General features: G+C 54.8%; 1 pseudogene and 4 gene segments (V, D, J or C); 1 reads left to right on the top strand and 4 right to left on the bottom strand.

The window, feature by feature from the left end:
• Positions 1-6,705: 6,705 nt before the first annotated feature.
• LOC104021484 (Ig gamma chain C region-like) lies at positions 6,706-10,019 on the bottom strand. The segment is given in 4 exon segments: positions 6,706-7,040; positions 7,138-7,470; positions 8,749-9,087; positions 9,638-10,019. Coding segments are annotated over 4 exon segments (1,389 nt in total).
• Positions 10,020-22,679: 12,660 nt separating this feature from the next.
• On the top strand, positions 22,680-27,233 carry LOC104012213 (Ig mu chain C region secreted form-like; the record flags this gene model as incomplete). The annotated part of the segment is given in 4 exon segments: positions 22,680-23,157; positions 24,324-24,653; positions 25,643-25,960; positions 26,779-27,233. Coding segments are annotated over 4 exon segments (1,512 nt in total), but the record flags the coding sequence as incomplete, so codon positions are not given.
• Positions 27,234-29,970: 2,737 nt separating this feature from the next.
• Positions 29,971-39,243, bottom strand: LOC148051908 (immunoglobulin heavy constant epsilon-like). The segment is given in 10 exon segments: positions 29,971-30,145; positions 31,210-31,373; positions 31,466-31,777; positions 34,456-34,746; positions 34,852-34,908; positions 35,372-35,668; positions 36,806-37,114; positions 38,458-38,745; positions 38,831-39,124; positions 39,222-39,243. Coding segments are annotated over 10 exon segments (2,043 nt in total).
• Positions 39,244-42,854: 3,611 nt separating this feature from the next.
• Positions 42,855-64,269, bottom strand: LOC148051906 (Ig mu chain C region-like). The segment is given in 9 exon segments: positions 42,855-43,011; positions 44,384-44,508; positions 47,612-47,944; positions 49,255-49,581; positions 49,655-49,966; positions 50,966-51,271; positions 63,282-63,383; positions 63,985-64,042; positions 64,237-64,269. Coding segments are annotated over 9 exon segments (1,605 nt in total).
• On the bottom strand, positions 45,586-46,579 carry LOC148051907 (uncharacterized; annotated as a pseudogene).
• Positions 64,270-70,984: the final 6,715 nt, after the last annotated feature.

The following is a 70,984-nucleotide window of genomic DNA, read 5'->3' as shown; positions in this document are numbered from 1 at the left end:
TATGCCCCCTAAGAGCACCCATGGGCACCCATGGGTGCCCCAAAGCCCCTGAGAGCACCCTAAGAGCACCCATGGGCACCCCAAGACACCTCCATGCACCCTAAGGGCACCCCAAAGCCCCTCTCTGCACCCTAAGAGCACCCATAGGCACCCCAAAGCCCCTGAGAGCACCCCAAGGGCACCCCAAGGGCACCCATGGGCGCCCCAAAGCCCCTGAGAGCACCCATGGGCGCCCCAAAGCCCCTGAGAGCACCCCAAGGGCACCCATGGGCGCCCCAAAGCTCCTCTGTGCCCCCTAAGAGCACCCATGGGCGCCCCAAAGCCCCTGAGAGCACCCTAAGAGCACCCATGGGCACCCCAAGACACCTCCATGCACCCTAAGGGCACCCATGGGCACCCATGGGCACCCCAAAGCCCCTGAGAGCACCCCAAGGGCACCCCAAGGGCACCCATGGGCACCCATGGGCGCCCCAAAGCTCCTCTGTGCCCCCTAAGAGCACCCATGGGCGCCCCAAAGCCCCTGAGAGCACCCCAAGGGCACCCATGGGCGCCCCAAAGCTCCTCTGTGCCCCCTAAGAGCACCCATGGGCGCCCCAAAGCCCCTGAGAGCACCCCAAGGGCACCCATGGGCGCCCCAAGGCCCCTCTGTGCCCCCTAAGAGCACCCATGGGCACCCATGGGCACCCCAAAGCCCCTGAGAGCACCCCAAGGGCACCCATGGGGCCCCTAAGAGCACCCATGGGCACCCATGGGCGCCCCAAGGCCCCTCTCTGCACCCTCATTGACCCCCTGCCCCATAGGGACCCTCCTGCCCCATAGGATCCCCTGCTCCATAGGCACCCCTGCCCTATAGGGACCCCCTGCCCCATAGGGACCCCCTGCCCCATAGGGACCCCCTGCCCCATAGGGACCCTATACCACAGCTTAGCTCCCCCCTGTGCTCCCCTGCCCTATAGGAACCCCCTGCCCCATAGGGACCCTCCTGCCCTATAGGGACCCTCTGCCCCATAGGGACCCCCTGCTCCACCCCAGCTACCTCCTGCCCTATAGGATCCCCTGCCCTATAGGGACCCCACACTACAGCTGAGCTCCCCCCTGCCCCATAGGGACCCCCTGCCCCATAGGATCCCCTACCCTATAGGGACCCTCCTGCCCTATAGGGACCCCACACTACAGCTGAGCTCCCCCTGCCCCATAGGGACCCCCTGCCCCATAGGGACCCTATACCACAGCTTAGCTCCCCCCTGTGCTCCCCTGCCCTATAGGAACCCCCTGCCCCATAGGGAGCCCTGCCCCATAGGGACCCCTGCCCTATAGGGCCCCCTCACTATAGCTTAGCTGCCCCCTGCCCTATAGGATCCCCCTGCCCCATAGGGACCCCCCACCCATAGCTACCCCTGCCCTATAGGGACCCCACACTACAGCTTAGCTCCCCCCTGCCCCATAGGGACCCCCTGCCCCATAGGGACCCCCTGCCCTATAGGATCCCCTGCTCCATAGGCACCCCAGCCCTATAGGGACCCCTCACTATAGCTTAGCTCCCTCCACCCCATAGGATCCCCTGCCCCATAGGGACCCCCTGCCCCATAGGGACCCTCCTGCCCTATAGGATCCCCTGCCCTATAGGGACCCCACACTACAGCTTCGCTCCCCCTGCCCTATAGGGACCCCTGCCCCATAGGATCCCCTACCCTATAGGGACCCTATACCACAGCTGAGCTCCCCCCTGCCCCATAGGGAGCCCTGCCCCATAGGGACCCCCCACCCATAGCTACCCCTGCCCTATAGGGACCCCACACTACAGCTTAGCTCCCCCCTGCCCCATAGGGACCCCCTGCCCTATAGGGATCCCACACTACAGTTTAGCTCCCCCCTGCCCTATAGAAAAGCCCTGCCCTATAGCGACCCCCTACTCCCCCCCAGCTACCTACTGCCCCATAGGAACCCCCTGCCCCATAGGGACCCCTGCCCCATAGGGACCCCTGCCCTATAGGGCCCCCTCACTATAGCTTAGCTGCCCCCTGCCCTATAAGAATCCCTGCCCCATAGGGACCCCCTGCTCCTATAGGGACGCCTGCCCCATAGGGACCCCTGCCCTATAGGGTTCCCTGCCCCATAGGGACCCCTGCCCCATAGGGACCCCCTGCTCCAGCCTTGCTATCCCCTGCCCTATAGGAATCCCCTGCCCTATAGGGACCCCTGCCCCATAGGCTCCCCCCTACCCTATAGGGACCCCATACTACAGCTTAGCTGCCCCCTGCCCCATAGATCCTCCCTGCCCCATAGCGTCCCACCGCCCCATAGGGACCCCAGATTCCACCTCTGCCCCATAGAGGCCCCCCCGCCCCACAGATCCTCCCTGCCCCACACCTCCCCACCCCATAGATCCTCCCTGCCCCATAGCGTCCCCCTGCCCCATAGGGACCCCAGATTCCACCTCTGCCCCATAGAGGCCCCCCCGCCCCACAGATCCTCCCTGCCCCACACCTCCCCACCCCATAGATCCTCCCTGCCCCATAGCGTCCCCCTGCCCCATAGGGACCCCAGATTCCACCTCTGCCCCATAGAGGCCCCCCCGCCCCATAGATCCCCCCCTGCCCCACACCTCCCAGCCCCATAGAAGAGGCCCTACCCGCCTGGCCGCAGCTCCGGGCCCTCCGCCCCACGGCGCCGCCGCTCCTGCCCCATAGCCACGGCGTGGAGCCCTCGCTCCTCTGCCCCACGGCTCGCTGGGAGATGATGCAACGCGGGGGGAGGGGGGGGCCCACCCCCCACCCCACCCCCACCCCCCGCCCCCCAACTTCCCCTTTCCCGCCCGGCACCCAGGGAGGTCCCGGGGGAGCACCCAGCACCCTGCACCTGCGGCGGGGCTCTGGCAGCCCCATAGCACCCTGCTGTGCCCCATAGCGCCCCATAGCACCCATAGCCCTCATAGTGCCCCATAGCCCCCGTTGCACCCTCTGCGCCCCATAGCACCCCTGTGTGCCCCATAGCTCCCCATAGCGCCCCATAGCACCCATGGCCCCCCATAGAATCCCATAGCACCCCATAGCCCCCCATAGCACCCCATAGCACCCATAGGCCCCATAGAACCCCATAGCACCCCATAAAACCCATAGCGCCCCATAGCACCCCAAAGCACCCTATAGTGCCCCCATAGCACCCATAGCACCCTATAGCACCCCATTGTGCCCCATAGCACCCTATAGCCCCCATAGCGCCCCATTGTGCCCCATAGCACCCCATAGCGCCCCATTGCACCTCAAAGAACCCCATAGCCCCCATAGCACCCTATAGCACCCATAGTCCCCCATAGCCCCCATTGTGCCCCATAGCACCCCATAGCGCCCCATAGCACCCCATAGCCCCCCATAGCGCCCCATAGCCCCCCATAGGGCCCATAGGCCCCATAGCCCCCCACTGTGCCCCATAGCACCCATAGGCCCCATAGCCCCCCGGTGTGCCCCATAGCGCCCCATAGCACCCATAGTGCCCCATAGCCCCCATAGCGCCCCATAGCCCCCCATTGTGCCCCATAGCCCCCTGGTGTGCCCCATAGCCCCCATAGCACCCCATTGTGCCCTATAGCACCCCATAGCGCCCCATAGCACCCATAGGCCCCATAGGCCCCCAGTGTGCCCCATAGCCCCCATAGCACCCCACAGCGCCCCATAGCGCCCCATAGCACCCCATAGCGCCCCATAGCACCCATAGCGCCCTACAGCGCCCCATAGCACCCATAGGCCCCAGAGCACCCATAGCGCCCTATAGCGCCCTATAGCACCCCATAGCGCCCCATAGCGCCCCATAGCGCCCCAGAACGCAGACCGAGTCCCCCGCGGGTGAAGACCGAGGGGTTTTATTGGGGGGGGGGGGAGGGGGGGCGGCCATGTTGGGGGGAGGGGGGCGCAAGGCGGGGGAGGGGGGGGCGGGGTCGCCCCGCCCTAGACCTCCTCCTTCAGCGCGTGGGCGGAGCCTCGGGCTCCTTTAAGCTGGAGGACGGTGGAGAAAAGCCACTTGACCTGGGGGGAGGGGAGGGGGGAGGTGGTGACGGGGGGGGGGGGGGGCGGTGACGTCATGGGCCCACCCCCCCCCCCCCGCACGCGGCCGGCAGCCCCACCTTGAAGAGGGTGACGGTGGCGCTGTAGCAGACGCTGAGGAGGAAGAGGGCGACGAAGATGGCGACGGTGGCCCAGAGGCCCTCGGCGGCGGCCGCGTCCTCCGAGCAGATGGCGGCCGCGAGGTCCAAGCCTGCGGGGGAGGGGAGGGGAAGGGGGGGGCTGGGGGGGAGGGGGCCACCCGGCTGTCTGGCTGTCCATCCGGCCGTTCGGGGGAGACGCCCCTCCCCCCACCCCGCCCGGTCGTCAGCGGCCGGCTCCGTGCTCTCCACCCACCCAACCACCAACCACCAACCACCAACCACCCAACCACTCAACCAACCACCCAACCAACCACCCAACCACTCAACCAACCACTCAGCCAACCACTCAACCAACCACTCAACCACCCAACCGCTCAACCAACCAACCGTCCAACCAACCACCCAACCAACCACCCAACCACTCAACCAACCACTCAGCCAACCACTCAACCAACCACCCAACCAACCACCCAACCACTCAACCAACCACCCAACCAACCACCCAACCACTCAACCAACGACCCAACCAACCACCCAACCACTCAACCAACCACCCAACCAAGCACCCAACCAACCACCCAACCACTCAACCAACCACCCAACCAACCACTCAACCAACCACCCAACCACTCAACCAACCACTCAACCAACCACCCAACCAACCACCCAACCACTCAACCAACCACCCAACCAACCACCCAACCACTCAACCAACCACTCAGCCAACCACTCAACCAACCACCCAACCAACCACCCAACCAACCACCCAACCACTCAACCAACCACTCAACCAACCACTCAACCAACCACCCAACCAACCACCCAACCAACCACCCAACCACTCAACCAACCACTCAACCAACCACCCAACCAACCACCCAACCAACCACCCAACCACCCAACCACTCAACCAACCACCCAACCAAGCACCCAACCAACCACCCAACCACTCAACCAACCACCCAACCAACCACCCAACCAACCACCCAACCACTCAACCAACCACCCAACCAACCACCCAACCAACCACCCAACCAACCACCCAACCACTCAACCAACCACCCAACCAACCACCCAACCACTCAACCAACCACCCAACCAACCACCCAACCACTCAACCAACCACCCAACCAACCACCCAACCACTCAACCAACCACCCAACCCAACCACCCAACTGTCCAACCAACCAATCTTCCAACCAACCACCTAACCAACCACCCAACCACCCAACCACCCAACCACCCACCCAACCACCCAACCTTCTAACCACCCACCCACCCAACCACCCAACCGTCCACCCACCCACCCACCCACCCATCTAACCAGCCTTCCAACCATCCAACCAACCACCCAACTGTCCAACCACCCAACCACCCAACCAACCACTCAACCACCCAACCGCTCAACCAACCAACCGTCCAACCAACCACCTAACCAACCACTCAACCAACCAACCACCCAACCAACCGTCCAACCAACCATCTAACCAAACACCCAAACGTCCAACCAACCGCCCAACCATCCAACCAACCACTCAACCACCCACCTCCACCTTCTCCGACCTGGACCCATCTCCGACCTGAACCCATCTCCACCTTCTCCAGCCTGGACCCATCTCCACCTTCTCCAACCTTGACCCATCTCCACCTTCTCCAGCCTGGACCCATCTCCAGCCTGGACCCATCTCCACCTTCTCCAACCTGGACCCATCTCTGACCTGGAACCTTCTCCAACCATCTCCAACCTGGACCCACCTCCACCTTCTCCAGCCTGGACCCATCTCAACCATCTCCGACCTGGACCCATCTCCGACCTGGAACCTTCTCCAACCTTGACCCATCTCCAACCTTCTCCAACCTGGACCCATCTCCGACCTGGACCCATCTCCACCTTCTCCAACGTGGACCCATCTCCAACCTGGACCCATCTCCGACCTGGAACCTTCTCCAACCTGGACCCATCTCCACCTTCTCCAGCCTGGAACCTTCTCCAACCTTCTCCAACCTGGACCCATCTCAACCATCTCCAACCTGGACCCATCTCCACCTTCTCCAGCCTGGAACCTTCTCCAACCTTCTCCAACCTGGACCCATCTCAACCATCTCCAACCTGGACCCATCTCCACCTTCTCCAAGCTCGACCCATCTCAACCTTCTCCAGCCTGGAACCTTCTCCAACCTCCTCCAACCTTGACCCATCTCCAACCTCCTCCAACCTTGACCCATCTCCAACCTTCTCCAACCTTGACCCATCTCCAACCTTCTCCAACCTTGACCCATCTCAACCTTCTCCAGCCTGGACCCATCTCCACCTTCTCCAACCTGGACCCATCTCAACCATCTCCAACCTGGAACCACCTCTGACCTTCTCCAACCTTGACCCATCTCCAACCTTCTCCTTCCTCTCCCCCCCCCCCGACCTCCTGGTTGTCCCAACCCTCTCCCAAAGACACCACGCCGCGGAGACCCGGTGGTGCAAAGCCCCGGTGGCTTTTATTGGAGCTTCGAAGATCGTTGGGCCACAGAGGTCTTCTACAAAGCGGTGGGAGGAGAAGAGGGGCCTCTTAATTACCGGGGCCGCTCTGCACCTGGCGTTGGGTGAACCTCATGGGCAACCCTTCGTGGACCACCATGCAGGTGTAGATGTCCCCGCTCAACCAGCTGCTCTTGAGGACCGTCATCTTGCTGTAGACGAAGAAGGTGCTCTCCTTCGGGCCGTCCCTCAGGGGCGGGGTGGTGACGTAGTTGTCCTCGGCCAGGTTCTCGTGGTTCTTCAACCATTGGACTTGAAGGTTCTCGGGTTGGAAGCCGTGGACCAAGCAGGTGAGGGTGACCTTGGGGTGGGTCATCTCGTCGGCGGGGGGCGGGAGGACGAAGATGAGAGGTGGGGAGACCTTGCCTGCAAGGAGAAGACGGTTGGGTGTTGGCCAACCAACCAACCAACCAAAGGGTGGTGGTGGGGGGGGGGGGGTGGACTTTGAGAAGAAGACACTGACCTGCCCGCCTGGAGATGCTTTTGTTGAGGGGCACCTGAAGTTCATCGTGTTTCACCATGCAGGTGAAACGTTCTCCAGCTTCCCAGTCTTGGGTGGAGATGGCCAAGGTGCTGGTGGCCGTGTAGGTGCCGTTGAATTGTTCTTGGAGGTCCAAGAAGTCCGGGTTGAGGACCCCCGGTTTCTCCTTCATCCAGGAGAGCTGGAAACCGGAGTCGCTGGGAAGGTTGACGGCCAAACACCGGAGCTTGGGGTTGCGGGTGATGTAGAGGTCGGCCACGTTGGGGGGGAGGACGTAGAGGTAGATGGCGGTGGAGATGGGGGGAGGGGCGCCTGCTGGGGGGAGGGGGAGGGGGGTGAGGTGGGGGAGGGGGGACCGGGGGCGCTGGTGGGGGGGGAGGGGGGTGGTGGAGCCTTCTCTGGTGGCAGCGTGGTCGTGGGACCTTCGTCATCGGTGAAGGCCACCATGGTCATGAGGCCTCCTCCCCTGGTGCCACCATGGCCGTGGGACCTCCTCCCCTGGTGCCACCATGGTCATGAGACCTCCTCCCCTGGTGCCACCATGGTCATGGGACCTCCTCCCCTGGTGAAGGCCACCATGGTCATGGGACCTCCTCCCCTGGTGGCACAATGGCCATGGAACCTCCTCCCCTAGTGCCACCATGGCCATGGGACCTCCTCCCCTGGTGACACCATGGTCATGGGACCTCCTCCCCTGGTGCCACCATGGTCATGAGACCTCCTCCCCTGGTGAAGGCCACCATGGCCGTGTGACCTCCTCCCCTGGTGGCACAATGGCCATGGAACCTCCTCCCCTAGTGCCACCATGGCCATGGGACCTCCTCCCCTGGTGACACCATGATCATGGGACCTTCTCCAATGGTGAAGGCCACCATGGTCATGGGACCTTCTCCACTGGTGACACCATGGTCATGGAACCTTCTCCACTGTTGAAGGCCACCATGGCCATGGGACCTTCTCCATTAGTGAAGGCCACCACGGTCATGCAACCTTCACTGGTGCCACCCACCATGGTCATGTGACCTTCTCCCCTGGTGACACCATGGTCACACAACCTTCTCCATTGGTGAAGGCCACCATGGTCACGCAACCTTCTCCACTCTTGAAGGCCACCATGGCCATGGGACCTTCTCCCCCGGCGACACCATGGTCACGTGACCTTCTCCATTGGTGAAGGCCACCATAGCCATGGGACCTTCTCCCCCGGTGCCACCATGGTCATGGGACCTTCTCCCCTGGTGACACCATGGCCATGGGACCTTCTCCACTCTTGAAGGCCACCATGGCCATGGAACCTTCTCCTCTGGTGCCACCATGGCCATGGGACCTTCTCCCCCGGTGCCACCATGGTCATGGGACCTTCTCCCCTGGTGACACCATGGCCATGGGACCTTCTCCACTCTTGAAGGCCACCATGGCCATGGGACCTTCTCCCCTGGTGACACCATGGCCATGGGACCTTCTCCACTCTTGAAGGCCACCATGGCCATGGGACCTTCTCCTCTGGTGCCACCATGGTCATGGGACCTCCTCCCCTGGTGACACCATGGTGTCACTGGTGCCACCCCCTCCCCTGGTGCCACCCCTCCTCACCTGAGCAGGACCGGACGTGGTCCTGGACGACCTTGAGGGTGGCGGGATGTCTGACCTTGCAGGTGAAGGTCTTCCCTTCCGACCAATCCTGTTGGCTGACGTTGATCCTGCTGCTGGCCGAGTAGGTGACACCTCCTTCTTCTCGCCGCGGTGGCACCTGGGTGGCCGTCACGGGACTGGGGACGCCGTCCACCAACCACTCCACCTCCACGGCGGGTGGGAAGAAGCCGGAGATGAGGCAGAGGAGCTCCACCGATTCCTCACCCGCCTGGGAGCTGCAGGAGGCCGTGTAGAGGACTTGGACCTCCGGGGGGATGGGCGTCGTCGGAGCTGAACACACTGCGGGGGGGGGAGGGAGGGGTTATGGGGGCAGGGGTGGAGCTTGGGTGGACCGAGGAGGTCTTGGAGGTCCCACCTCAGGGCGTGGTGGGGTGGAGATGGAGAGGACCTTGGGTGGGCCAATGGGTCTTGAGGACCTCCCACCTCATGGTGTGGTCATGGAGATGGAGGAGGACCTTCCGTGGGCCAATGGGTCTTGGAGGACCTCCCACCTCATGCTGTGGTCATGGGGATGGAGGAGGACCTTCCGTGGGCCAATGGGTCTTGGAGGACCTCCCACCTCATGGTGTGGTCATGGGGATGGAGGAGGACCTTCCGTGGGCCAATGGGTCTTGGAGGACCTCCCACCTCATTACACGAGTTATGGGGCCAGGAGAAGACCTTCCATGGTCCATCACCTCTTGAGGGCACCTCAGCCCCGTCTCATGAGCTATGGGGCCAGGAGAAGACCTTCCATGAGCTATGGGGCCAGGAGAGGACCTTCCATGGTCCACGTGGTCTGGAGGACTTCCTCCCCTCCCCCTCCCCCCCCCGCCCCACCCCCGCTTACCGTTGACCTCCTTGGCGCGGTTGGTGCCGGTGGGGGGATGGGAGACGCTGCAGGTGTAGGCGTCGCGCTGGGCGCCGTGGGGCAGGCGGAGTTGGCTGCTGAGGCGGTAGAGGCCGGTGGCGGCGTCGCGAACGGGCGGGAAGGTGGCGACGCCGGCGGTGACCCCGCCCCAGGTGACGGTGACGGGGGGGGGGAGGTAACCGCTGACCAAACAGGCCACCGTCACCGGGCCGCTGGTGGCCCCACAGCAGGTGGTGAGGGGGAAGAGGGTGGGAGGCGAGGAGGAAGCTGTGGGGCGGGAAGAGGGGGGGGAGGGGGGGGGGTCAGTTATGGCCGCCCGGGGCGAAGTGTGGGGCAGGAGGAGGTTGGCGGCCTGCCCCATAGCGGGGGAGGAACTTCTGCCCCATAGCGGGGGAGGAAGTCCTGCCCCATAGCGGGGGAGGAACGCCTGCCCCATAGCGGGGGAGGAACTTCTGCCCCATAGCGGGGGAGGAAGTCCTGCCCCATAGCGGGGGAGGAACGCCTGCCCCATAGCGGGGGAGGAACGCCTGCCCCATAGGATGGAGGAAGTCCTGCCCCATAGCGGGGGAGGAACTTCTGCCCCATAGCGGGGGAGGAACGCCTGCCCCATAGGACGGCGGGGGGGTTCCTGCCCCATAGGATGGGGGGGAGGAGAGCGATGAGGCACCAGCTCAACGCGTAGCGCCGGCCCCACGGCTCCCCCTGCCCCACAGAGAGATCCCTGCCCCACAGAGAGATCCCTGCCCCACAGAGAGGTCCCTGCCCCACAGAGATCCCCAGAGGCAAGGATGGTCCTGCCCCATGGCTATCTCTGCCCCACAGATATCCTCTGCCCCACAGCTTTCCCTGCCCCACAGCTGGCCCTGCCCCACACCAATCCCCAGCCCCACACCGACCCCCAGCCCCACACCGATCTCCAGCCCCACAGCTAGCCCTGCCCCACAGCTATCCTGGCCCCACAGCTAGCCCTGCCCCACAGCTTTCCCTGGCCCCACAGCTAGTCCTGCCCCACAGCTCACCGTGACCCACAGCTAGCCCTGCCCCACAGCTAGCTCTGCCCCACAGCTTTCCCTGCCCCACAGCTATTCCTGCCCCACAGCTCACCGTGACCCACAGCTAGCCCTGAACCACAGCTAGCCCTGACCCACAGCTGTCCCTGCCCCACAGCTAGCTCTGCCCCACAGCTTTCCCTGACCCACAGCTTTCCCTGCCCCACAGCTTTCCCTGGCCCCACAGCTCACCGTGACCCACAGCTAGCTCTGCCCCACAGCTTTCCCTGCCCCACAGCTCATTGTGCCCCACACCGACCCCCAGCCCCACAGCTCACCGTGACCCACAGCTAACCGTGCCCCACAGCTTTCCCTGCCCCACAGCTCTCCTGGCCCCACAGCTAGACCTGCCCCACAGCTCATCCTGCCCCACAGCTAGCTCTGCCCCACAGCTCACCGTGCCCCACAGCTTTCCCTGCCCCACAGCTCACTGTGACCCACAGCTAACCGTGCCCCACAGCTTTCCCTGCCCCACAGCTCTCCTGGCCCCACAGCTAGCCCTGCCCCACAGCTCATCCTGCCCCACAGCTATTCCTGCCCCACAGCTCACCGTGACCCACAGCTAGCCCTGACCCACAGCTAGCTCTGCCCCACAGCTTTCCCTGCCCCACAGCTCTCCTGGCCCCACAGCTAGACCTGCCCCACAGCTCACCCTGCCCCACAGCTAGCTCTGCCCCACAGCTCACCGTGCCCCACAGCTTTCCCTGCCCCACAGCTCACTGTGACCCACACCGATCCCCTGCCCCACAGCTCTCCTGGCCCCACACCAACCCCTGCCCCACAGCTCTCCTGCCCCACACATCACCCCCAATTTCGGGCTCAATTCCGGCCATTTTGGAGTGGCCCCGCCCGGATCGGGGGCCGTACCGCAGCCGCTGGGGTCCACACCAGAGATTTGGGGGTCCACACCGGAGATTTGGGGGTCCAAACTGAAATTCTGGGTCCGTAACGGAGATTTTGGGGTCCAAAATGGAGATTTTGGGGTCCAAATCGAAATTCTGGGTCCATAACGGAGATTTTGGGGTCCAAAATGAAGATTTTGGGGTCCAAACCGAAATTCTGGGTCCATAACGGAGATTTTTGGGTCCAGAATGAAGATTTTGGGGTCCAAAATGAAGATTTTTGGGTCCAAACCGAAATTCTGGGTCCGTAACGGAGATTTTTGGGTCCAGAATGAAGATTTTTGGGTCCAAATTGAAATTCTGGGTCCATAACGGAGATTTTTGGGTCCAGAATGAAGATTTTTGGGTCCATAACGGAGATTTTGGGGTCCAAAATGAGGATTTTGGGGTCCAAAATGAAGTTCTGGGTCCAAAATGGAGATTTTTGGGTCCAAAATGAAGATTTTGGGGTCCATAACGGAGATTTTGGGGTCCAAACTGAAGTTTGGCGTCCAAAATGGAGATTTTTGGGTCCAAATCGAAATTCTGGGTCCATACAAGAGATTTTTGGGTCCAAAATGAAGATTTTGGGGTCCAAATTGAAATTCTGGGTCCAAAATGAAGATTTTTGGGTCCATAACGGAGATTTTTGGGTCCAAATCGAAATTCTGGGTCCATAACGGAGATTTTGGGGTCCAAAATGAAGATTTTTGGGTCCAAATCGAAATTCTGGGTCCATAACGCAGATTTTTGGGTCCAAAATGAAGATTTTTGGGTCCACAATGAAGATTTTTGGGTCCGCAACGAAGTTCTGGGTCCATAACGGAGATTTGGGGGTCCATAATGGAGATTTTTAGGTCCAAAATGAAGATTTTTAGGTCCAAAAGGAAGATTTTGGGGTCCAAAAATGGAGATTTTGGGGTCCACAATGAAGATTTTTTGCCTCCGCAACAAACTTCTAGGTCCATCCCGGCGAATTTCGAGTCCGCGTTCCAGTTTCCAGCTCCGGAACGGTGATTTTTAGGCTCGGAGCGGCCATTTTTAGGCTCGGAGCGGCCACTTTTAGGCCCAGAAGGGTGATTTTTGGGTCCAGGAGGGTGATTTTGGCCAGCGAGCCCAGCCTGGCTACCAAAAAAAAAAGACGTTTGCCAGCAGAAATAGCGACGAGTCGCCGGCGAAATCCCCACCCCCGGTGGAAAAAGGCGGCGGGGCGGCCCCTCCCCCGCCCTGCCCCCGATTCGGGGGAATTTCTGCAGAAATGGGGCCCCGCGGGGGGGGGGGGGGGGGGCGGCCCTGATTGGCCCCCGCTGCTCCCCTCCCCCCCCCCCCCCCCCCACCCCCGCTGCTCCGTTCGGAGGGGGCTGATCGGTGATCGATGCCGTTGGTGATTAATAGGGGCGATAAGCGATGGGATCGATAAGCGATGGGATCAATAATCGATAGGTTTGATAACTGATAGGATCGATAATCAAGGGAGCGATAACTGATGGGATCGATAACCGATAGGATCGATAACCGATAGGATCGATAACCGATGGGATCGATAACCGATGGGATCAATAACTGATAGGATCGATAACCGATGGGATCGATAACTGATAGGATCGATAACCGATGGGATCGATAACCGATAGGATCGATAATTGATAGGATCAATAACCGATAGGATCGATAACCGATAGGATCGATAACCCAGGGATCAATAATCAAGAGGATTGATAACCAATAGGATCGATAATCGATGGGATCGATAACTGATAGGATCGATAACCGATAGGATCGATAACCGATAGGATCGATAACAGATGGGATCGATAACTGATAGGATCGATAACCGATAGGATCGATAACAGATGGGATCGATAACCGATGGGATCGATAACTGATAGGATCGATAACCGATAGGATCGATAATCGATGGGATCGATAATCAAGGGATCGATAATCAAGAGGATTGATAACCAATAGGATCGATAACTGATGGGATCGATAATCGATAGGATCAGTAACTGATAGGATCGATAACTGACAGGATCGATAACCGATTGGATCGATAACCGATAGGACCAATAACCGATAGGATCGATAACAGATGGGATCGATAACCGATGGGATCGATAACCGATAGGATCGATAATTGATAGGATCGATAACAGATGGGATCGATAACCGATGGGATCGATAATTGATAGGATCAATAACCGATGGGATCGATAATTGATAGGATCGATAACCGATAGGATCGATAATCAAGGGATCGATAACTGATGGGATCGATAACCAAGGGATCGATAATCAAGAGGATTGATAACCAATAGGATCGATAACCGATGGGATCGATAACCGATAGGATCGATAATCGATGGGATCGATAATCAAGGGATCGATAATCAAGAGGATTGATAACCAATAGGATCGATAACTGATGGGATCGATAATCGATAGGATCAGTAACTGATAGGATCGATAACTGACAGGATCGATAACCGATCGGATCGATAACCGATTGGATCGATAACCGATAGGACCGATAACCGATAGGATCGATAACAGATGGGATCGATAACCGATAGGATCGATAATTGATAGGATCGATAACCGATGGGATCGATAACCGATAGGATCGATAATTGATAGGATCGATAACCGATAGGATCGATAATCAAGGGATCGATAACTGATGGGATCGATAATCAAGGGATCGATAATCAAGAGGATTGATAACCAATAGGATCGATAACCGATGGGATTGATAACTGATAGGATCAGTAACTGATAGGTTCGATAACTGACAGGATCGATAACCGATCGGATCGATAACCGATAGGACCGATAATCAATAGGGTCGATAACCGATAGGATCAATAATCAATAGGGTCGATAACTGATGGGATCAATAATCAAGAGGATCGATAACTGATAGGATCAATAACCAATAGGATCAATAATCAAGGGGATCGATAATTAATAGGGTCGATAACCGATGGGGTTGATAACCAATCGGATCGATAACCAATCGGATCGATAACCGATAGGGTCAATGACCAATAGGATCGATAATCAAGGGATCGATAACCGATCGGATCGATAACCGATGGGATCGATCACTGATGGGATCAGTAACCGATGGGATCAATAACGGATGGGATCAATAACGGATGGGATCAATAACCGAGGGGATCGATCACCGAAGGGATCGATAACCGAAGGGGTCGATCACCAATGGGATCGATCACCGATGGGATCGATCACTGATCAGATCAATAACCGAAGGGGTCGATCACCGACGGGATCGATCACCGATCAGATGGAGAACCGAAGGGATCAATAACGGATCAGATTGATAACCAATGGGATCAATCACTGATGGGATCAATCACCGAGGGGATCGATCACCGGCGGGATCACTCACCGATGGGACGGCTCGCGGCGGGATCGATCACCGAAGGAACGGATCCCCGGCGGGATCAATCAATCACGGGCGGGATCAATCGATCACGGGTGGGATCAATCAATCACGGGCGGGATCAATCAATCACGGGCGGGATCAGTCAATCACTGGCGGGATCAATCAATCATGGGCGGGATCAATCAACCCCCGGCGGGATCAATCAGTCCCCAGCGGGATCAATCAATCACGGGCGGGATCAATCAGTCCCCGGCGGGATCAATCAATCACGGGCGGGATCAATCGATCACGGGCGGGATCAATCAATCACGGGCGGGATCAATCGATCACGGGCGGGATCAATCAATCATGGGCGGGATCAATCGATCACGGGCAGGATCAATCAGTCCCCAGCGGGATCAATCAATAACTGGCGGGATCAATCAATCACGGGCGGGATCAATCGATCCCCGGCGGGATCAATCAATCACGGGCGGGATCAATCAATCCCTGGCGGGATCAATCAATCACGGGCGGGATCAATCGATCCCCAGCGGGATCAATCAATAACTGGCGGGATCAATCAATCACGGGCGGGATCCCAACGGGGGTCGGGGGGATGCACACTGGGATTGGGGGAGCCCAACTGGGATCGGGGGGATTCACACTGGGATTGAAGGATCCTAACTGGGATCGGGGGGATTCACACTGGGATTGAAGGATCCTAACTGGGATCGGGGGGATTCACACTGGGATTGAAGGATCCTAACTGGGATCGGGGGGATTCACACTGGGATTGAAGGATCCCAACTGGGATTGGGGGGATTCACACTGGGATTGGGGGATCCCAACTGGGATCGGGGGGATTCTCACTGGGATCGGGGGGATCCCAACTGGGATCGGGGGGATTCACACTGGGATTGGGGGATCCCAACTGGGATCGGGGGGATTCACACTGGGATTGGGGGATCCCAACGGGGATCAGGGGGATTCACACTGGGATTGGGGGATCCCAACTGGGATCGGGGGATTCACACTGGGATTGAAGGATCCTAACTGGGATCGGGGGATTCACACTGGGATTGAAGGATCCCAACTGGGATTGGGGGGATTCACACTGGGATTGGGGGATCCCAACTGGGATCGGGGGATTCTCACTGGGATCGGGGGATCCCAACTGGGATCGGGGGATTCACACTGGGATTGGGGGATCCCAACTGGGATCGGGGGGATTCACACTGGGATTGGGGGATCCCAACTGGGATCAGGGGGGATTCACACTGGGATTGGGGGATCCCAACTGGGATCGGGGGGATTCACACTGGGATTGAAGGATCCTAACTGGGATCGGGGGGATTCACACTGGGATTGAAGGATCCCAACTGGGATTGGGGGGATTCACACTGGGATTGGGGGATCCCAACTGGGATCGGGGGATTCTCACTGGGATCGGGGGGATCCCAACTGGGATCGGGGGGATTCACACTGGGATTGGGGGATCCCAACTGGGATCGGGGGATTCACACTGGGATTGGGGGATCCCAACTGGGATCAGGGGGATTCACACTGGGATTGGGGGATCCCAACTGGGATCGGGGGATTCACACTGGGATTGAAGGATCCTAACTGGGATCGGGGGATTCACACTGGGATCGGGGGGATCCCAACTGGGATTGGGGGATTCGCACTGGGATTGGGGGATCCCAACTGGGATCGGGGGATTCACACTGGGATTGGGGGATCCCAACTGGGATTGGGGGGATTCACACTGGGATTGGGGGATCCCAACTGGGATCGGGGGGATTCACACTGGGATTGGGGGATCCCAACTGGGATCAGGGGGATTCACACTGGGATTGGGGGGATCCCAACTGGGATCGGGGGATTCACACTGGGATTGGGGGATCCCAACTGGGATTGGGGGGATTCACACTGGGATTGGGGGATCCCAACTGGGATCGGGGGGATTCACACTGGGATCGGGGGATCCCAACTGGGATTGGGGGATTCGCACTGGGATTGAGGGATCCCAACTGGGATTGGGGGATTCACACTGGGATTGGGGGATCCCAACTGGGATCGGGGGGATTCACACTGGGATTGGGGGATCCCAACTGGGATCAGGGGGATTCGCACTGGGATTGGGGGGATCCCAACTGGGATCGGGGGGATTCACACTGGGATTGGGGGATCCCAACTGGGATTGGGGGGATTCACACTGGGATTGGGGGATCCCAACTGGGATCGGGGGGATTCACACTGGGATCGGGGGGATCCCAACTGGGATTGGGGGGATTCGCACTGGGATTGAGGGATCCCAACTGGGATTGGGGGGATTCACACTGGGATTGGGGGATCCCAACTGGGATCGGGGGATTCACACTGGGATTGGGGGATCCCAACTGGGATCGGGGGATTCACACTGGGATTGAAGGATCCCAACTGGGATTGGGGGGATTCGCACTGGGATCAGGGGCATCCCAACTGGGATCGGGGGGATTCACACTGGGATCGGGGGGATCCCAACTGGGATCGGGGGGATTCACACTGGGATCGGGGGGATCCCAACTGGGATCGGGGGGATTCACACTGGGATCGGGGGGATCCCAACTGGGATTGGGGGGGATCTGCCGGGATCCGGGGAGCGGGGATCCCCCCCGGCCCCGCCCCACGGATGCCACCTGGTCCCCCGGGACACGGGCCTAGGGCCGCCACGCCTGGGGGGCCCCAGCTGGGCTCAGCCTTGCTCTTACCCGGCAAAGCCCAGCTTAGAGCCGGCCTAGCGACGCTCGGCTTCACTTGTACCCGGCAAAGCCCAGCTTAGAGCCGGCCTAGCGACGCTCGGCTTCACTTGTACCCGGCAAAGCCCAGCTTAGAGCCGGCCTAGCGACGCTCGGCTTCGTTCTCGCCCGGCAAAGCCCAGCTTAGAGCCGGCCTAGCGACGCTCGGCTTCGCTCTCAGCCGGCAAAGCCCAGCTTGGAGCCGGCCTAGCGACACTCGGCTTCACTAGTACCCGGCAAAGCCCAGCTTAGAGCCTTGTGTGCAATGCTAGGCTTTGCTTGTACCCGGCAAAGCCCAGCTTGGAGCCGGCCTAGCGACGCTCGGCTTCGCTCTCAGCCGGCAAAGCCCAGCTTAGAGCCTTGTGTGCAATGCTAGGCTTTGCTTGTACCTGGCAAAGCCCAGCTTAGCGCCTTGCCCACAGTGCTCAGCTGCAGTCTTACCTCGCAAAACCCATTGCGCTGGCAAAGCTAAGCTTTGAGTTTTGCTATTATCCAGGAAAGCTCAGCTTAGAGCCATGCTAGCAATAGTCCACTTCGCTATTACCTAGAAAAGCCCGGCTCAGAGCTGTGCTAGCCTTGCTCAGCTTCAATATTACCTAGAAAAGCTCAGCTCAGGGCTGTGCTAGCAAAGCTCAGCTCTAACCATCCATATTACCTAGCAAAGCCCAGCTCAGAGCCGTGCTAGCCTTGCTCCGCTGCAGTACTATCTAGGAAAGCTCAGCCTAGCTTCAATACTACCTGGAAAGCTCAGCTCAGAGCCGTGCTAGCAAAGCTCAGCTCTAACCATCCGTATTATCTAGTAAAGCTCAGCTCAGAGCCGTGCTAGCCATGCTCAGCTTCAGTATCACCTAGCAAAGCCCAGCTTACCGAGCCGTGCTAGCCTTGCTCAGCTTCAGTATCGCCTAGCAAAGCCCAGCTTACTGAGCCGTGCTAGCCTTGCTCAGCTGCAGTATTGCCTAGCAAAGCCCAGCTCAGAGCTGTGCTAGCCATGCTCAGCTTCAGTATTACCTAGCAAAGCCCAGCTCAGAGCCGTGCTAGCCTTGCTCCGCTGCAGTATTACCCAACAAAGCCCAGCTTACCGAGCCGTGCTAGCCTTGCTCAGCTTCAGTATTACCTAGCAAAGCCCAGCTCAGAGCCGTGCTAGCCTTGCTCCGCTGCAGTATTACCTAGCAAAGCCCAGCTTACCGAGCTGTGCTAGCCTTGCTCAGCTTCAGTATCGCCTAGCAAAGCCCAGCTCAGAGCCGTGCTAGCAAAGCTCAGCTCTAACCATCCATATTACCTAGCAAAGCCCAGCTCAGAGCCGTGCTAGCCTTGCTCCGCTGCAGTACTATCTAGGAAAGCTCAGCCTAGCTTCAATACTACCTGGAAAGCTCAGCTCAGAGCCGTGCTAACAAAGCTCAGCTCTAACCATCCATATTATCAAGTAAAGCTCAGCTCAGAGCCGTGCTAGCCATGCTCAGCTTCAGTATCACGCAGCAAAGCCCAGCTTACCGAGCCGTGCTAGCCTTGCTCAGCTGCAGTATTACCCAGCAAAGCCCAGCTTACCGAGCCGTGCTAGCCTTGCTCAGCTTCAGTATTGCCTAGCAAAGCCCAGCTCAGAGCCGTGCTAGCCTTGCTCCGCTGCAGTACTATCTAGGAAAGCTCAGCCTAGCTTCAATACTACCTGGAAAGCTCAGCTCAGAGCCTTGCTAGCGATGCTCAGCTTCGATATTACCTGGGAAAGCTCAGCTCAGAGCCGTGCTAGCAAAGCTCAGCTCTAACCATCCATATTATCAAGTAAAGCTCAGCTCAGAGCCGTGCTAGCCATGCTCAGCTTCAGTATCACCTAGCAAAGCCCAGCTTACCGAGCCGTGCTAGCCTTGCTCAGCTTCAGTATCGCCTAGCAAAGACCAGCTTACTGAGCCGTGCTAGCCTTGCTCCGCTGCAGTACTATCTAGAAAAGCTCAGCCTAGCTTCAATACTACCTGGAAAGCTCAGCTCAGAGCTGTGCTAGCAAAGCTCAGCTTTGAGCCTAATTATTACCTAGAAAAGCTCAGCTCAGGGCTGTGCTAGCAAAGCTCAGCTCTAACCATCCATATTATCAAGCAAAGCTCAGCTCAGAGCCGTGGTAGCCTTGCTCAGCTTTGATATTACCTAGAAAAGCTCAGCTCAGAGCCGTGCTAGCAAAGCTCAGCTTTGATATTACCTGGGAAAGCTCAGCTCAGGGCTGTGCTAGGGATGCCCAGATTCAATATTACCTAGCAAAGCTCAGCTTTGAGACTCGGTATTACCCAGCAAAGCCCAGCTCAGTGCTGTGCTAGCCATGCTCAGTTTCGATGTCATCTAGGAAAGCCCAGCTCACCGAGCCGTGCTAGCTATGCTCAGCTTTGATATTACCTAGCAAAGCCCAGCTTACCAAGGCGTGCTAGCTATGCTCAGCTTTGATATTACCCAGCAAAGCCCAGCCTGGAGTTGTGCAAACCCTGCTTGTGCTCGAGGTTTTCTAGGAAAGCCGGGTTTAAGCTGTGCTCAGCTTCGAGCTGTGCTAGCAATCCGCCGTCTCGATACGATCTAGTAAAGCTCAGCTCAGAGCCGCGCAAGCCGTGCTTAACATCGCGCCGTGCCAGCCGCGCTTGGGCTTGAGCTTTTCTAGGAAAGCAAGGTTTTAACCATGCAAGCTCTGCTCAGCGTCAAGCTGCGTTATCGGTACTCAGCGTCAATGTTATCCAGTAAAGCCCGGCTTAGAGCCGTGCTAGCAAAGCTCAGCTTTGATATTACCTGGAAAAGCTCAGCTCAGAGCCGTGCCATCGATGCTAAGCCTTGATCTTCTGTAGGAAATCCCGGCTCCGAGCTGTGCAAGCCACGCTCAGCTTTGAGCTTGTCTAGGCAAGCCCAGCTTTGAGCTGTCCGAGTGGTTCTCAGCTTCAGGCTTTTCTAGAAAAAGCTCAGCTTTGAGCTTATCTGGCAAAGCTCTGCTTCAAGCTGCTCGTGGAAAGCTCAACTTCCAGCCCTGCTCAGTCTCAAGCTTGTCTAGGAAAGCCCGGCTTTAAGTTGTGCAAGCCAAGCTCAGCCTTAATCTCTAGGAAAGCCCTAGAGCTGTGCAAGCCATGCATGGCTTCAAGGCTGTCTAGGAAAGCCCAGCTTTAAACTGTGCAAGCCAAGCTCAGCCTTAATCTTCTCTAGGAAAGCCCAGCTTTAAGTTGTGCAAGCCAAGCTCAGCCTTAATCTTCTCTAGGAAAGCCCAGCTTTAAGTTGTGCAAGCCAAGCTCAGCCTTAATCTTCTCTAGAAAAGCCCAGCTTTAAGTTGTGCAAGCCAAGCTCAGCCTTAATCTTCTCTAGAAAAGCCCAGCTTTGAGCTGTGCAAGCCAAGCTCAGACTTAATCTTCTCTAGAAAAGCCCTAGGGCTGTGCAAGCCATGCGTGGCTTCAAGCCCGTCTAGGAAAGCCCAGCTTTAAGTTGTGCAAGCCAAGCTCAGCCTTAATCTCTAGGAAAGCCCTAGAGCTGTGCAAGCCATGCATGGCTTCAAGGCTGTCTAGGAAAGCCCAGCTTTAAACTGTGCAAGCCAAGCTCAGCCTTAATCTTCTCTAGGAAAGCCGTAGAGCTGTGCAAGCCATGCGTGGCTTCGAGCCCGTCTAGGAAAGCCTGGCTTTAAACTGTGCAAGCCAAGCTCAGCCTTAATCTTCTCTAGGAAAGCCCTAGAGCTGTGCAAGCCAAGCTCAGCCTTAATCTTCTCTAGCAAAGCCCAGCTTTGAGCTGTGCAAGCCAAGCTCAGCCTTAATCTTCTCCAAGAAAGCCCTAGAGCTGTGCAAGCCATGCGTGGCTTCAAGGCTGTCTAGGAAAGCCCGGCTTTAAACTGTGCAAGCCAAGCTCAGCCTTAATCTTCTCTAGCAAAGCCCAGCTTTGAGCTGTGCAAGCCAAGCTCAGCCTTAATCTTCTCTAGGAAAGCCATAGAGCTGTGCAAGCCATGTGTGGCTTCAATCCTGTCTAGCAAAGCCCAGCTTTAAGTTGTGCAAGCCAAGCTCAGCCTTAATCTTCTCTAGAAAAGCCCAGCTTTAAGTTGTGCAAGCCAAGCTCAGCCTTAATCTTCTCTAGAAAAGCCCAGCTTTGAGCTGTGCAAGCCAAGCTCAGCCTTAATCTTCTCTAGAAAAGCCCTAGGGCTGTGCAAGCCATGCGTGGCTTCAAGCCCGTCTAGGAAAGCCTGGCTTTAAACTGTGTAAGCCAAGCTCAGCCTTAATCTTCTCTAGGAAAGCCCAGCTTTGAGCTGTGCAAGCCAAGCTCAGCCTTAATCTTCTCTAGGAAAGCCGTAGAGCTGTGCAAGCCGTGCGTGGCTTCAATCCTGTCTAGCAAAGCCCAGCTTTAAGTTGTGCAAGCCAAGCTCAGCCTTAATTCCTAGGAAAGCCCTAGAGCTGTGCAAGCCAAGCTCAGCCTTAATCTTCTCTAGGAAAGCCCAGCTTTAAGTTGTGCAAGCCAAGCTCAGCCTTAATCTCTAGGAAAGCCCTAGGGCTGTGCAAGCCATGCGTGGCTTCAAGCCCGTCTAGGAAAGCCCGGCTTTAAGCTTTGCTCAGGATGCTCAGCCTCGCGTTTTTCTAGGAAAGCCAGGTTTAAGCCGCGCTCAGCCTTAGGCTGAGCTTAGGTTGCGACAGCAAGCCCCGCGCCCCCCCCCCCCCCCCGGCGGCACCCCCGAAGCCCCCCCCAAAAGCCGAGCTGACCCCAAAAGCGGGGCGAGAGCGAGCCTAAGCCCAAGCCTAAGCCCCCGCTTTGCAAAGCCACTCACCGGCGGAGCCATCGCCGCGTGCCAAAATGGGGGGGGGGGGAGGGGGGGAGGGGGGGATCCCCGCGGAATATGCGCGCGCGACGCCGTGACGTCATTGGGGGGGGGGGGCTCGGTTTTGGGGTGAGAAACCTGTCGAGGAGGAAATTCTCGCGCCGCGGTGAACTTCCCCTTCTGGCGGCGACCTTTCCCCCCCCGGCACTTTCACATCATCTTTCGGTGAAGCCCGGCGGCCACCGACTTGGCGACAGGCCGAAGGTGGCTACCGGTTCTCCAAGGTGGCTACCGGTTCTCCGAAATGGCCGGTTCGTGCCAATAAACCCGGCCTAAAACCCCAAAAATGGGGGTTCTTCTTCGCAGTCAGCCGCAGAACTCCCGACGTCTTCCCGCTGATCTCCTGCGACGCCGACGGCTGCACCGACAGCGTCACCTTCGGTTGCTTGGTCAGCGATTTCTTCCCCGAACCCGTCACCGTCACCTGGGTCTCCAAGGTGGGAGGAGAAACCGAGACCTTTCCGGTTGTAGTGGACAACGGCAGCTACTACACCCTCAGCAGTCAATTCACCGTCCCCGCCGACAGCTTGAGCGGCAACACCTTCCAGTGCAGGGTTGACCACAGCGCCACCAGAACCGTCACCAAGGACATCTCAGGTGGGAAGAGGCAACGGGGAGTCGCCGCCGGTATCGCGCGACGGCTTGCTGGACCTTTAAATGGGTTGGTCTTGAGCCCAGCCTTAAGCCCAGCCTTGCACGATAGCTTGGTGGCCACCTAGATGGGTTGGTGTTGAGCCCAGCCTTGCGTGATGGCTTGGTGGACCTCTGAAGGGCTTGGCGTTGAGCCCAGCCTTGGTCTAAGCCTTGCACGACGTCTTGGTGGCCACCTAGATGGGTTGGTGTTGAGCCCAGCCTTAAGCCCAGCCTTGCACGACGGCTTGGTGGACCTCTGAAAGCCTTGGTGTTGAACCCAGCCTTGATCCAAGCCTTGCGTGGTGGCTTGGTGGCCACCTAGATGGGTTGGTGTTGAGCCCAGCCTTGCGTGATGGCTTGGTGGACCTCTGAAGGGCTTGGCGTTGAGCCCAGCCTTGGTCTAAGCCTTGCACGACGTCTTGGTGGCCACCTAGATGGGTTGGTGTTGAGCCCAGCCTTAAGCCCAGCCTTGCACGACGGCTTGGTGGACCTCTGAAAGCCTTGGTGTTGAACCCAGCCTTGATCCAAGCCTTGCGTGGTGGCTTGGTGGCCACCTAGATGGGTTGGTGTTGAGCCCAGCCTTGCGTGATGGCTTGGTGGACCTCTGAAGGGCTTGGCGTTGAGCCCAGCCTTGGTCTAAGCCTTGCACGACGTCTTGGTGGCCACCTAGATGGGTTGGTGTTGAGCCCAGCCTTAAGCCCAGCCTTGCACGACGGCTTGGTGGACCTCTGAAAGCCTTGGTGTTGAACCCAGCCTTGATCCAAGCCTTGCGTGGTGGCTTGGTGGCCACCTAGATGGGTTGGTGTTGAGCCCAGCCTTGATCCAAGCCTTGCACGATGTCTTGGTGGCCACCTAGATGGGTTGGTCTTGAGCCCAGCCTTAAGCCCAGCCTTGTACGATAGCTTGGTGGCCACCTAGATGGGTTGGTGTTGAGCCCAGCCTTGTGTGATGGCTTGGTGGACCTCTGAAGGGCTTGGCGTTGAGCCCAGCCTTGATCCAAGCCTTGCACCATGGCTCGGTGGCCACCTAGATGGCTTGGCCTTGCTCCCAGCCTTGCCTGACGGCTTGGTGGCCACCTAGAAGGGCTGGCGTTGATCCCAGCCTTACCTGACGGCTTGGTGACCTCCTAGGTGATGACGTATGTCGTCCTGATGAGCCCGACATAAAGCTCCTGAGCGACCCAAACAAGTACCACGAGGAGGAGAAGGTCCTGCTGCTGTGCCTCGTCGAGGGGAACCGAGCCGGCGACGCCCGCGTGCAATGGCTGAAGAACCACGAAGTGGTGGACCTGCACCAGGAGGACACCACCTGCAACATGTGCTCCAGCGACAAGGCCACGTTCAGCAGCCGGGTCAACGTCACCCAGGAGAGCTGGGACCACGGGGCCGAGTACTCTTGCAAGGTGACCCACCCGTCGCTGAAGGCGCCGGCCATCGTCAACATCAGCACCTTCTGCTCAGGTGAGGCTGAAGGAAGCCGGGGTTTCCTGAAGGTCACGGTTGGCTGGAAGGTTGAGAAGGTCGGATGGTTGGTTGGCTGCGGAGAGAGAGAGCAGCTGGGCGGGGCAACCGGCCACGGATGGGTGGGTGGTTGGATGGTTGGGTGAGTGGGAGGTTGGTTGGTTGGTGGAGAACGGGTTGGTTGGTGGAGAACCGGGTGGTTGGTAGGAATCCAGTTGGTTGGTGGAGAACTGGTTGGTTGGTGGAGAACTGGTTGGTTGGTGGGAAACCAGTTGGTTGGTGGAGAACCGGTTGGTTGGTGGAGAACTGGTTGGTTGGTGGGAAACCAGTTGGTTGGTGGGAAACCAGTTGGTTGGTGGAGAACCGGGTGGTTGGTAGGAATCCAGTTGGTTGGTGGAGAACTGGTTGGTTGGTGGAGAACTGGTTGGTTGGTGGGAAACCAGTTGGTTGGTGGAGAACCAGTTGATTGGTGGAGAACCGGTTGGTTGGTGGAGAACCAGTTGATTGGTGGAGAACTGGTTGATTGGTAGGAAACCGGTTGGTTGGTGGAGAACCAGTTGGTTGATGGAGAACCGGTTGGTTGGTGGAGAACCGGTTGATTGGTGGAGAACCAGTTGATTGGTGGAGAACCGGTTGGTTGATGGGAAACTGGTTGGTTGGTGGAGAACCGGTTGATTGGTGGAGAACCGGTTGATTGGTGGAGAACCAGTTGATTGGTAGAGAACTGGTTGGTTGGTGGAGAACCGGTTGGTTGATTGGGTGGAGAAGATCTAGAACTGGCTGGTGGGGAGGAAGGGGGAGATGGTGGGGTTCTGGAGAAGATCTAGAACTGGAAGGGGTTGGTGGACCCACCAGATGGTTGAGATGGACGGACGGTTAAGACGGTCGGACGGACAGATGGACGGGGGGGGGGGGGGGGGGGAAGGGAGGGGGCACCCTGGGGCATTTGGCGTCCGCCCCTCCGCCCGCTCAACGCCGCTCCCTCCCAGATACCAAACCGGCGGTGGAGGTCACCATCCTCCCGCCCTCCTTGGAGGACCTCTACCTCAGCCAGAACGCCAGCCTCACCTGCGTGGCCACCAACCTGAAGTCGCACGAGGACGTGAAGTTCTCCTGGAGCCGGGAGAACGGCAACGCCTTGGATGTCACCTCCGGGCCGGCGGAGAAGTTGGAGAACGGGCTTTACCGCCTCACCAGCACCCTGAAGATCTGCGCCGACGAGTGGAACTCCGGGGAGAAGTTCACCTGCGCCGTCACGGTCCCCGAGCTCGGGCAGCCAATCACCAAGTCCATTAAGAAAGACATAGGTAGGCGCTTGTCCACTGGAAGGGTCTTGTCCACTGGCGAGGTCAACTGGGAGGGTCTACTGGAAGAGGCTAGTCTACTGGAAGGGTCTAGCCTACTGGGGGAGTCAACTGGGCCAGTCTACTGGAAGGGTCTGGTCTACTGGAAGGGTCTTGTCCACTGGCGAGGTCAACTGGGAGGGTCTACTGGAAGAGGCTAGTCTACTGGGGGAGTCAACTGGGCCAGTCTGCTGGAGGGGGCTGGTCTACTGGAAGGGTCTAGCTTACTGGGAGAGTCAACTGGGCCAGTCTACTGGAAGAGGCCAGTCTACTGGAAGGGTCTAGCTTACTGGGAGAGTCAACTGGGCCAGTCTACTGGAAGAGGCCAGTCTACTGGAAGGGTCTAGCTTACTGGGAGAGTCAACTGGGCCAGTCTACTGGAAGAGGCTAGTCTACTGGAAGGGTCTTGTCCACTGGCGAGGTCAACTGGGAGGGTCTACTGGAAGAGGCTAGTCTACTGGAAAGGTCTAGCCTACTGGGAGAGCCAACTGGGCTAGTCTACTGGAAGAGGCCAGTCTACTGGAAGGGTCTAGCCTACTGGGAGAGCCAACTGGGCTAGTCTACTGGAAGAGGCCAGTCTACTGGAAGGGTCTAGCCTACTGGGAGAGCCAACTGGGCTAGTCTACTGGAAGAGGCCAGTCTACTGGAAGGGTCTAGCTTACTGGGAAAGCTCTGCCTTACTGGGAGGGCCAGCTGGGCCAGCCTATTGGAGGAAGTCAGCCCGCCGGGCGAGCTCTGTCCCTCCCACCGCCCTTGACCTTCTCTCGCGCCCCACCCCACAGCCGCCTCCGTGAAGGCGCCTTCCGTCTACGTCTTCCCGCCGCCGGCTGAGGAGTTGGCCCGTCAGGAAACGGCCACCTTGACCTGTTTGGTCTTGGGGTTCCGGCCTCGGGACATCTTGGTGACCTGGACCCAAGAAGATCGTCCTGTTGCCCCCGGTAGCTTCACCATCTTTGGTCCCAAAGAAGAAGGAGATACCTACACCGCTTACAGCAAGTTGAGCGTGCCGGCAGCCGACTGGCAACGCGGCGACAGCTTTGCCTGCGTGGTTGGCCACGACGGCATCCCCATGCACTTCGTGCAGAAGAACCTGGACAAAGCCCTCGGTAAACCCACCGCCGTCAACGTCTCGGTGATCCTCTCCGACTCCGACGTCACCTGCTACTGAGCTTAGCGCGGGGCGGGCGCGCCGGGGCTGTAATTCCGCATCCGAATAAAAACCGAGCCTAAAAAACCACCGAAACGACCCAACCCCCCACCCCCCACCCCCCCCCGCCGACCCCCGTTATCGCGCGCCAAGCTTGGGGTCGTCTTCGTCCGGCGCGTGCGTCCCCCCTCCCCCGCCCCTCGGAGAAGCCCCTCCCCCCGCCGGTGTGGGCGAACGAAGGCGGGGGGGGGGGGGGGGCGCGCCCAATCCCTCGCTCTGTTGAGCAAAGGCGGCGGCGCCTGGGAAGGGTGATGGGGGGGGGAGCCCACCCAGCCGCTCACGGGGCGGACGGGAGGCCTCTCCTTGCAAACCACGCCCCTCCCTCTCCAAAATCCCCCCAAATCGGGGCTTTTTCACCTTAAAAATCGACCGGCCTCCCCCGACGGCGAGGCGGAGAGAGAAGGAATGCGTTTTTCCCCTCGTTTTCGGCCATTTTGTGGTGGCGTTTAGAGAGAATTGGGGTGAAAAATGAGGGGGAAAAGGACTTTTTGCTGCCCGCACCGAAAATCCCGGGGGTCCCGTTGCTGGCGGGAGGCTTTTGGGTAGAAAATGGGGGGAAAATGGTTTTTTTTTGGCTCCGCGCCCCCCCAAATCCTCGTGGCCCTTGAGGTTTTTGCAAGGATTGGGTGGAAAATGGGGGGAAATGGGTGAAAATTAGGGGAAAATGGGGGGAAAATGGGGGAAAATGGGGGGAAAATGGGGAAAATGGGGGGAAAATGGGGGAAATGGGTGAAAATTAGGGGAAAATGGGGGGAAATGGGGGGAAAATGGGGGAAAATGGGGGAAATGGGTGGAAAATGGGTGAGAAATGGGTGAAAATGGTGGGAAATGGGGGAAATGGGTGAAAAAGTGTCGAAATGGGTGAGAAATGGGTGAAAATGGTGGGAAATGGGGGGAAATGGGTGAAAAAGGGTGAAAATGGGTGGGAAATGGGTGAAAATGGGGGGAAATGGGTGGGAAATGGGTGAAAATGGGGGAAAATGGGGGAAAATGGGGGGAAATGGGGGGAAATGGGTGGGAAATGGGGGGAAATGGGGGGAAACGGGGGGAAATGGCTGGAAAATGGGGTGAAAATGGGGGGAAATGGGTGAAAATGGGTGGAAAATGGGTGGAAAATGGGTGGAAAATGGGTGGAAATGGCTGGAAAATGGGGGGAATGGAGGAAAAAGGGTGGAAATGGGTGAAAAATGGGTGGAAAAGGGTGAAAATGGGTGGAAAATGGGTGAAAAATGGGTGAAAATGGGTGAAAATGGGGGGGAAATGGGGGAAAATGGGGGAAAATGGGGGAAATGGGGGGAAATGGGGGAAAATGGGGTTTTTTTACTTCAAAAACCCTCGTGGCCCCTTCGCTCGCAGGGTGGGTTTTCGGAGACGGGCCACAACGGGCGTCCCCCCGCCCCACCCCCACCCCCTCCCCACTGAAGCCCCCTCCCCCCCGCCCCCCAGATTGCGTCCTGGTGACGGTGGGCGAGGAGATGGAGCCCGAGGAAGACGCCACCGACCTCTGGACGGCCGTGACCTTCGTCGTCCTCTTCCTCCTCAGCCTCTGCTACAGCACCGGCGTCACCCTCTTCAAGGTAACGGCGCGCGCGAGCCGCCGGCGGGGGAGTAATTAACGGCGATTAATTAAATCTCGGTGTCTCTCCCAGGTCCTTTGAGGGCGGCCGAAGGGCGAAGACCCCGGCGCTTGGTCGTCCCCTCTCGTCCCCCCCCGCGGGAGGTGGATTCGTGACTTTTTTTTGGTGGATTCAAGGACGAAAATGAACCTGGGGCCAATTCCAGCAGCTGGAAAATCCCATTTTTCCCTTGAAATCAGCCCGGTTTTGTGGGCGCGTGACCCCAATTCCCATCAGGCTACCAAAAAAACCCCATTTTCCCGTGAAATCAGCCCATTTTCCGTGGTCAATCACACCCCAATACCCGTCGAGCTCCCAAAAAACCCCATTTTCCCGAGAAATAAACCCATTTTTCTCGGCGCGTCACCCCAAATTCCCATTACACTTCCAAAAAAACCCCATTTTCCCTACAAAAACCCCATTTTTCTCGGCGCGACACCCCAAATTCCCACCAAACTTCCAAAAAAACCCCATTTTCCCTACAAAAACCCCATTTTTCTCGGCGCGACACCCCAAATTCCCATCAAACTTCCAAAAAAACCCCATTTTCCCTACAAAAACCCCATTTTTCTCGGCGCGACACCCCAAATTCCCACCAAACTTCCAAAAAAACCCCATTTTCCATACAAAAACCCCATTTTTCTCGGCGCGACACCCCAAATTCCCATCAAACTTCCAAAAAAACCCCATTTTCCCGAGAAATAAACCCATTTTTCTCGCCCCGAATTCTCCTCAAGCTTCAAACACCCCCCGCTCCCCTCCCCCCCCGCCCCGCGCGGCGCCGCGCGCCCCCGAATTTCCCCTCCCCCCCCCTCCCCCCAAAAAAAACCCCTAAATTCTGTTTATTCTAAAACCCCGTTTCGCTTCTCCTCTCCCCTTTTGGTCGAGGGGTTTTTTTTTTTTTGGGGCGATTTGAGTCATTTTCGGTTCAAAGCGGCGCCGTTTCCGCCCGCGCTCGACCGCGAGCACCTGGATCGGGCGGGGGAGGGGCACCCAGATGCGTCCTGTTTACCGAAGCGGCGTTTCTCCCTCTGAGTCATCGGCCGGGGGTTGGGGGGGGGGAGGGGCGAATCACCCCCTAAATTGCTTTTTTTCACCCCAAAAAGCCCCGGGAGAGAAAAAAACGAGGTGGAAGTGAGGACAAGCGGGTGTTTTATTGGCGGTTCGCCCCCCGCCGGCCGCGCGGAGACGAGGAATCCGGGAATAAAGTGGGGGGTTGAGCCGTTTTCGGTGGTTTTCGCCCCGTTTTCGGGTGTTTCTTCCGCCTTCGCCGGTGCCGCGGGTGAAGGCGACGGCGGGGGGTGGGGGAGGGGGGGGTTATTTCACCTGTGGGGGAGGGGAAAGGGGTCGTGAGGGGGGGTGGGGTGCTGGGGGTGGCAAGGGCAACCTGTGGCTGGGTGAGGCAACCCCGTGGCTGGGCAACCTAACCCCTGGCCGGGCAACCCAACCCAAGGCAACCCGTGGCCAAGCGAGGCAACCCGTGGCCAAGCAACACAACCAGTGGCCAAGCAACACAACCGGTGGCCAAGGAAGGCAACTGGTGGCCAAGGAAGGCAACCCGTGGCAAAGCAAGGCAACCCATGGCCAGGCGAGGCAACCATTGGCCAAGTGAGGCAACCCAAGGCTGGGCAAGGCAACCAGTGGCCAAGCAACCCAACCAGTGGCCAAGCAAGTCAACCGGTGGCCAAGCAACCTAACTGGTGGCCAAGCGAGCCAACTGGTGGCCAAGCAACCCAACCCATGGCCAAGCAACCTAACTGGTGGCCAAGCAAGCCAACTGGTGGCCAAGCAACCCAACCCATGGCCAAGCAACCTAACTGGTGGCCAAGCAAGCCAACTGGTGGCCAAGCAAGCCAACCGGTGGCCAAGCAACCCAACTGCTGGCCAAGCAACCCAACCCACGGCCAAGCGAGCCAACTGGTGGCTGGGCGAGCCAACTGGTGGCTGGGCGAGCCAACCCGTGGCCAAGCAACGCAACCCATTGGCCAAGCAACCTAACTGGTGGCCAAGCAAGCCAACCGGTGGCCAAGCAAGCCAACCGGTGGCCAAGCAACCCAACCCATGGCCAAGCAACCCAACTGGGGGCCAAGCAACCCAACTGGTGGCCAAGAGAGCCAACCGGTGGCCGAGCAAGCCAACTTGTGGCCAAGCAAGCCAACTGGTGGCCGAGCAAGCCAACTGGTGGCCAAGCAACCCAACCGGTGGCCGGGCAAGCCAACCGGTGGCTGGGCGAGCCAACCAGTGGCCAGGCGAGCCCACCCATGGCCAAGCAACCCAACTGGTGGCCAAGAGAGCCAACCAGTGGCCGAGCAAGACAATTGGTGGCCAAGCAACCCAACTGGTGGCCGGGCAAGCCAACCGGTGGCCAGGCAAGCCAACCACGGGGTTACCTTGATGAAGGTGACGAAGCCGCTGTAGAAGATGAGGAGGAGGAAGAGGACCACGAAGGTGGAGAGGGTGGTCCAGGCGCTCCCGTCCTCCTCCGGCTCCAGGTCGTCGCCCTCGCCCAGGAGGCCACAAGGCACGAAGTGCTGGCCGGCGCATTCCCAGGGGGCTGTGGGAAGGAGGCAGAGGCGGGATTATTACCTCACGCCGATGTAATCAGCCCCTCCTTAATGACCCCGCCTCTCGTTAGCGGCCCCTTACCGGCGTGGGCGTCGACGGTCTGCTCGGTGACCTCGGCGGAGGAGATGTGGGCGGCCGAGCAGCCGTAGGAGGTGCCCCCCGCCCACTCGCCCCACGGCACATCCACGGCGAGGACCACGGCGCAGCGTTGGGCTTCGTGGTCGCAGCTGGGCACCGCGGCCGCCGGCCCTTCGGCGGCGCCCCGCCGCCACCAGACGGCGATCTCCGGCGGGTAGAAGTCCTTCACGAGGCAGAAGAGGGTGAAGTCGTGGCCGGCGCAGGCCTCGGCGGGCGCCGAGGGCAAGATGTGGACGCTGGGGGGCTTCAAGGGACCTGCGGGAGGGGGGAGGAGCCGGTGCCACCGCGTCCAGAGGGGACCTCCCATTGGTCGGCCCGGCGCGTGGCGGCGCAAAGCTCGCCGTGGCGGTGCAAAGCTTGCCGCGGTGGTGCAAAGCTCACCGTGGTGCTGCAAAGCTCGCCACGGCATTGCAAGGCTCGCCGTGGCGATGCAAGGCTCACTGTGGCATTGCAAGATTTGCCGTGGCGGTGCAAGGCTCGCCGTGGCGGTGCAAGGCTCGCCGTGGTGCTGCAAAGCTCGCCGTGGCATTGCAAGGCTTGCCGTGGCGGTGCAAAGCTTGCCGCTGTGGTGCAAAGCTTGCCGTGGCATTGCAAGGCTTGCTGTGGTGGTGCAAAGCTTGCCACGGCATTGCAAAGCTTGCCGTGGCATTGCAAGGCTTGCTGTGGTGGTGCAAAGCTTGCCACGGTGGTGCAAAGCTCACCGTGGCATTGCACGGCTCGCCGTGGCGGTGCAAAGCTTGCCGCGGTGGTGCAAAGCTCACCGTGGCATTGCACGGCTCGCCGTGGCGGTGCAAAGCTTGCCGTGGCATTGCAAGGCTCGCCGTGGCGGTGCAAAGCTTGCTGCGGCATTGCACGGCTCGCCGTGGCGCTACAAGGCTTCTCGTGGCTCGGCGAAGCTTTTTCGTGGCATCGCAAAGCTTTTCTTGCCGCTTTGCGAGGCTTTTTGGCCGCTCTGCGGCCTCCTTGTGGCATCGCAAGACCTTTTGCGCCATTGCAAGCGTTTTTTTGCAGCACTGCAAGGCTTTTTTGCCACGTTGCAAAGCTTCTTTACCGCATTGCAACGCTTTTTTGCAGCCTTGCAAAGCTTCTTGCAGCCTTGCAAAGCTTTTTGCTGCGTTGCAAAGCTTTTCACCGCATTGCAACGCATTTTTGCAGCCTTGCAAAGCTTTTTTAGCGCGTTGCAAAGCTTTTTACCGCGTTGCAACGCTTTTTTGCAGCCTTGCAAAGCTTTTTTAGCGCGTTGCAAAGCTTTTTACCGCGTTGCAACGCATTTTTGCAGCCTTGCAAAGCTTTTTGCTGCCTTGTAAAGCTTTTCACCGCATTGCAACGCATTTTTGCAGCCTTGCAAAGCTTTTTGCTGCGTTGCAAAGCTTTTTACCGCGTTGCAATGCATTTTTGCAGCCTTGCAAAGCTTTTTGCTGCCTTGCAAAGCTTCTTTACCGCGTTGCAACGCATTTTTGCAGCCTTGCAAAGCTTTTTTAGCGCGTTGCAAAGCTTTTTACCGCGTTGCAACGCTTTTTTGCAGCCTTGCAAAGCTTTTTTAGCGCGTTGCAAAGCTTTTTACCGCGTTGCAACGCATTTTTGCAGCCTTGCAAAGCTTTTTTAGCGCGTTGCAAAGCTTTTTACCGCGTTGCAACGCATTTTTGCAGCCTTGCAAAGCTTTTTTAGCGCGTTGCAAAGCTTTTTTACCGCGTTGCAACGCTTTTTTGCAGCCTTGCAAAGCTTTTTGCTGCGTTGCAAAGCTTTTTTACCGCGTTGCAACGCTTTTTTGCAGCCTTGCAAAGCTTTTTTAGCGCGTTGCAAAGCTTTTTACCGCGTTGCAACGCTTTTTTGCAGCCTTGCAAAGCTTTTTTAGCGCGTTGCAAAGCTTTTTACCGCGTTGCAACGCATTTTTGCAGCCTTGCAAAGCTTTTTTAGCGCGTTGCAAAGCTTTTTTACCGCGTTGCAACGCTTTTTTGCAGCCTTGCAAAGCTTTTTTAGCGCGTTGCAAAGCTTTTTACCGCGTTGCAACGCTTTTTTGCAGCCTTGCAAAGCTTTTTTAGCGCGTTGCAAAGCTTTTTACCGCGTTGCAACGCTTTTTTGCAGCCTTGCAAAGCTTTTTTAGCGCGTTGCAAAGCTTTTTTACCGCGTTGCAACGCTTTTTTGCAGCCTTGCAAAGCTTTTTTAGCGCGTTGCAAAGCTTTTTACCGCGTTGCAACGCTTTTTTGCAGCCTTGCAAAGCTTTTTTAGCGCGTTGCAAAGCTTTTTACCGCGTTGCAACGCTTTTTTGCAGCCTTGCAAAGCTTTTTTAGCGCGTTGCAAAGCTTTTTTACCGCGTTGCAACGCTTTTTTGCAGCCTTGCAAAGCTTTTTGCTGCGTTGCAAAGCTTTTTTACCGCGTTGCAACGCTTTTTTGCAGCCTTGCAAAGCTTTTTTAGCGCGTTGCAAAGCTTTTTTACTGCGTTGCAACGCTTTTTTGCAGCCTTGCAAAGCTTTTTTAGCGCGTTGCAAAGCTTTTTTACCGCGTTGCAACGCATTTTTGCAGCCTTGCAAAGCTTTTTTAGCGCGTTGCAAAGCTTTTTACCGCGTTGCAACGCATTTTTGCAGCCTTGCAAAGCTTCTTTACCGCGTTGCAACGCATTTTTGCAGCCTTGCAAAGCTTTTTTAGCGCGTTGCAAAGCTTTTTTACCGCGTTGCAACGCATTTTTGCAGCCTTGCAAAGCTTTTTTAGCGCGTTGCAAAGCTTTTTTACTGCGTTGCAACGCTTTTTTGCAGCCTTGCAAAGCTTTTTTAGCGCGTTGCAAAGCTTTTTTACCGCGTTGCAACGCTTTTTTGCAGCCTTGCAAAGCTTTTTGCTGCGTTGCAAAGCTTTTTACCGCGTTGCAACGCTTTTTTGCAGCCTCGCGAGGGTGGTTTTTTTGGTTTTTTTTTTGCTGGCCGCCGCCGGCTCCTCACCCATCATCCGGCTGAGCTCCAGCCGCGCCTCGCCGGCCTCGCTCCGCAGGCGGCAGGAGAAGTTGGCCGTCCCGTTCCAGTCCCTCAGGCTGACCCGTAACCAACTCCGCGTCCCCGTCGCTCCGTCGGGCTGAATCTTCACCGCCTCCGGTGCCGCCGGTCGGCCCTCGACCTCCCAGCTGACGGTGGCGTTGGCCAACGGGGCGGAGCAGGTCAAGTTGGCCGCGTGGCGTTGGAAGAGCTCGCGGAAAGGAGGAGGTTGGAGGGAGGAGGGTGGAGACTCGGGGCAAACTGGAAAAAAAAGGTGGGGGGAGGGGGCGCAAAGGGTGAACCCCCTTCTCCCGAGCCCCCCGAAAGGGGCTGGGGATGCGGTAAACCAAGGGGTGAGGAGCTCACCGGGGTGGGGTGAGGCCTTCTGCTGCGTCACGGGGGTGGGGGTCGCCTTGGGGGGACCTGCGAAAGTGGGGGAAACCCAACCTGTTGTAGCTGGCAACCCGTGTGGGCCGAGCAGCACCCCAAAACAGCGTCTCAGGGGGGGTTTGGGTGCTCCCCAAAGAAGAAATCAGGTGGTTGATGGGCGTGGGGAGGAGAACCCAACCCCGTTGGTGGTGGAACCCCAACCCGGTGTAGATGCCAACCCACGTAGGACAACAGCAGCACCCCAAAAACCATCACCAGGGCTTTGGGTGCTCCTCCAAAGAAGAAACCAGGTGGCTGATGGGCGTGGGGAGGAGAACCCCAACGCGGTGTAGATGCCAACCCACGTAGGACAACAGCAGCACCCCAAAATCGAGCCAACACCAACAGCCGCGCACCAGCGGAGGGGTTCCCGGTGGACATCTCCTCCGTAACCACCTCCCCCCGCCTCGTTCCCCGCCCCCCCCCCCTCAAAAAGCGCGGCGGCGGCGGTCCTCACCGGCGTCTTCGGTGACGCGCAAGGCTTGCTCCAGGGCGGGGTGGTGGACCACGCAAGCGTAGTCCTTCCCCTCCTCCCCCTCCTCCAAGCGGAGGATGCTGAGGGTGGAGAAGACATCCCGCCCGCTGACGGGCCCCGTTTGGGTGCGGGCGCTGAGGTCCTGGGTGGGGTCGCCCGCCCACCGGATGATGATGTCACGGGGGGCGAAGTCGGTGATGTCACAGAGGAGGAGACCTGCCTGGGTGGCCCCGGGGGGGACGCGGGTGACCTTCACCTTCGGTTGCCTCCTGGGGACGGCTGGGGTGGGGGTGGGGGGGGTGGGGACACCCTGAGCTGCAGGTGTGGGTGGGACCCCATATGGCCCTGGGCGAGCCTATAGGGTCCTGGGCGAGCCTATAGGGCCCTCCCAATCCCATATGGCCCTGGAGAGGTCTATAGGGCCCTCCCGACCCCGTATGGCCCTGGAGGAGTCTATAGGGCCCTCCCGACCCCGTATGGCCCTGGAGGAGTCTATAGGGCCCTCCCGACCCTGTATGGCCCTGGAGGAGTCTATAGGGCCCTCCCGACCCCGTATGGCCCTGGAGGAGTCTATAGGGCCCTCCCGATCCCATATGGCCCTGGGCAAGCCTACAGGGTCCTGAACAACCCCATATAGCCCCATACAGCCCCGTGCAGTCCCATGCGGTCCCATATAGCCCCACGCAGCCCCATATGGCCCCAAACAGCCCCACAGGGCCCTGTGCGGTCCCATACAGCCCTGTGAGGTCCCATACAGCCCCATATGGCCCCAACCAGCCCCATAGAGCCCCACAGGGCCCTGTGCGGTCCCATACAGCCCCGTGCAGTCCCATATAGCCCCATACGGCCCCATACAGCCTCATGTGGTCCCAGCCAGCCCCATAGGGCCCCAACCAGCCCCATATGGCCCCAACCAGCCCCATATGGCTCCAACCAGCCCCATAGGGTCCCACAGGGCCCCGTGCAGTCCCATACGGCCCCATACGGCCCCATGTGGTCCCATACAGCCCCGTGCGGTCCCATATAACCCCATATAGCCCCATATGGCCCCATACAGCCCCGTGCAGTCCCATATAGCCCCATATGTCCCCGTACGGCCCATACAGCCCCATGTGGTCCCATATAGCCCCATACAGCCCCATATGTCCCCGTACGGCCCCATACAGACCCATGTGGTCCCATATAGCCCCATACAGCCCCATATAGCCCCATACGGCCCATACAGCCCCATGTGGTCCCATACAGCCCCATGTGGTCCCATACAGCCCCATATGTCCCCATACAGCCCCATGTGGTCCCATACAGTCCCATATGTCCCCATAGGGCCCCAGCCAGCCCCATATGGCCCCAACCAGCCCCATAGGGCCCCACCGGGCCCCGTAGGGTCCCATACGGCCCCGTAGGGCCCCGACTCACGGGCGGGCCCCAGGGGCAGCTCCAGGGCGAGGTCGCGGCGGCAGGGGAGGGCGGCCTGGCAGAGGAGGCGGCGCCCGTCCAGCCACTGCCGCAGGGTGACGGGGCGGGTGAGGAGCAGGCTCTGGGTGCCGTTGGGGTGGCGGGCGGGGGCACCCGGCGGCCCCACCCTGTCCCCTCGCCAAAAGAGGGCGGCGCCTTCCAGGTGCCAACCCAGGAGAAGGCAGGAGGCGGAGGCGGGGCCGGCCAGGAGGGCGGCGTAGGAGGGTTGGGTGACGTAGAGCTGCGGCGGGAGCGAGGCGCCGGGGCAGGCTGGGAGGGCGGAGAGGGGGAGAAGGTCCGAGGCGGGCGGTGGCTGGTGGTGGCCACCTGGTGTCGCCTCAGCCAGCCACCGTGGTTGATGGCTCCTCGTCCATCCATCCGTCCGTCCATCCATCATCTGGTGTCCATCCATCCTCTGGTGTCCATCCATCCATCCGTCCGTCCATCCATCATCTGGTGTCCATCCATCCTCTGGTGTCCATCCATCCATCCATCCGTCCGTCCATCATCTGGTGTCCATCCGTCCATCCGTCCATCCATCCATCCATCATCTGGTGTCCATCCATCCTCTGATGTCCATCCATCCATCCATTCGTCCGTCCATCATCTGGTGTCCATCCGTCCATCCACCATGGTTGATGGCTCCTCATCCATCCGTCCGTCCGTCCATCCATCCATCCACCCACCATGTTTGATAGCTCTCCATCCATCCATCCATCCGTCCATCATCTGGTGTCCATCCATCCATCCATCCATCCGTCCGTCCATCATCTGGTGTCCATCCATCCATCCACCATGGTTGATGGCTCTCCATCCATCCATCTGTCCATCCATCCATCCATCCATCATGGTTGATGGCTCTGCATCCATCCATCCATCCGTCCATCCGTCCATCCGTCATCTGGTGTCCATCCATCCATCCATCCACCATGGTTGATGGCTCCTCATCCATCCGTCCATCCATCCCTCCGTCCATCCGTCCATCCACCATGTTTGATAGCTCTCCATCCATCCGTCCATCCATCCTCTGGTGTCCATCCATCATCTGGTGTCCATCCATCCATCCATTCACCATGGTTGATGGCTCCTCATCCATCCGTCTGTCCGTCCATCCATCCATCCATCCATCCATCCACCATGTTTGATGGCTTTCCATCCATCCATCCTTCCACCGTGTTTGATGGCTCCTCATCCATCCGTCTGTCCGTCCATCCATCCATCCACCATGTTTGATGGCTTTCCATCCATCCATCCTTCCACCGTGTTTGATGGCTCCTCATCCATCCGTCCGTCCATCCGTCTGTCCGTCCATCCGTCCATCCATCCATCCATCCACCATGGTTGATGGCTCCTCATCCATCCGTCTGTCCGTCCATCCATCCGTCCATCCATCCATCCATCCATCCACCATGTTTGATGCCTCCTCATCCACCCACCCACCCACCCATCACCTCTGGTGTCTCCCCATCCATCCATCGTCCGTCCGTCCGTCCGTCCATCCATCATCCACCCACCCATCCATCCGTCCACCACGTTTGATGTCTCCTCGTCGCCCTCCCTCCCATCTGCTCCCTCCCCACCCCTCCCCCATTTCAGGCCCCGCCCCCTTTTACCCGTGCACTTGCTGCTGTTGCGCATCACCACGCCTCCGGCCGTCGCCTTGCAGGTGTAGACGTCCCCTTTATCCCAACTCTCCCGCTCGATCTTCAACCAACTCCGCCCGCCCTCCTCCTCCTCGGCGCTGGGGCGCACCTCTCTCCCGTTCTGCAACCAGGTCAACTTGGCTCGCTCGCCTTCGGAGCTCCGGAAGACGCAGAGAAGCTCCAGCTCACCGCCATCTTCACCGTCACACCGAGGTTCCACCAAGTAGAGCCGCGGCGGTCGCGACGCCGGCGTGCAAACTGCAAAGGGACGCGAGATGGCGGCCACCACCCCGCGTCCGACGACGTCCACCCCCCCCACACCCCCCCCAAAACCATCTCCTACCATCCGTGGAGAACTTCTTGGAGATAGGCGAGCCGACAGCGGAGTGCGACACGCGGCATTCCAGCTCGTGGCGACCGCCGGTGACGGTGACGCGGCTGCTGGCCGTGTAGAGGCTGCTCTTGGCGTCCCGCACGGTGGGGAAGGCCACGGCGGTGGTGGTGGCGCTGTCCTGCACCCACTGGAAGGTGACCTCCATGGGGAAGAAGTTGGTCACCAGGCAGAGGAAGGCGGCGTCACCGGGATTCAGCGGGCAGCAAGGAGCCACGGCGTAGACGGTGGGAGCCGTGCTTTGCACTGCGGGGGGAGAGGAGGGGGGGGTGGGGGGTGAAGGCCAAGCCCCCCCAAACAACTCCCAGGAGCACCCAAACCATCGCAACCCCCCCCAAAACACCTCCTAGCAGCACCCAAACCATCGCAACAACCGAAAACACCTCCCAGGAGCACCCAAACCATCGCAACCCCGCCAAAACAACTCCCAGGAGCACCCACCCCATCGCAACCCCCCCCAAAACACCTCCCAGGAGCACCCAAACCATCGCAACACCTGAAAACAGCGCCTAGGAGCGCCCAAACCATCGCAACCCCGCCAAAACAACTCCCAGGAGCACCCAAACCATCGCAACCCCCCCCAAAACAACTCCCAGGAGCACCCAAACCATCGCAAGCCCCCCACAAAACAGCTCCTAGCAGCACCTAAACCATCGCAACCCCCCAAAACACCTCCCAGGAGCACCCAAACCATCGCAACACCTGAAAACAGCGCCTAGGAGCACCCAAACCATCACACACACCCCCAAAACACCTCCCAGGAGCACCCAAACCATCGCAACACCTGAAAACAGCGCCTAGGAGCACCCAAACCATCGCAACCCCCCCCAAAACACCTCCCAGGAGCGCCCAAACCATCGCAACCCCCCCAAAACACCTCCCAGGAGCACCCAAACCATCGCAACACCTGAAAACAGCGCCTAGGAGCACCCAAACCATCACACACACCCCCAAAACACCTCCCAGGAGCACCCAAACCATCGCAACACCTGAAAACAGCGCCTAGGAGCACCCAAACCATCACACACACCCCCAAAACACCTCCCAGGAGCACCCAAACCATCGCAACACCTGAAAACAGCGCCTAGGAGCACCCAAACCATCACACACACCCCCAAAACACCTCCCAGGAGCGCCCAAACCATCGCAACACCTGAAAACAGCGCCTAGGAGCACCCAAACCATCACACACACCCCCAAAACACCTCCCAGGAGCGCCCAAACCATCGCAACCCGCCCCAAAACACCTCCTAGCAGCACCCAAACCATCTCAACCCCCCCAAAACACCTCCTAGCAGCACCCAAACCATCGCAACCCCCCACCGAAACACCTCCCAGGAGCACCCAAACCATCGCAACACCTGAAAACACCTCCCAGGAGCACCCAAACCATCGCAACACCTGAAAACACCTCCTAGGAGCACCCAAACCATCGCAACACCTGAAAACACCTCCTAGGAGCACCCAAACCATCGCAACACCTGAAAACACCTCCTAGGAGCACCCAAACCATCGCAACACCCGAAAACACCTCCCAGGAGCACCCAAACCATCGCAACACCTGAAAACAGCGCCTAGGAGCACCCAAACCATCGCAACCCCCCCCAAAACACCTCCCAGGAGCGCCCAAACCATCGCAACCCCCCCCCCAAAACACCTCCTAGCAGCACCCAAACCATCGCAACCCGCCCCAAAACACCTCCTAGGAGCACCCAAACCATCGCAACACCTGAAAACAGCTCCTAGGAGCACCCAAACCATCGCAACCCCCCCCCAAAACAACTCCCAGGAGCACCCAAACCATCGCAACTCCCCCAAAACACCTCCCAGGAGCACACAAACCATTGCAACCCCGCCAAAACAACTCCCAGGAGCACCCAAACCATCGCAACACCTGAAAACAGCGCCTAGGAGCACCCAAACCATCACACACACCCCCAAAACACCTCCCAGGAGCGCCCAAACCATCGCAACCCGCCCCAAAACACCTCCTAGGAGCACCCAAACCATCGCAACACCTGAAAACAGCTCCTAGCAGCACCCAAACCATCGCAACCCCCCACCGAAACACCTCCCAGGAGCACCCAAACCATCGCAACACCTGAAAACAGCTCCTAGCAGCACCCAAACCATCGCAACCCCCCACCGAAACACCTCCCAGGAGCACCCAAACCATCGCAACACCTGAAAACACCTCCTAGGAGCACCCAAACCATCGCAACACCTGAAAACACCTCCTAGGAGCACCCAAACCATCGCAACACCTGAAAACACCTCCTAGGAGCACCCAAACCATCACAACACCTGAAAACACCTCCCAGGAGCACCCAAACCATCGCAACCCCTGAAAACAGCTCCCAGGAGCGCCCAAACCATCGCAACCCCCCCAAAACACCTCCTAGCAGCACCCAAACCATCGCAACCCGCCCCAAAACACCTCCTAGCAGCACCCAAACCATCGCAACACCTGAAAACAGCTCCTAGGAGCACCCAAACCATCACACACACCCCCAAAACACCTCCCAGGAGCATCCAAACCATCGCAACACCTGAAAACAGCGCCTAGGAGCACCCAAACCATCGCAACCCACCCCAAAACACCTCCCAGGAGCGCCCAAACCATCGCAACCCGCCCCAAAACACCTCCTAGCAGCACCCAAACCATCGCAACACCTGAAAACAGCTCCTAGCAGCACCCAAACCATCGCAACCCGCCCCAAAACACCTCCTAGCAGCACCCAAACCATCGCAACCCGCCCCAAAACACCTCCTAGCAGCACCCAAACCATCGCAACCCCCCCAAAACAGCTCCTAGGAGCACCCAAACCATCGCAACACCCGAAAACACCTCCCAGGAGCACACAAACCATTGCAACCCCGCCAAAACACCTCCCAGGAGCACCCAAACCATCGCAACACCTGAAAACACCTCCTAGGAGCACCCAAACCATCGCAACACCTGAAAACAGCTCCTAGGAGCACCCAAACCATCGCAACACCCGAAAACACCTCCTAGCAGCACCCAAACTATCGCAACCCCCCCCAAAACACCTCCCAGGAGCACCCAAACCATCCCAACACCTGAAAACAGCTCCTAGGAGCACCCAAACCATCGCAACACCTGAAAACAGCTCCTAGGAGCACCCAAACCATCACAACACCCGAAAACACCTCCCAGGAGCACCCAAACCATCGCAACACCTGAAAACAGCGCCTAGGAGCACCCAAACCATCGCAACCCCCCCAAAACACCTCCTAGGAGCACCCAAACCATCGCAACCCCCCACCGAAACACCTCCTAGGAGCACCCAAACCATCGCAACCCGCCCCAAAACAGCTCCTAGCAGCACCCAAACCATCGCAACCCGCCCCCAAAACACCTCCCAGGAGCACCCAAACCATCGCAACACCTGAAAACACCTCCTAGGAGCACCCAAACCATCGCAACACCTGAAAACAGCTCCTAGCAGCACCCAAACCATCGCAACCCGCCCCAAAACACCTCCTAGGAGCACCCAAACCATCGCAACACCTGAAAACAGCTCCTAGCAGCACCCAAACCATCACAACACCTGAAAACAGCTCCTAGGAGCACCCAAACCATCGCAACCCCCGAAAACACCTCCTAGGAGCACCCAAACCATCACAACACCTGAAAACACCTCCTAGCAGCACCCAAACCATCGCAACCCGCCCCAAAACACCTCCCAGGAGCACCCAAACCATCGCAACCCTCGAAAACACCTCCTAGGAGCACCCAAACCTCCGCACCCACCCTAAGAGCACCCACCCCATCGCAAAGCCGCCCCCCCAAAATGGGTCCCCAATGTGATGCCCGCCCCCCCACCCCCAAAATCTGTCCTCCCCTCCCCCCAGAAAAAGTGGGTGCTGGGCTTGCGCCCCTCCAGGGGTGCAAAATATGGGGTGCCCCCCCCCCCCCGCGTTGCGTAATCCCGGAGAAAATCACGTGGAAAAGGGTGGAAAATGGGGAAATTTTATTTGTAGGATGGAGAATATTTACAAGGGGGGGGCGGGGATACAAAGAGGGGGGGAGAATCCCGAAAAATTCCGGCGCGATCCGGCGGCGGAGCGGCTTCGGGCGGTGAAATGCGTCGGGCGCTGGGTTATTTCACCTGGGATGGGGGGGAAAAAAGCGGGATCAATTGGTTATCGGGGTGGTTAAGGGGGATGGGAGGCTGCGGCGGCGCCTCCCCAGCCGCTCGCGGAGGGGAGGCAGCCCAAAAATTCCCGTTGAGAGAGGGGGTTGTTGGGAAAAACGTCGGCGAATGGGGGGAAATGGGGAGTTTGGGCAAGGATGGGGGAAAAATAGGGATTTGGGGGAAAATGGGGGGGGGAATGTTAGGGATTTGGGGGAAAATGGAGGGAAAATAGGGATTTTTGGGGAAGGAAGGGGGGAAAATAGGGATTTTTTGGGAAGGAAGGGGGAAAATAGGGATTTTTTGGGAAGGAAGGGGGGAAATAGGGATTTTTTTTGTGAGGATGGGGGAAAAAATAGGGATTTTTTGCAAGGACTGGGGAAAAAGTATGGATTTTTGCAAGGATTGGGGGGAAAATAGGGATTTTTTGCAAGAATTGAGGGAAAAATAGGGAGTTTTTGCAAGAATTAGGGAAAAATAAGGATATATTGTAAAGATGAGGGGAAAATAGGGATTTTTTTGTGAGGATGGGGAAAAAATCAGGAGTTTTTGCATGAATTTGGGAAAAAAATGGGATTTTTTGCAAGAATTGGGGGAAAATAGAGATGTTTTGCAAAGGTGAGGGGAAAAATAGGGATTTTTTTTTGACAAGGAGTGGGAAAAATGGGGATTTTTTTGTAAGAACTGGGGGAAAATCAGGGGGTTTTGCAAGAATTGGGGAAAAAAATACAGATTTTTGCGAGGATTGGGGGAAAAATAGGGAATTTCCATCAGAATTGGGAGAAAAAATGGGAATTTTTGTCAGAATTGAGGGAAAAATAGGGATTTTTGTCGTCAGAATTGGGGGAAAAAAGGTTTTTTTTTGTCAGAACTGGGGGAAAAATAGGGATTTTTTTGCAAGAATTGGGGAAAAATCGGGATTTTTTGTCAGAATTGGGGAAAAATTGGGATTTTTTGCAAGAATTGGGGGGAAATTGGGACTTTTTGCAAGAATTGAGGAAAAAATTGAGACTTTTTGCAAGAATTGGGGGGAAATTGGGACTTTTTTGCAAGAATTGGGGGAAAAATTGGGATTTTTTGCAGAAATTGGGGGAAAAATAGGGATTTTTTTGGTCAGAATTGAGGGAAAAGGGATTTTTTTGTCAGAAGTGGGGGAAAAATAGGGAACTTTTGTCAGAATTGGGGGAAAAATTGGGACTTTTTGCAAGAATAGGGGGAAAAATAGGGATTTTTTTGTCAGAATTGGGGGAAAAACCGGCATTTTTTTGTGAGGATGGGGGAAAAAATAGAGGGATTTGTCAAAAAGGGGGGAAAAAATGGGGATTTTGGGGTTCCGGAAGGCCCGTACCTTGATCAAGGTGACCGTGGCGCTGTAGAAGAGGCTGAGGATGAAGAGGACGATGAAGGTCGAGGCCGTCGCCCAGAGGTTGTTGAAGTCTTCCTCCTCCGCCTCCGTGAAGCCGTCGAGGAAGGCTTTGGGGGGGACGAGAGGGGGGGGGTTAGCACCGGCGGGCGGCCGAGGGGAGCACCCTTGGGTGCAGCACCCGGGGGCGCGAGGGGAGGGGAGACGGGGCGGCCATTTTGGGTGGATTCGGGGGGATTTTGGTGACGCGGGAGGGGGGTTTTGGGGTGGGGGGGCGGGCACTGCATTTGGGGGGTGCGTAGCAAGCGAGAGGGGGGGTCAGGGCGCGTGCGCCCCAAAATTTAAGCTTTGTAGCCCCAAATCCGGGGTGCGCAGCCCAAAATCTGGGGGTTTTACCCCAAAATCCGGGGTGCGCAGCCCAAAACCTGGGGGTTTTACCTCAAAATATGGGGCGCGCAGGCCAAAACCGGGTTCTTTTGCCCCCCAAATCCGGGGTGCGCATCCCCAAACCCAGGTTTTGCACCTCGAAACCCAGGGTGCGCCCCCCGAAAGTCAGGGTTTGCACCCCAAAATCCAGGTGCGCGGCCCAAAATCTGGGTTTTTTTACCTCAAAAATAAGGGTTTTTACCTGAAAATCCAGGGTGCAAACCCCAAAATGTGGGGGTTTTACCTCAAAATCTGGGTTTTTACACCAAAATCCAGGGTGCGCACCCTAAAATCTGGGGTTTGTACCCCCAAATCCAGGGTGCGCACACCAAAATCTGGGGGCTTTACCCCAAAATCTGGGGGTTTTACCTCAAAATCCAGGGTGTGCACCCCAAAATCTGGGCGTTTTACCCCAAAATGTAGGGGTTCTTACCTCAAAATCTGGGGTTTTTACCCCAAAATCTGGAGGTTTACCCCCAAATCCAGGGTGTGTACCTCAAAATCTGGGGGTTTACCCCAAAATTTGGGGGTTTTACCCCAAACCCCAGGGCGCGCATCCCAAAATCTGGGTTTTTAACCTCCAAAATCTGGTTTTTTACCCCCAAAATCTGGTTTTTTACCTCAAAATCCAGGGTGCGCACCCCAAAATCTGGGTTTTTTACCCCAAACCCCAGGGTTTGGACCCCAAAAGCAGGGCCGCAGCCCCGTTGCATGCAGCCGCCCCCCCCTTGCAGCAGAGGGCCCCGCTCCATTTCTCGGCCTCCTCGCCTTCTGCCCCTAAATCGGCATTTTTAGACCCAAAATGGGTCTAATTGCAAATTTTGCAGGATTTTTTGGGGGGGAAGGGGCTGCAGCTGCATGCAAGGGGAGCGTGCATGCAAGGGGATGCTGCATGCAAGGGGACGCTGCAAGAAAACGTTGCAGCAAAGGACTTTGCAAGGTCTTGTGCAAGAAAATGCCGCGTGCAAGGGGACGCTGCAAGTGATGGTGCAAGGGGATGCAGCGAGAGGACGGTGCATGCAAGGGGACGCTGCAGGAAAACGCAGCAAGAAGATGCTGCAGCAAAGGATATTGCGAGGTCTCGTGCAGGAAGATGCTGCATGCAAGGGGACGCTGCAAGTGATGGTGCAAGGGGACGCAGGAGGACGGTGCAGCAAAGGAAGGGGCAGGGGGATGCAGCAAATGGCGGTGCAGAGGAGGCAGCGGGAGGATGCAGCAAGGCGGCGCAGCAGGAGGACGGTTGCAAGAGGAGGGTGCAGGAGGATGCAAGAGGGGGACACTTGCAGCAGGAGGAAGATGCTTGCAAGAGGTTGCAGCAGGAGGCTGCAGCAAGAGGAAGATGGTTGCAAGAGGCTGCAGGAAGACGGGGGACGCTTGCAAGAGGTTGCAGCAAGAAGGGTGACGCTTGCAAGAGGTTGCAGCAGGAGGAAGATGCTTGCAAGAGGCTGCAGCCAGACGGGGGATGCGTGCATGAGGTTGCAGGAAGACAGGGGATGCGTGCAAGAAGGGCGACACTTGCAAGAGGCTGCAGCAAGATGGGGGATGCGTGCAAGAGGCTGCAGCAAGAGGACAGCGCTTGCAAGAGGCTGCAGCTAAACAGGGGATGCTTGCAAGAGGCTGCAGCAAGAGGACGCGTGCAAGAGGCTGCAGCAAGATGGGGGATGCGTGCAAGAGGTTGCAGCAAGAGGATGCTTGCAAGAGGCTGCAGCAAGAGAAAGATGCGTGCAAGAGGCTGCAGCAAGAGGACAGTGCTTGCAAGAGGCTGCAGCTAAACAGGGGATGCTTGCAAGAGGCTGCAGCAAGAGGACGCGTGCAAGAGGCTGCAGCAAGAGGAAGATGCCTGCAAGAGGTTGCAGCAAGAGGTTGCAGCAAGAGGAGGCTGCAGCAAGAGGAAGATGCCTGCAAAAGGCTGCAGCAAGAGGCTGCAGCAAGAGGCTGCAGCAAGAGGTTGCAGCAAGAGGAAGATGCCTGCAGCAAGAGGAAGATGCCTGCAAGAGGTTGCAGCAAGAGGTTGCAGCAAGAGGTTGCAGCAAGAGGTTGCAGCAAGAGGCTGCAGCAAGAGGAAGATGCCTACAAGAGGTTGCAGCAAGAGGCAGATGCCTGCAAGAGGTTGCAGCAAGAGGCAGATGCCTGCAAGAGGTTGCAGCAAGAGGACGCTTGCAAGAGGACGCTTGCAAGAGGACGCTTGCAAGAGGTCGCAGCAAGAGGAAGATGCCTGCAAGAGGCTGCAGCAAGAGGAAGATGCCTACAAGAGGTTGCGGCAAGAGGCTGCGGCAAGAGGCTGCGGCAAGAGGAAGATGCCTGCAAGAGGTTGCAGCAAGAGGAGGCCGCCGCCCACGCTGCAAAGGCGATGCCACGCCGCCGAGCGCCCCCGACCCCGCAGCACCCCCAGGCAAGCCCCCCCTCCCCCCACCCCCCACCCCCCCCTCCGTTAGCCCCCAAACGCAAACCAGCCCCCGCGGGGAAATGCAGTGCCGCAGCTCCCCCTCCCCCCGTCCCCAACGCAAAGATCGGGCGCGGCGGCGCTGGTTTTTGGTTTGGTTTTGTTTGGTTTTTTTTTTTTTTCCATAGAAACGTGATTTTTATTGCTAATTTTGGGGGTGGGGGGTGGGGTGTTTTGGCTTTCTGGACGACGCCCGCTTGCTTTCGCAGTCAGAAATGCGGAAAAAACCCAAAAAAAAAAAAAAAAAAAAAAAAAAAGAGATGCGATTCGGAGGCGGGGAATTTAGTAGCAGGCGCCGGCGGCGTCGGAGAGCACCAGGGAGACGTTGACGGAGGTGGGTTTACCCGAAGCTTTGTCCACCGATTTCTGCGCCACCTGCATGGGGATTTGCTCGTGGCCGACCAAGCACGTGAAGACGTTGCCGGCGCCCCAATCGTCGCCGCTGACCGTCAGGGCGCTGTAGGTGAAGTAGGAGACGGGGGGTTGCGATTCGGCGACGGGCGGCAGGGTGAGGTAATCGGCGGCGGGTAAGGGCTCGCCGTTGCGCAGCCAACGGACGAAGAGATCCGGGGGGTTGAAGCCCTTCACCAAGCAGGTGACGGTGGCGGTTTCGTGCATGGAGAGTTGCTCGGGCGGCGGGGAGAAGACGTAGATGGAGGGGGCCTTGGCGTCGCGGCCTGCGAAAGGGCGGGGAGAGAGAAGGGGGGGGGGGTGGGGGGATTGCAAGAAGGTTTGGCATCGCTTTCCCCGCGGTTTTGCAAAAAGGAACGGGGCGATTGCATGCCTCGGTTTTGCAAAAAGGAACGGTGCGATTGCATGCCTCGATTTTGCAAAAGGAACCAGGGCGATTGCATGCCTTGGGGTTGCAAAAGCAACGGTGCAATTGCATGCCTCCATTTTGCAAAAGGAACCGGGGCGATTGCATGCCTCGGTTTTGCAAAAGGAACGGGGCGATTGCATGCCTCGATTTTGCAAAAGGAATGGTGTGATTGCATGCCTCAATTTTGCAAAAGGAGGCAGGGCGATTGCATGCCTCGATTTTGCAAAAGGAATGGTGTGATTGCATGCCTCAATTTTGCAAAAGGAGGCAGGGCGATTGCATGCCTCGATTTTGCAAAAGGAATGGTGTGATTGCATGCCTCGATTTTGCAAAAGGAACCAGGGCGATTGCATGCCTTGATTTTGCAAAAGGAACCAGGGCAATTGCATGCCTTGGGTTTGCAAAAGGAATGGAGGTGGGATTGCGATTGCATCCTTCTTTCCCCAGATTTGCAAAAAAAAAAAAAAAAAAGGGGAATTTGCAAAAATTAATGAGGGTGAAATTGCACCCTCCTTTCCCTAATTTTGCAAAATAAACAGAGATGCAATTGCGTCCTTTCCCCTCCAATTTTGCAAAAAAATATCGATGCAATTGCACCCTCTTTTCCCCCAATTTTGCAAAAAGAAAGGGGATGCAATTACATCCTTTCCCCCTCATTTTGCAAAACCAAAACCCGATGCAATTGCATCCTTTTCCCCCTCGTTTTGCAAAAAAAGGGCGATGCAATTGCATCCTTTCCCCCCAATTTTGCAAAAAGGAAGGGGATGCAATTGCAGCCTTTCCCCCCAATTTTGCAAAACCCAGACCTGATGCAATTGCAGCCTTTCCCCCCAATTTTGCAAAAAGGAAGGGGATGCAATTGCAGCCTTTCCCCCCAATTTTGCAAAACCCAGACCTGATGCAATTGCAGCCTTTCCCCCCAATTTTGCAAAAAGGAAGGGGATGCAATTGCAGCCTTTCCCCCCAATTTTGCAAAACCCAGACCTGATGCAATTGCAGCCTTTCCCCCCAATTTTGCAAAAAGGAAGGGGATGCAATTGCAGCCTTTCCCCCCAATTTTGCAAACCCAAAACCCGATGCAATTGCATCCTTTCCCCCCCCCCCCCCCCCGAATTTTGCAAAACCGAACCCCCACGCAACCGCACCCGTCTTCCCCCGCCAACTCACCCGCCATCTTCTGCAACTTGACCTCGGTGGGGAAGAGCAGCTCGGGGTGGCTGACCTTGCACGTGTAGACCTCCCCCTTGTCCCACTCGTCGGCGCAAACGCTGGCCACCCCTTCCACGCCGAAGAGGCCGTTGGGTTGCAGAACCTGCGGCGTCGTCTTGCTGGCCAACTTCTCGCCGCTCTCCTTCCACCAGGAGATGAGCAAACCTTCGGCGCTCGGCAGGTTGCTCACCTTGCACGTCAGCTTGGCCGCTTTCTCGGCGAAAATATCGGCGAAGGCCGGGGGGACGACGCGCACCGTGATGTCACCGGCGGCCGGCGCGTCGTCTGCGAAAAGCAAGGCTTTGGTTAAGCTTGGGCGGGGGAAAGCCCCGCCCCGCGCCGCGGTGATGTCACTTACAGCCGCACTCCAGAGCTTTGCTGGTGTTCCGCGCTTCGCCGTCGACCTCGCAGGTGTAGACGGTCCCGGCGTTCCATTCGGCTTCGGTGACGGCGGCGCGGCTGTCGGTGAGGTAAGCGCCGCTCGCCGGGGCCGCGCTTTCGGTGGTGACGCCGTCGCGGAGGGTGACACCATTTTTCAGCCAGCGGACGGCGGGGGGAGGGTGGCGGGGGCCGCGGATTTGGCAGAGGACGCTGGCGTTGCGGTAGGGGCCTTCGAAGTCCTCGCGGGCGGGGGGGTGGATGGTGACGACGGTGGGGAGCGGGACGCGGCCTGCGGGGGGGAGGGGTGAGATTCCCAAAATTGGGATGGGGGGGAGGGGGGGGGAGGGGTGATGCAACGCCGGGATGCAGCAGCAGCACCGGGATGCGATGCCGGGATGCGATGCCAGGATGCAACGCCGGGATGCCTGGGGGAGGATGCAACCACAGCGGGATGCAACGCCGGGATGCAGCAGCAACACCGGGATGCAGCACCGGGATGCAACGCCGGGATGCTCAGGGAAGGATGCAGCAGCACCGGGATGCAACACCGGGATGCTCGGGGAAGGATGCAGCAGCCCCGGGATGCTCAGCAAAGGATGCAGCAGCCCCGGGATGCAACACCGGGATGCAGCAGCACTGGGATGCTCGGGGAAGGTTGCAGCAACCCAGGGATGCAACACTGGGATGCAGCAACACCAGGATGCTCAGCAAAGGATGCAGCAGCCCTGGGATGCAACACTGGGATGCAGCAACACCAGGATGCTCAGGGAAGGATGCAGCAGCCCAGGGATGCTCAGCAAAGGATGCAGCAGCCCTGGGATGCAACACCAGGATGCAGCAACACCAGGATGCAGCAGGCCCGGGATGCTCGGGGAAGGATGCAGCAGTCCAGGGCTGCTCAGCAAAGGATGCAGCAGCCCTGGGATGCAGAACCAGGATGCAGCAGCCCTGGGATGCAACACCAGGATGCAGCAGCCCCGGGATGCAACACCGGGATGCAGCAGCCCCGGGATGCAGCAGCCCCGGGATGCTCGGGGAAGGATGCAGCAGCCCACGGATGCTCAGGCGAAGCTGCAGCAGCACCGGGATGCAACACCAGGATGCAGCAACACCGGGATGCTCAGGGAAGGATGCAGCAGCCCCGGGATGCAACACCGGGATGCAGCAGCCCCGGGATGCTCGGGGAAGGTTGCAGCAACCCAGGGATGCTCAGGCGAAGCCGCAGCGGCCCGGGGATGCTCGGGGGAAGGATGCAGCAGCCCCGGGGATGCTCGGGGACCCAACTCACCGGGATTGGTCACCTCCTTGACGCGCGTCCCCTGGGGATGGGTGGCTCGGCAGTAGAAGGGCTGCTGGGTTTTGCCCTCCAGGTAGGGGAGGGTGAGGCTGCTGCTGGCCACGTAGCGCCCGCCGCTGGGGACGGAGGGGAAGGCCACCACCCCCTCGCTCAGGCTCTGGTTGGCGTAGTTGCTCCAGCCGAAGGTGACGGCGTCGGGGAAGAAGCCCGTGGCCACGCAGGCCACGGCGTAGAGCTCTTGGGTGGCCGGGGAGCCGCAAGAAACCAGCGGGAAGAGGGCAGGGGCGTGGGAGGACTCTGGGGGTCGAGAAGAGGCGTCAAGGAGAGGGGCGGGGAGGGCGGCCCGCGGGCGCGAGAGGCGCCGTGGGGGCGCGAAAAAGGGCCGGGGCGCGGGGCAAACCCGCCCGCCTGGGCGCAAAAAGGCCCCGGTCGGGGGCAAAAGCCACCCGTGCGCGCGCAAAAATCCCCCGTGCGGGTGCAAAACCCATCGCTTTGGTGCAAAAATGACCCGTGCGGGCGCAAAACCCATCGTTTGGGCGCAAAACCCACCCGTGCGTGCGCAAAACCCATCGTTTGGGTGCAAAAATGACCCGTGCGGGTGCAAAACCCATCGGTTGGTGCAAAAATGACCCATGTGTGTGCAAAACCCATCATTTCGGTGCAAAACCCACCTGTGCATGCGCAAAATCCCTCATTTTGGTGCAAAACCCATCGGTGTGGTGCAAAACCCACCCGTGCGTGTGCAACAACCGTCGTTTCTGTGCAAAACCCACCTGTGCATGTGCAAAAATCACCCGTGCGTGTGCAAAACCCATCGATTTGGTGCAAAACCCACCCGTGCGTGCGCAAAACCCATCGTTTGGGTGCAAAAATGACCCATGCGTGTGCAAAACCCAGCGTTTTTGTGCAAAACCCACCTGTGCATGCGCAAAACCCATCATTTTGGTGCAAAACCCACCTGTGCGTGCGCAAAAATCACCCGTGCATGTGCAAAACCCCTCATTTTGGTGCAAAACCCATCGGTTTGGTGCAAAAATGACCCATGTGTGTGCAAAACCCATCGTTTCGGTGCAAAACCCACCTGTGCATGCGCAAAATCCCTCATTTTGGTGCAAAACCCACCTGTGCATGCGCAAAAATCACCCGTGCATGCGCAAAACCCCTCATTTTGGTGCAAAACCCATCGTTTTGGTGCAAAAATGACCCATGTGTGTGCAAAACCCATCGTTTCGGTGCAAAACCCACCTGTGCATGCGCAAAATCCCTCATTTTGGTGCAAAACCCACCTGTGCATGCGCAAAAATCACCCGTGCATGCGCAAAACCCCTCATTTTGGTGCAAAACCCATCGGTTTGGTGCAAAAATGACCCATGTGTGTGCAAAACCCATCGTTTCGGTGCAAAACGCACCTGTGCATGTGCAAAATCCATCATTTTGGTGCAAAACCCACCTGTGCGTGCGCAAAAATCACCCGTGCATGCGCAAAACCCCTCATTTTGGTGCAAAACCCATCGGTGTGGTGCAAAACCCACCCGTGCGTGTGCAACAACCGTCATTTCTGTGCAAAACCCACCTGTGCATGTGCAAAAATCACCCGTGCGTGTGCAAAACCCATCGATTTGGTGCAAAAGTGACCCGTGCGGGTGCAAAACCCATCGTTTGGGTGCAAAACCCACCCGTGCGTGCGCAAAACCCATCGTTTTGGTGCAAAAATGACCCATGTGTGTGCAAAACCCATCGTTTTTGTGCAAAACCCACCTGTGCATGCGCAAAACCCATCGTTTTTGTGCAAAACCCACCTGTGCATGCGCAAAATCCCTCATTTTGGTGCAAAACCCATCGGTGTGGTGCAAAACCCACCCGTGCGTGTGCAACAACCGTCATTTCTGTGCAAAACCCACCTGTGCATGTGCAAAAATCACCCGTGCGTGTGCAAAACCCATCGATTTGGTGCAAAAGTGACCCGTGCGGGTGCAAAACCCATCGTTTGGGTGCAAAACCCACCCGTGCGTGCGCAAAACCCATCGTTTTGGTGCAAAAATGACCCATGTGTGTGCAAAACCCATCGTTTTTGTGCAAAACCCACCTGTGCATGCGCAAAACCCATCGTTTTTGTGCAAAACCCACCTGTGCATGCGCAAAATCCCTCATTTTGGTGCAAAACCCATCGGTGTGGTGCAAAACCCACCCGTGCGTGTGCAACAACCGTCATTTCTGTGCAAAACCCACCTGTGCATGTGCAAAAATCACCCGTGCGTGTGCAAAACCCATCGATTTGGTGCAAAAGTGACCCGTGCGGGTGCAAAACCCATCGTTTGGGTGCAAAACCCACCCGTGCGTGCGCAAAACCCATCGTTTTGGTGCAAAAATGACCCATGTGTGTGCAAAACCCATCGTTTTTGTGCAAAACCCACCTGTGCATGCGCAAAACCCATCATTTTGGTGCAAAACCCACCTGTGCGTGCGCAAAAATCACCTGTGCATGCGCAAAACCCCTCATTTTGGTGCAAAACCCATCGGTTTGGTGCAAAAATGACCCATGTGTGTGCAAAACCCATCGTTTCGGTGCAAAACCCACCCGTGCGTGCGCAAAAATCACCCGTGCATGTGCAAAACCCATCGATTTGGTGCAAAAGTGACCCGTGCATGCGCAAAACCCCCCATTTTGGTGCAAAACCCCCTTGTGCACGAGTAAACCCCCCCCCGTATAGACCAGTATGGACCAGTATGGACCAGTATGGACCAGTACCGCACCCCACAGCCACCCCGTAGCTGCCTCTGCAGGACCACTACCAGTATATACCAGTACCAGCTGGCTCATACTGGGCCAGTACCAGCACCCCATAGCTGCCCCGCGGCCGCTTCTGCAGGACCAGGACCAGTATAGACCAGTATAGACCAGTACCACACCTCACAGCCACCCCATAGCTGCCTCTGCAGGTCCAGGACCAGTACAGACCAGTATTGACCAGTACCACACCCCACAGCCACCCCGTAGCTGCCTCTGCAGGACCACTACCAGTATATACCAGTACGGGACCAGTACCAGCTGGCTCATACTGGGCCAGTGCCAGCACCCCATAGCTGCCCCACAGCCGCTTCTGCAGGACCAGGACCAGTATAGACCAGTATAGACCAGTACCACACCCCACAGCCACCCCGTAGCTGTCTCTGCAGGACCACTACCAGTATATACCAGTACGGGACCAGTACCAGCTGGCTCATACTGGGCCAGTACCAGCACCCCATAGCTGCCCCACGGCCGCTTCTGCAGGACCAGGACCAGTTTAGACCAGTATAGACCAGTACCACACCTCACAGCCACCCCACAGCCACCTCTGCAGGACTAGTACCAGTATATACCAGTACGGGACCAGTACCAGCTGGCTCATACTGGGCCAGTACCAGCACCCCATAGCTGCCCCACAGCCACTTCTGCAGGACCAAAACCAGTATAGACCAGTACAGCACCCCACAGCCACCCCATATCCGCTTCTGCAGGACCAGTACCAGTAGTACCAGTACTGGACCAGTACGAGCTGCCCCATACTGGGGCCAGTACCGGCGGCCCACAGCCGCCCCATAGCTGCTTCTACAGAACCAGTATGGACCAGTACGGGACCAGTACGGCACCCCACAGCCAGCCTATAGCTGCTTCTGTAGAACCAGTACCAGTACTGGACCAACTGGGACCAGTACAGGACCAGTACGGCAACCCACAGCTACCCCATAGCTGCTTCAGTAGAACCAGTACTGGACCAACTGGTACCAGTACCAGACCAGTACCGGCTACCCCATACTGGGACCAGTACCGGCGGCCCACAGCCGCCCCATAGCTGCTTCTACAGAACCAGTATGGACCAGTACGGCACCCCACAGCCACCCTACAGCTGCTTCTGTAGAACCAGTACTGGACCAACTGGTACCAGTAGAGGACCAGTACCGGCTGCCCCATACTGGGACCAGTACTGGCACCCCACAGCCGCCCCATAGCTGCTTCTACAGAACCAGTATGGACCAGTACAGAACCAGTACGGCACCCCACAGCCACCCTATAGCTGCTTCTGTAGAACCAGTACTGGACCACCTGGTACCAGTAGTGGACCAGTACCGGCTACCCCATACTGGGACCAGTACCGGCACCTCACAGCCGCGCCATAGCTGCTTCTACAGAACCAGTATGGACCAGTACGGCACCCCACAGCCACCCTACAGCTGCTTATACAGAACCAGTACCAGTACCGGACCAACTGGGACCAGTACTGGACCAGTACCGGCTGCCCCATACTGGGACCAGTACCAGCACCCCACAGCTGCCCCATAGCTGCTTCTGTAGAACCAGTATGCACCAGTACCAGACCAGTACGGCACCGTACAGCCACCCTATAGCTGCTCCTGTAGAACCAGTACTGGACCAACTGGTACCAGTAGAGGACCAGTAGCGGCTGCCCCATACTGGGACCAGTAGCGGCACCCCACAGCCGCCCCATAGCTGCTTCTACAGAACCAGTATGGACCAGTACAGGACCAGTACGGCACCCCACAGCCAGCCTATAGCTGCTTCTGTAGAACCAGTACCAGTACTGGGACCAGTACGGCACCGCACAGCCACCCTACAGCTGCTTATACAGAACCAGTACTGGACCAACTGGTACCAGTACTGGACCAGTAGCGGCTGCCCCATACTGGGACCAGTACTAGCACCCCACAGCTGCCCCATAGCTGCTTCTGTAGAACCAGTATGCACCAGTACCGGACCAGTACGGCACCGTACAGCCACCCTATAGCTGCTCCTGTAGAACCAGTACCGGACCAACTGGGACCAGTAGTGGACCAGTAGCGGCTGCCCCATACTGGGACCAGTAGCGGCACCCCACAGCCGCCCCATAGCTGCTTCTACAGAACCAGTATGGACCAGTACGGGACCAGTACGGCACCCCACAGCCAGCCTATAGCTGCTTCTGTAGAACCAGTACCAGTACTGGACCAACTGGGACCAGTACGGCACCGCACAGCCACCTTATAGCTGCTTCTACAGAACCAGTATGGACCAGTACGGCACGCCACAGCCACCCTATAGCTGCTTCTGTAGAACCAGTACTGGACCAACTGGTACCAGTACTGGACCAGTAGCGGCTGCCCCATACTGGGACCAGTACTGGCACCCCACAGCTGCCCCATAGCTGCTTCTGTAGAACCAGTATGCACCAGTACCGGACCAGTACGGCACCGTACAGCCACCCTATAGCTGCTCCTGTAGAACCAGTACCGGACCAACTGGGACCAGTAGAGGACCAGTAGCGGCTGCCCCATACTGGGACCAGTAGCGGCACCCCACAGCCGCCCCATAGCTGCTTCTACAGAACCAGTATGGACCAGTACGGGACCAGTACGGCACCCCACAGCCAGCCTATAGCTGCTTCTGTAGAACCAGTACCAGTACTGGACCAACTGGGACCAGTACTGGACCAGTAGCGGCTGCCCCATACTGGGACCAGTACTAGCACCCCACAGCTGCCCCATAGCTGCTTCTGTAGAACCAGTATGCACCAGTACCGGACCAGTACGGCACCGTACAGCCACCCTATAGCTGCTCCTGTAGAACCAGTACCGGACCAACTGGGACCAGTAGTGGACCAGTAGCGGCTGCCCCATACTGGGACCAGTAGCGGCACCCCACAGCCGCCCCATAGCTGCTTCTACAGAACCAGTATGGACCAGTACGGGACCAGTACGGCACCCCACAGCCAGCCTATAGCTGCTTCTGTAGAACCAGTACCAGTACCAGACCAACTGGGACCAGTACGGCACCCCACAGCCACCCTATAGCTGCTTCTGTAGAACCAGTACCAGTACCAGACCAACTGGGACCAGTACGGCACCCCACAGCCACCCTATAGCTGCTTCTGTAGAACCAGTACTGGACCAACTGGTACCAGTACCAGACCAGTACCGGCTGCCCCATACTGGGACCAGTAGCGGCACCCCACAGCCACGCCATAGCTGCTTCTACAGAACCAGTATGGACCAGTACGGGACCAGTACGGCACCCCACAGCCACCCTATACCTGCCCCTGTAGAACCAGTGCCGGACCAGTACCGGACCAGCACCAACTGGGACCAGTAGCGGACCAGTACCGGCACTGGGGCTACAGTTGCAATCAACCCAATTAAAGGCGATTAATCCAATTAATTAAGGCAATTAATTCCCTTAATAAGGGCAATTAATTCGATTAATTAAGGCAATTAATCCAATTAATTAAGGCAATTAATCCAATTAAGGCCATTAATGCCGTTAATAAAGGCAATTAATACCCTTAAGGCAATTAATACCGTTAATAAAGGTAATTAACACCGTTAATAAAGGCAATTAATGCCCCCCGCCACGCAAGCCCTCTAATTAATCAACCTAATTACACTAATTAATAACCCAGCCCCTATTAGCAAGCAACTCGGCCTCCCGTTCACCGCCCTCTCCTCATTAATTCCGCTTATTAACTCCTAATCGCAAGCCCTAATCTCATTAAAAGCCCGTTAATTAAAGCCCAATAACGAAATCAAGCTCCCGCCCGACGCCAAGATTAATTAATTGCCCTGGGGTCATTAATTAATAGGGGTTTTTTTAAAATCCGGCCTTGATAAAGGGCGAAAAGCCCGCCTCGGCTGAGATATTAATTAGATAATAAATCTAATATTACATCTAATACATCTAATATTACACCTAATAAATCTAATAATATATCTAATAAAACTAATAATATATCTAGTAAATCTAATAAATCTAATAATAAAACTAATAATATATCTAGTAAATCTAATAAATCTAATAATAAAACTAATAATATATCTAGTAAATCTAATAAATCTAATAATAAATCTAATAATATATCTAGTAAATCTAATAAATCTAATAATAAATCTAATAATATATCTAGTAAATCTAATAAATCTAATAATAAATCTAATAATATATCTAGTAAATCTAATAAATCTAATAAATCTAATAATAAATCTAATAATAAATCTAATAATAAATCTAATAATAAATCTAATAATAAATCTAATAATAAATCTAATAATAAATCTAATAATAAATCTAATATCTATAAAATAGAAAGTACATTTTTACATTTGAAATATAAAATTTTATCTCTATTCAAAATACAAAACCTCTCTTTAAAAATTAATAAAATTCATAAAACGGCTTTAAAATTAATAAAATTAATTAAAACCGCTTTTAAAATGAATAAAATTAGTAAAACCGCTTTAAAATTAATGAAGTTAATAAAACCGCTTCAAAAATGAATGAAATTAATAAAACCGCTTCAAAAATGAATGAAATTAATAAAACCGCTTTAAAATTTAATAAGATTAATAAAACCACTTTAAAATCAATGAAATTAATCAAACCGCTTTAAAAATTAATAAAATCAATTAAAACCGCCTTAAAAATTAATAAAATTAATAAAACCGCCTTAAAAATTAATAAAATTAATTAAACCGCCTTAAAAATTAATAAAATTAATTAAACCGCCTTAAAAAATTAATCGGTTTTGCCCTCAACCGCCTGAATTCCCCCCGAACCCCGCGTTTTGCCCCAACCCGGCCTTTTTTCCCCGCCCCCGGAGCAGGTGCTGCTTTCGGGCCGCTCCCCTCCCCCGCTCGCCTGCCTGTTGTTTTCGGCCTGAAAAACCGCAATTTTGGGGCCTCCGGTAAAAAAAAAACCCAAAAAAGGGGAATTCGGCCCCAAACGCAACCCCCAACTTCCCTTTTTTTGCTTTTTTCGAAAGCGAAAGCGGGGGATTTGGGGGCCAAATCGGGCTGCAAAACAAAGCAGGGCGGGGCCCGGCGGCCATCTTAGGTTAAGCCCCGCCCCCCGGCGCAGAAACCATGTTTTTGGGTTGAATTTCTTTGCCTTTTTTGCCAAAAAAAAGCTCAAAAATGGCCCAAAAAAAGGGGTTTGGGGGGGGGGGGGGGGGGCAAAAAAAATGTAACTCGCCGAGGGCCCTGGGTTGACAAGATCTTCATTTTTAATAGAGATTAAAATATATATTTTTATATATATTGTGTATTTCGATAGAGTTCTATCGGTTTAGATATCAAGTTTTAATATATAAAAATATATATTTATATCTATTCTATATACATATAAAAATATAAAAGTCTACAATATATTATATATAAAAATCTATCAAAATCTATATAAAAATCTATATAAAAATCTATATAAAAATCTATATAAAAATCTATATAAAAATCTATATAAAAATCTATATAAAAATCTATATAAAAAATCTATATTAAAAATCTATATTAAAAATCTATATTAAAAAATCTATATTAAAAAATCTATATTAAAAAATCTATATTAAAAAATCTATATTAAAAAATCTATAAAACACTACAGTATATTATATATTTCTATCTTTTTATATAGCTTAATTTTTATATAAAAATATTGATCCATATTATATAGAAGAGCGATTTTCCTATACTATAGATTTTTATACACTCTATTTCTCCATCTTTTTCGATACCTTAATTTTTAAGATATAAATATATATATTGATTTATATTATATATAATAAAATAAAATATAATTATATATAAGATAATATTATATAATTATATATAATTATATATAAGATAATATTATATAATTATATATAATTATATATAAGATAATATTATATAATTATATATAATTATATATAAGATAATATATATTATATATATTATATATATAATATATAATTATATATAATATAGATTTTTAGATACTATATTATGTATCTCTCTTTTTATATATCCTAATTTTTAATATAGATATCAAGCTATATTATAAATATATATATTTATATTTTTTATATATATATTTATTTGTATCTTTATTTTTAATATATGAAACCGGCTCTTGATCTATATTATATATAATAGCGATCTTTCTAGACGATCTATATTTCTATTTTTTATATCTTTTCCTATATTTATATAGAAATATATGATATATATATAAATATAAATATATATAAATATATATATAATATTATATATATTATATTATATATATATCATATATTTCTATAATACATTTACATGTAAATATATATTTTATATCATATATTTCTATAATACATTTACATGTAAATATATATTTTATATCATATATTTCTATAATACATTTACATGTAAATATATATTTTATATCATATATTTCTATAATACATTTACATGTAAATATATATTTTATATCATATATTTCTATAATACATTTACATGTAAATATATATTTTATATCATATATTTCTATAATACATTTATATAATTTTATATTCTATATGTCTATAATATATATAATATAAATATATAAATATTTTCAGCTTCATTTTAATTTCTTTTTTTGAAGGGAGCGACTGAAATGCTGAGAAACCGCCTTGAAAAATCACTATTTTCCCCTCAGCTCCCCCCAAAACCTATTTTTTTAACCCAAAATGACCCAGTCCCATGGATACAATTTTAGGGGGGGGGGGAAAAAAAAAATCGGGTTTTTCGTTGGAATGAACACACTTCCTATTAATTAATTAAAAAATAAACCGATTAAAGGACTTAAAGGCAAATTTGGGGGGGTTGGAAGTCAAACTCCTCTGCAACAGCCCCCGAAAAATAGCAAATTTAACTTTTTCTACAGAAAAACGGGGTTGGAGTTTGGCTTCGCTTACAAAACCCTAAAACCGCCCTAAAAAAATGATTGGAAAATTCAATATTTTTATCTTTAAGCCAAGACTAAACCCTCCCAAATCCCCTCCCCCACCCCCCCAAATCCCACGGCTTCAAGAAAACGCCATAAAACCACCCCCCAAAAAAAAGAATCGAAATTCACAGAGTTCGAAATTTGGCAACATTTCGCTCAAAAACCGGCCCAAAAAAGGGAGAAATGACCTCCAATTTCACCCGCCATTTCGCGGAGCTCACTAATTTCTTTCCACCTAATTCGCTAGATTCCCCGAGCGGTTTAATTTTAAAAAAAATGGGCTTTTGGGGGGCTTTTTTGCCCCAAAAACGCTCTCCAAAAAAGTCGCTTTTAGGGCGCGGCCTGAAGACTTGAGATTCAAACCGGCGGGTTAAAACGATAGATAATATATAAAATATCGATAATTTATCATTTATAACTTACAACGTCTGAAATGTGTTGTAAATGATAGAATACAACTTAAATTTTACGAATTGTAACTTATATTTGATAATTTCTAGCTTAAATTTTACGAATTAATTTATATTTGATAATTTCTAGCTTAAATTTTACGAATTAACTTATATTTGATAATTTCTAGCTTAAATTTTACGAATTAACTTATATTTGATAATTTCTATCTTGAGTTTTACAAATTAACTTATATTTGGTAATTTCTATCTTGAGTTTTACGAATTAACTTACATTTGATAATTTCTAGCTTAAATTTTACAAATTGTAACTTATATTTGGTAATTTCTATCTTGAGTTTTACGAATTAACTTACATTTGATAATTTCTATCTTGAGTTTTACAAATTGTAACTTATATTTGGTAATTTCTATCTGAAGTTTTACGAATTAACTTACATTTGATAATTTCTAACTTAAATTTTACAAATTAACTTATAATTTCTATAAAAATAAATATATTCTTCTATATTATATATATATAAATATCACTATATTTGTATTTTTTAAATCTATATGTATTTTTAAAGAAGATCCAACTACCAAACACTTAAAAATCCACAAAAACACTCAAAAAAATAAATAAAATCAAAGTCCTCCCTGCTCTTATCTACCAAATCTTTTTTGCGGCTTATTTTGGTCATAAAAATCCTTTTGTATTCCTCATTTTGCCCAAACAAAGCAATTTCTCCCCCAGAAAAACCTATATTTCTATTTAATATATTATATAAAACCCACTATTTCTACTTTACCCCAAACCCCCTCAATTAAATATCATCCCTGGGACGAAAAATCTCATTTTCGGCACCAAAAAACCATCTCCCTGCACAAAAAAATCACAGCCTGAGCCCCCAAACCTGCCTCTTTGACCCCCAAAATTCCTATTTTTTCCAAAAAACACCCTAAAACTGCCAAAATTTGGGGCTTTTGGACCATTTTTGCTGTCAAATTACCCCTGGATGAAATTTTTCCAACAAAAAAGACCCTAAAAACTGACTTTTTCCCCTATTTCTGCCATCAAATCACCTGCAGATCCTATTTCCCCCCTAAAAATCACCCTAAAAATGGACTTTTGGACCTATTTTTCACCATCAAATCACCTCCACATGAATTTTTCCCAAACAAAAGACCCTAAAATCGACTTTTTTTGCCCAAATCTGCCATCAAATCACCTACGGATAATTTTTCCCCCGAAAAAAGACCCTAAAATCAATGTTTTTTGCCCAAATCTGCCATCAAATCACCTACGGATAATTTTTCCCCCGAAAAAAGACCCTAAAATCGACTTTTCGTGCCCAAATCTGCCATCAAATCACCTACGGATGATTTTTCCCCCGAAAAAAGACCCTAAAATCGACTTTTTTTGCCCAAATCTGCCATCAAATCACCTACGGATGATTTTTCCCCTGAAAAAAGACCCTAAAATCGATGTTTTTTGCCCAAATCTGCCATCAAATCACCTACGGATGACTTTTCCCCTGAAAAAAGACCCTAAAATCGACTTTTTTTGCCCAAATCTGCCATCAAATCAACTACGGATGACTTTTCCCTGAAAAAAGACCCTAAAATCGATGTTTTTTGCCCAAATCTGCCATCAAATCACCTACGGATGACTTTTCCCCGAAAAAAGACCCTAAAATCGATGTTTTTTGCCCAAATCTGCCATCAAATCACCTACGGATAATTTTTCCCCCGAAAAAAGACCCTAAAATCGATGTTTTTTGCCCAAATCTGCCATCAAATCACCTACGGATGATTTTTCCCCGAAAAAAGACCCTAAAAATCGATGTTTTTTGCCCAAATCTGCCATCAAATCGCCCCAAACCTCAAAATTGACGTCGGGACCCATTTTTGGCCACTAAATCGGTCCAAAATGGCCACCAAAACCCCCTAAAAACCACCTTTTGGCCCTCAAATCGCCTCCAAACGGCCATTTCCCCCAAGAAAATGCCCCCCAAACCGCCATTTTGAGCCACCGACCGCCATTTCGGCCCCCGAAGGGGGGGTCTCCCGCCCTCCCGCCCTCCCGCCCCCCCCCCCCAGGCCAAAATTTGGGGAGAAAAAGACCAAAATTGGTCGTGGCGAGATGTTGAGGACGAGGACTTACCGGAGGAGACGGTCACCGCCACTCCGCTGCCCCATGCGTCAATACCACCAGCATAGTCACGGTGAGACGAAGCCGCTACCCCGCCGTGCAAAAACTCCTCCCCTGGCGATTTTGGGGGGCTAAAAATCCATTTTTAACCAATTCAGGGCATTTTTTATCTAAGAAATTCCAAAAAAAAAGATGGGTTTGGGTCTTCTTTGGGTGCATCCTGCAGATTTAACATTGGTTTGATGGGTTTTTTTGCTCCTCCTCGGGTGCGCCGTGCGGACTGCTACGCCAGAAATGTAAAATATCCTCTAAAATATGGGTAAAAACCAGAGAGAAAAGGGAAAAAGCAGCCACAAAAGGAAAAAACATCCAAATATTTGGGGCAAAAATAGCGATAAAGAGGAAAATACCCCGGATTTGGGATCGCAGGGCCCATAGAAAGCAGAGAAATGCCAATATTTGGGGGAAAAATACCATCAAAGGCAAAACCATCCAAATATTTGGGGCAAAAATGGCCATAAAGAGGAAAATACCCCAATATTTGGGATCGCAGGGCCCATAGAAGGCAGGGAAATGCCAATATTTGGGGGAAAACTGGCCGTAAAAGGTAAAAGCATCCCCATATTCGCTACAAAAAAGGCCATAACGAGAAAAATCATGCTTTTTTTTTTTTTTTTTACAAAACTGGACATAAGCAGCAAAATCATTCCCATACCTAGGGGGAAATGGCCATAAAAGCCAAAAAGGTGCCAATATTTGAGGTAAAAATGACTCTAAAAGGCAAAATTTCGCCAGATTTGGGGCAAAACTGCCCCTAAGTGACAAAACATCCCTGTTTTGGGGTAAAAATGGCCACAAAAGGAAAACTATCCCCGGATTTGGGGTAAAACTAGGCATAAAAGCCCCAAATATATCAATATTTCGGGAAAATTAGCCAAAACAAGAAAAACATCCCCAAAGTTGGTACGGAAATGACGAAAACCAGCAAGAGCGTCTCCATATTTAGGTAAAAAAAAAAGGCAGTAAAAGCAAAAGATTCCCATTTTTGGGTTAAAACTGGTCAGAAAGAGGAAAAGGGCACAAAGAGTTGAAGATTTTGTGCAAAATTAGTCATAAAGGGCGAAAGCATCCAAAGATTTGGGTTGAAACGGGTCAAAAAGGGCAAAACCTGCCCAGATTTTCTGCAAAATTAGCAATAAAAGAGAAAAGCTGCCCAGGTTTGGTGCAGAAGGGGGCAGGAAGGGGAAGAGGGCCCAAGCGGGGGCTGGTCCCCCGGGAAAGGCCCCCCCGGGCGCAGCCGCTGCCGGGAGCCGAGCTGAGATCCCGGCACTGTTTTTGTCACCGCCTGCATCACCGTGATAAGTCCAAGTAGCCCAATCAACGCTGGCACCCACGGTGCCACAGGGTCGCACAAAATTCCCCCGGCGCAGCCCCTTCTTCCGGCCAACCGAGCCAGAAAGGGCAAAACCGTTCCCAAACGTAGGGTATAAATAGCTCGAAAAGGAAAAGCCTGCCCAGATTTGGGTCGAGAATGCCCCAAGAGCCACAGCGGGTCCAGATGTCGGTCGAAAGTGGCCCAAAGAGCCACAGTGGGCCAAAATTCGGGTCGAAAAAGGCCCGAAGAGCCACGGCAGGCCCAGATTTGGGGCAAAATTGGCCATAAAATGCAAAGTGTGCCCAGATTTGGGTCAAGAATGGCCCAAAGAGCCACAGCGGGCCCAAATTTGGGTCAAAATTGGCCATAAAAGGCAAAGCCTGACTAGATTTGGGTTGAAAGTGGCCTGCAGAGCCAAAGCAGGCCCAGATTTGGGTCGAGAATGGCCCAAAGAGCAACAGCGGGCCCAGATTTGGGTTGAGAAAGGCCTGAAAAGCAAAAGCAGGCCCAGATTTCGGCCAAAACTGACCCTAATGGGCAAAGCCTGCCCAGATTTGGATCGAGAAAGGCCTGAAGAGCAAAAGCAGGCCCAGATTTCGGCCAAAACTGACCCTAATGGGCAAAGCCTGCCCAGATTTGGGTCGAGAAAGGCCTGAAGAGCAAAAGCAGGCCCAGATTTCGGCCAAAACAGACCCTAATGGGCAAAGCCTGCCCAGATTTGGGTCGAGAAAGACCCACAGAGCCACGGCGGGCCCAGGTTTGAGTCAAAAATGGCCCAAAGAACCAAAACACACCCAGATTTGGGTCAAAACTGGCCCGAAGAGTCAAAGCGTGCCTGTTATTTGGGTCAAAACTGACCCAAAGATGCAAAGCGTGCTCAGATTTGGCATGAAATAGTAAAAGTAGGGAAAAACATACTCAGAGTTGCTGAAAAATTGACAATAAAAGGTAAAACATGCCCAGGTTTAGGGCAAAAATGGTCCCAAAAGGAAAGGCATCACCACTTCAAGCAAAAAATGATATTAAAGGGCAAGAGTCTTCTCAGATTTGGAAGAAATGTGGCCATAAAGGGCAGAAGACACCCGCAGCGGGGGGAAAACAGGTATTTAAGAGGCAAAACACCCCCAGGTTTGCTGCAAAACTTGGCATTAAAAGGGCAAAAGCTGCCCAGGTTTGGTGCAGAAGGGGGCAGGAAGGGGAAGAGGGCCCAAGCGGGGGCTGGTCCCCCGGGAAAGGCCCCCCCGGGCGCAGCCGCTGCTGGGAGCCGAGCTGAGATCCCACCACCGTTTTTGTCATTGCCTGCACCACTGTGATAACCCAAGCACCAGCCCAACCATCAGCACCCACGGTGCCACAGGGTCGCACAAAATCCCCCGGCGCAGCCCCCTCCTCTGCGGGGCCGCACGCCCGAGCGGCCACAGGCTCCGCTCCTCCCTCCCGCACCCAAAATGCCCAGAAAAAGGGAAAAACAACCCCAGATTTAATTGAAAACTGGGCATGAAGCACACCACCTCCCCACGTTTGCTGCAAAAATCACCCTAGAAGGAAAAAGCATCCCTCGGGTTGGGCAGAACTGGGGATAACGGGCAAAATGACCCCCATCCGGGGGGCAAAAATGGTCATAAACGCAAAACACCCTCAGATTTCCTGCTGAATTAACCCCAAAAGCCAAAAGCAGCCTCATACTCAGGACAGCAGTGGTCCTAAATGTCACCATCCAGTACCACATAAAGCACAACCAGTACCAGCACCATCCACGGTGACACAGGGGCGCACAAAATCCCCCCGGCGCAGCCCCTTCTTCTGGCAACCGAGCCCGAAAGGGCAAAAACATTCCCAAATGTAGGGTATAAATAGTTCTAAGAGGAAAAGCATCTCCAGATTTGGGTCGAGAATGGCCCAAAGAGCCACAGCGGGCCCAGATTTGGGCCAAAACTGACCCTAAAGGGCAAAGCAGGCCAAGAATTGGGTCAAAACTGGCCCAAAGAGACCCAGATTTGGGTCGAGAACGGCCCAAGGTTCATAGCGTGCCTCCAGATTTGGAGCAAAATTGGCCCAAAGAGTCAAAGCACGCCCAGATTTCAGTCAAAACTGCTCAAAAAGGGCAAAGCCTGCCCAGATTTGGCTGGAAAGAGGCCCAAAGAGTCACAGCTTACCCAGATTTGGAGCAAATCTGGCCCAAAGAGTCAAAGCACGCCCAGATTTCAGTCAAAACTGCTGAAAAAGGGCAGAGCAATTAGCCAATTTAGAGCAAATTAGCCAATTTAGAGCAAAAGAGCCAACAGCGTGCCTGTATTTGGGCCAGAACAGGCCAAAAAGGGCAAAGCTTGCCCAGATTTGGAGCAAAATTGGCCTAAAGAGCCAATAGCGTGCCTGTATTTGGGCCAAAACTGGCCAAAAAGGGCAAAGCAGGCCCAGAGTTGGGGCAAAATTGACAAAAAAAGGGAAAAATATCCCCAGAGTTGCTGAAAAATTGACAATAATGGGTAAAATATGCCCAGATTTAGGGCAAAAGTGGTCCCAAAAGGAAAGGCATCACCCCTTCAAGCAAAAAATGATATTAAAGGGCAAGAGTCTTCTCAGATTTGGAACAAATGTGGCCGTGAAGGGCAGAAGACACCCGCAGCGGGGGGAAAACAGGTATTTAAGAGGCAAAACATCCCCAGGTTTGCTGCAAAACTTGGCATTAAAAGGGCAAAAGCTGCCCAGGTTTGGTGCAGAAGGGGGCAGGAAGGGGAAGAGGGCCCAAGCGGGGGCTGGTCCCCCGGGAAAGGCCCCCCCGGGCGCAGCCGCTGCCGGGAGCCGAGCTGAGATCCCACCACCGTTTTTGTCATTGCCTGCACCACCGTGGTACAAAGCACAACCACTCCAACCACAACCACCAGCACCCACGGTGCCACAGGGTCACACAAAATCCCCCCGGCGCAGCCCCCTCCTCTGCGGGGCCGCACGCCCAAGCGGCCACAGGCTCCGCTCCTCCCTCCCGCACCCAAAAATACCCTTCCAAGGGAGAAATAACCCCAGATTCACTGGGAAGATGGGCATGAGGTGCAAAAGCGTCCTCATATCTCCCATAGAAATGGGCATAAAACGGAAAAGCATCCTGATATTTTTCCTAGAAGAGCTGTAAAGGGCAAATACAGCCCCACAAAAATGGGGCAAAAATGTCCGTAAGAGGAAGAGCCGTGCTCCCGTTCAGGGCAAAATTTGCCACAAACGGCAAAACATCCACAGGTTTGGGCAAAAATGGCCATAAAAGGCAAAGAAATGCCAATATTATGGGCAAAACTGTCCATCGAGAGCAAAGTCTACCCCACGTGTGGGGCAAACGTGGCCCGAAAAGGTAAAACAGCCCCATCTTTCTGCAAAACTGGCAATAGAGGGCAAAGCGTCTTCATATTAGGCCTAAAAAAGGCCAAAAAAAGGTCTAAAACATGCCCAGAGTTCGGGCCAAGCTGTCTCTAAAGGAAAAAGCATCTCGATACTGGGGGCAAAACCACCTGGAAGGCAAAAGCGTCCCCATCCTCAGGGGCAAAAAGGGCCTTGAGGGGAAAAGCATCCCCAGATTTGGGGCCAAACTGCACGGAAAGGGCAAAACATCCCCGGATTTGCTGCAAAACTTGGCACAGAAGGAAAAAGCATCCCTAGAGTTGGGCAGAAGTGGGGGTAAAGGGCAAAAGGATCCTCATATGGGGAGAAAAATGGCATGAAGAGAGCAAACGTCCTCAAATTGGCTGCAGACTGGCCCTACAAGCCAAAAGCATCCTCATATTTGGGGCAAAAATGGTCGTAGAAGAAGATAGGATGCGCACATCTGGGGTAAAAGCGGGCATAAACTGCAAAGCAACCTCGGATTTGGGGCAAAACTGGACAGAAGTGGCAAAACATCCCCATATTCGCAGCACAACGGGGCAGAAAAGCCAAAACCGTGCCAATATTTGCAGCAAAAGGAACATAAAGTGCAAAAGATACCAACACCTGGCACAGAAATGGTCATAAACAGCAATAGCATCCTCATCCTTCGGACGAAAAAGGTCCTAAAAGCAAAATATGCCCAGATTTGGGGCCAAAAGGGAAAAACATCCCCATATTTGGCGCATAAACGGTCCTAAAAGGAGAAGCGTGCCCAGATTTGGGTCGAGAAGTGCCCAAAGAGCCAAAGTGTGCCCAGACTTGGGGCAAATTTAGCCCAAAGAGCCAAAGCACACACAAATTTGGGTCAAGATTGGTCAAAAAGGGCAAAGCATGTCTAGATTTGTGTCAAAGGGGGCCCAAAGAGCCAAAACACAGCCGGATTTGGGTCAAAACTGGCCCAAAGAGGCAAAACGCATCCAGATTTGGGGTCAACCTGGTCAAAAAAAGGCAAAGCTTGCCCAAATTTGGAGCAAAATTACCCTAAAGAGTCAAAGCATGCCCAGATTTCAGTCAAAACTGGTGACAAAAGGCAAAGCACGGCCAGATTCGGGTCGAAAACGGCACAAAGAGCCAAACCATACACAGATTTGCATTGAAACTATCCAAAAATTGTAAAGCCTACACAGATTTCAGTCAAAATCGGTCAAAAAGGGCAAAGCACGCCCAGATTTAGATCGAAAGTTGCCCAAAGAGCCAATAGCTTGCCTCTATTTGGGCCAAAACTGGCCAAAAAGGGCAAAGCATGCCCGGAGTTGGGGCAGAATCGGCCCAAAATATGCAAAAACATCCCCTGACTTGCTGAAAAACTGACAATAATGGGTAAAACATGCCCAGATTTAGGGCAAAAGTGGTCCCAAAAGGAAAGGCATCACCCCTTCAAGCAAAAAATGATATTAAAGGGCAAGAGTCTTCTCAGATTTGGAACAAATGTGGCCATAAAGGGCAGAAGACACCCGCAGCGGGGGGAAAACAGGTATTTAAGAGGCAAAACACCCCCAGGTTTGCTGCAAAACTTGGCATTAAAAGGGCAAAAGCTGCCCAGGTTTGGTGCAGAAGGGGGCAGGAAGGGGAAGAGGGCCCAAGCGGGGGCTGGTCCCCCGGGAAAGGCCCCCCCGGGCGCAGCCGCTGCCGGGAGCCGAGCTGAGATCCCACCACCGTTTTTGTCATTGCCTGCACCACCGTGATAAATCAACACTCCAACCACCATAACCACCAGCACTATCCACGGTGCCACAGGGTCGCACAAAATCCCCCGGCGCAGCCCCCTCCTCTGCGGGGCCGCACGCCCGAGCGGCCACAGGCTCCGCTCCTCCCTCCCGCACCCAAACCCAGTCCTGAATGGCAAAAGCGTCCCAATGGGGGGCAACACGGCCAGGAAGAGCAAAACCTTCCCCTCAGCTGCTGCTAAAGAAGCGACCAAGGGCAACTACAACCCCATGACGGGGCCAAAACGCCCAGAACAGGCAGAGAAACGCCCGTCTTCAGGGCAAAGTGAGCCAGAAAGGGCAAGGGTTCCCCAGAGCTGGGGCAAAAATGGCCACAAAAGGCTGAGAAATGCCAATGTTTAGGGGAAACCTGGCCAGAAAGGGCAAAGAGCTGCGAGATTTGGGGCCAAACGAGCCAGAAAGGGCAAAAACATTCCCAAGCTGAGGGTAGAAATAGTTGTAAAAAGAAAAGCACGCCCAGATTTGTGGCCAAAAAGTGGAAAAGGGAAATATATCCCCATATTTCAGGCAAAAACAGTCATAAAAGTAGCAGCGTGGCCAGATTTGGGTTGAGAATAGCCCAAAGAGCCAAAAGACACCCAGATTTGGGCCAAACTGGCCCCAAGAGGCAAAGCATGCCCAGATTTGGGTCAAAAGTGGCCCAAAGAGCCAAAGCATACACAGATTTGCATTGAAACTAGCCAAAACTTGTAAAGCATGCCCGGATTTTGGTCAAAACTGGTCAAAAAGGGCAAAGAGACACAGCGGGCCCAAATTTTGTGCGAAATTGGCCTTATGAAGGCAAAGCGTGCCCAGATTTGCGTTGAAAGTGGCCTGAAGAGCCGAAGCAGGCCCAGATTTGGGGCAAAATTAACCATAAAAGGCAAAGCCAGCCCAGATTGGGCTTGGAGGTGGCCCAAAGCGCCAGGGTGGGTCCACATTTTGGTCAAAACAGACCCTAAAGGGCAAAGTGTGCCCAGATTTGGGTCGAAAGTGGCCCTAAAGGGCAAAGCGTGTCCAGATTTGGGTCGAGAAGGGCCCGAAGAGCCACGGCAGGCCCAGATTTGGGTTGAGAGCAGCCCAAAGGTTCAAAGTGTGCCCAGATTTGGAGCAAATCTGGCCCAAAGAGTCAAAGTACGCCCAGATTTCAGTCAAACCTGATCAAAAAGGGCAAAGCCTGCCCAGATTTGGGTCGGAAGTGGCTCAAAGAGCCAACGCAT

The sequence above is a fragment of the Nipponia nippon genome, unplaced genomic scaffold (genome assembly GCF_047370975.1).
Source record: "Nipponia nippon isolate SJK-2023a ecotype South Korea unplaced genomic scaffold, ASM4737097v1 scaffold_51, whole genome shotgun sequence".
Taxonomy (NCBI): Eukaryota; Metazoa; Chordata; class Aves; order Pelecaniformes; family Threskiornithidae; genus Nipponia; species Nipponia nippon.
This window is presented reverse-complemented; position numbering and strand designations above follow the sequence as displayed.